The sequence below is a fragment of the Cupressus sempervirens genome, chromosome 5 (assembly GCF_028749045.1).
Source record: "Cupressus sempervirens isolate cs-2001-9-10 chromosome 5, ASM2874904v1, whole genome shotgun sequence".
NCBI lineage: Eukaryota > Viridiplantae > Streptophyta > Pinopsida > Cupressales > Cupressaceae > Cupressus > Cupressus sempervirens.
This window is the reverse complement of record NC_143122.1, coordinates 951873383-951945471: the sequence shown is the minus strand read 5'-3', so window position 1 is coordinate 951945471 and position 72089 is coordinate 951873383. Positions and strand designations below refer to the sequence as shown.

The following is a 72089-nucleotide window of genomic DNA, read 5'->3' as shown; positions in this document are numbered from 1 at the left end:
CATAGGATCAAATACTGAATACATAGATCACTCCAATGAACCAAGGAAGCATTAGAAACAATAGAAGAAAAAAAACTACAAGTCAAGGAACCACGATCAAGATGCACAAAATAGTACATATGTGTGTACTAAGGTGATCAATCTTAAACACATCATGAGGCTAATGTCATGGAAGGGACACTCACTAGACAAAGGAAGATGGCAAACAAAGGCAAAACATCAACCCCCCATGGCAATTTATCATAGTAGTGCATGTACAATAAGGCATAAGATATGGTGAATCCCAAGAATACAATAATCTGCATGAGTGTCCTCAGATGACACTACTTGAATTAGAAGGCAAAACACATAGCTCCCAAGAATCACCTACATGCAAACACCTATCATAGGAAGAGAGAAGAAAAAGATATGGAGGAAAGAATTGCCATATCCATAGATGAGACATTCTTGATGAGAAAAAAGAGAGATACAAAGAGATCAATCCTTTTATAAAAGGATTGATAATAGAAATCTCTCTTTTTTCTCATCAAGAATGTCCCATCTATGGATCTAGCAATTTTTGCCTCCATAGATGTTTCTTCTCTCTTTCTGTGATAGGTGTTTGCATGCAGCTGATTCTTGGGAGGCGTGGGGTTGATCTTTCATCAACTTCAACATAGTATGGGGTAAGTATCCATAAGAAAACACATATGATAATAAACCATCTAACTAATCATCATCAATAGTTGAAAATATTTTAATAATCATCATGCATACATGAAGTATAGAGTGCTAAGTAATCTCATCATAAAATCAATTGAATCTAAAACAATATCTGATAATCTCAAAAAAATACTACAAATCATCAACATAAATTTGGCCTAAAAGAGTTCGGAAATGATAACAGCAATGCGAACTAGGGGTGGGCACTACAAAATTACTACACCATATGCAAAATAATGTAGATAAGTTGGTTGCTATCTTGAACCAAGATTTTGGGTTAATGGATGAAGTACATACCTAGGGTAAGGATCTATAAGTGATTAGATAAAAGTGATGATTGGGTAAAAAATATTATGGATGGAAATAAGGTAATGGAAACATTACATGGGGATATTCATAAGCTCAATGATCAAACCCAAGAGAAAATTTTGGAGGCAGAGAGACATTATAGAGATGCATGCTTAGACATTTTTGAAGATGATTCAAGGGATAAATTGATGATTGTAGAAGTAGTTTTTGAATAGTTTTGAAAGACTTTTCAAGAAGCTTCCACTGATGATGATATTAGACAAGCATTTAAGACTAAAGAGGCATTACTAGATTTGGATGTGAAACTAGAAATTTTGCAGTAACTCACATCAAGGTGGGAAACTATAAGCAAAAAGTGAAGGACAAATATGAAGGTTTAGATTTTCAAGGTCACTAAAATTATAGATAAATTCAAGAGAAAATTCCTAGACATAGCTTTGGTATGAAGGGGAACAAAACCTAGAAGCTAGAATTCCAATTTTGACACTTAATAATTTTTTTTCTTTTCTTTGACCTACTTTTGAGGTGTGTAGGTGTGCCAGTTGCAGTAGGTGCACCATTTTTGAGGTGCACTTCTTTCAAGGTGTACCAAAAGTTTTTGAAGAAGTCAGAGGTGCACCAACAGTTAACTACCAATTCCAAATTTAGAGTTTTTCATACACCATAAATGCATTTTGACAACAGTTTAGCTCCTACAAATACCTAGTGAAGATGGAGCTTCTATTTTTTGGCACCTCCAGAGACTCCCACATCGTCTAATGGCTTTCTTCTTCTTATTTTCTCATGCTTTCTTTGTTTAAGTCATGTAAAGGCTCATGCATCCATTTAATAATATAAATAAGGATGGAGTCCTACTCAACACCTGTTAGAGAGTCAGTTTATACATAAATAGATTTCTTTTATTAGTTTAGAAGTATATGTTTACATAAAGAGATCTCTCACTCTCTACACAAATTGATGAGAAAATTTCTTATAAATTTAGGAATGTAATATGTATGCTGGACCATTATTTTGATGCAATAATATATGCTTTTGGTGCTCATATTTGGAGTGTAGTCATTATTTCCTGAGTGTGTTATATTATGTGAATGTATGTTCATGGAATATAATGTAGGCAATAGTTTTATTGCATTATTTTGATTGAGCAATCTTTTAATTCTAGTTTTTCCTACAATTTTACAAATTTTGTTGACATATTTAGTTCGAGAAGAGATCATGTTATTATTCCTACATAGCTTTTTGTCTCATTTGAGTGCACTATTTGTGCCTTTGTTATCTGATGAAAAGTGAAACATCTTACGAATACTTAATTCCCATCGATAATTGGATCAATAGAATTAATGAAGCACCACTCATATTTTCATTGGTTACCTATCGATATTTTCAAAAGCTTAACTCATAGACGTGTTGTTTATGTGGCTTATGTCCATTAGGGATTTATTTTTCAAATCATTTTCTTAAACTTATTGTTACCCTATGTTCATTATTTTCTTTTACAAACACTTGGTTAATTTAGGAATTTATATATTTACATTATTAGATTGCATTCATTAAAAAATAGAATAAAAGAAAAATATATTTCTTTTTGTGTGGTTTTTCTTTTGAGATAACAAGCAGATTCAAAATCTTATCTGAAATCAGTTACAACTAGCAAAGGCCTCCTTATGAACAAATACATTTATCTTCAACTGAGTGGATTCTAGTAGGTCGCAAGATCACCCAAAATCTTGGAGTTGATCCCATATCATCTTTTCAAGAGAGGAGTTTGAAATGATTCATGTCGTTAAGCATCGTACAAAATGACAGCTTAGCATTATCTAATGGGATTGAATTAGGAAAAGGCCAAACTTATCAACTAAGAATCACCTTCTATATGTAATTTTTTGATAATCTTAAGTTTAGAGCCAACTAAAAACCCTTCAATAATGATTTAGCCTTAGCTAGAAAGTTAGAGCCATTTACGATTCTGAAAAAAAAAAGCCATATAATATAACCACTATGGTAACAGATGACACAACTGGAACTTAAATTTTAAAAATTCTCTTTAGAAGAACCATCACAATTTAATTCAAAGTACAAATATACTGGAGGTATCCACTTGACCTACCTCTAACACTCTCCTTTAGACATTCGACCATCCAATACCCCCTAAAAAGAAATGGCAGTTTGTCTCCAATTGTTAAGAATGAAATTAGTCGAACAAGATTTGAATTGATTCGTAGACCATAAGCATTGAAATTCTCTAAAATCAACTTATCAATCTTCTCCAAGACCTAATGTACCAAAATGATTCATTTCTAAATACCCTTCTATTCCTCTCCTGAAAAATCTGCCATACCATAGATGAATGGGTGATCCTCTAAATTTCAAAAAATAATGTTGTCTTATGAAGAAAAGGCAATCACAATAGAAGTTGGGATAATGATTTTAGAAGGGAGCCCATACCACATGAGTTTATTTAATATTCTCAATCAATATTCATGAGAAAAGTCCCAAGAAAGTAGCCCATGATTTTCATCTTCCTTTTCTTTTCCACTCAAAATGCACACAAAATTGTTAGCAATTCCTAATATAAAAGGCCCATAGTATGAAGTTTGTTAGTATATCCTTGTTAAACTTGAAAGACGTATTTATTTTTATACTTTTAGTAAAAGAGGTACATTCATATGGAAATAAAGACCATGCTCTTATCAACTGTATTAGTTTTAATTATTTATGATAACAACTTTAATAATTGTTATGTAAAAATTGAAGACACAAATTCTTGATGGCTTAAAAAATATAGAGAATGATTGATTGGTGGTGCAATTTAGTGATATTAATGATGATCCATTGTACTATGTGATCAAGATACTTTAAACTTTTTCCATAATAATTATCACTCAGGATTACTAGTAGAGTTTCTCAAGGCTTCATTGGTCATAATTGATCATTCAATTTAACTATATAACTAACCAAATAATGTAGTCATTCAAATGTGAATACAATAAAATAAAATGTAATAGACATTTAGTCTTCAATCATGTTAGAATAAGAATTATTATATTATTTAAGAGATTATAATATGATAGGGTATTAAAATTTAAGAACATAATATATTGAGAGTTCTAAAATCTAGGGAAAAACCTAATGTGTTATATTTGTTAACATGGAAGATGATGTGGTAGGGATTAAAATATGATAATGTGAAGTAAATTTTTTGATAAAGATAAGTAGGAAATCTATCCACCTATTAATAATATGAAACACAAACTCAAACAAATAAATCAAGATAAAGCCAACAACCATTTCATATAAAAATGTAACTATCCAAATAACAAAAAATAAAATATAAGTATGAATTTTCACTCTCTTTTGCTTTATTTAATTTTACCGTGAATCATTTAAACAATACAATGTTTCTAATAATGTGTAGGAAAATAAAATGGCTATGAGAAGTATCCAACATCTTTGAAAGAAGACACAATTTATGAAGTTTTAAAATTTGATTCATCTCCATCACAAGTGATCATCAAGTCTTTTCATTCATAGTTGAGAGAAATAATCTAATTCAAAATCATGAAGACTAGACTACATTCACACTAAGATAGATATAAAAAATCCATAAAATTATGTGAAGGAAAACCACCAACATTATTCTAACGAATTATGTTAAGGATGCACTACATTATCTCTACAATTCTCTATAATCTTATTTATTTTTATTATGATGAGGTGGAATAGAAAATTTATTGTAATGAGGATGAAAAGAAATATTATGATGAAGTTGAAAGGTTCTTAAATAGCCCACTAGTAATCAAGTCTCGATGAGTGCATGGCTCCAACATTGAAAAGGGATGATGTTGTGATTGTGCCCTAGGAAAATTTGGCAAAATGGATACCCCTTAGTCCTTGGCTCTTAGCTAAAGAGCTTTAGTTGTAAGGCTCATTCTCCCATATCAGGTAGCTAAAAATATTTCATGGAGGACCTCCATCGAAAAGAGATATTACTTTTCAGCTCATCAAAAATTAATATAGTTGAATGGTCTTCTTATACCATAAAAAAATTGTCAATATTCATTGTAGTAAATTTGCTCGATAGAATGAAATCACTGCTAGATACTTTTGGCTTGTCTTTATAGGAAGTTTCAATTCTAACTATTTAAAATAATAGTGAAAGTCTGTATAGGAATTCGCAACCTAAAAGATGTGACTCAAACACAAATGCATTTTCGGCGATCCTTAAACACTACTAGCTAATAGTAAAATTATAAAACTGATTCTAAAATTGACATTAGGGAAAATATTCCACCAATATTAAAACTATAGAAAAATGTCAAATTACAAGAAATGCAATCATTAGAAAATTAAGCATACAGCCATGAAACCTATCTACCCTAAATTGTGTTATTGATCTCTTTAGGTATAACCATGACCACATTGCCATAGTGACCAATGCTTTTTGAATTGCTAAAAACTATCACACCATATTTAGTCATGGTATTGATTAATGAAATCAACCATTTCAATACCATGAAGTTGTATTGGACAAGTCTCACATAGTGGCTAGTACTTGTCGTTAGATAATAGTTTTAAATAAGGTTGTATAGAAAAAATTACTCAAAGAATAGCTATGACACATAGAAACCATAATAATAGCTATACGTAATTAATCTAAAACAAACATTAACTACAAGAATTTAAATCATATATTAAACTAACAATGCATTATCTATGTAAAATTAAATAAATAGTGGCAAAATTTGTTAGTTTAAATAATCTTACTTGTAAATGTAAGATTATAATTCTATTTAAAATATTAAATTATATTATACAATTATAATGGAGAACAACAGCTATGCACTATACACAATCATGCATGTGTATTTCTCATTGATTAACACAATGAAAAATAAATAAGACATCGAATTTAGTAGATTAAGAAAATGACATGACTTTGAATTGTACTTTGAAAATCATCAATATTTGACACGAAGGTGGTCCCTTAAAATGTAATTAAGAATATTGAAATTTTTGTACTTTAAAATATATTAAAAATAATAATTTAAAATTAAGTTAATTGAAAAATTTAAAACTAAATTAAATAAATAATTTTAAATAGTTTAAAATTAAAAAATTAAAAATTGTAAATTAAATTAATAAATATAATCTTAAATCAATAATAAAATTGAACTCATAACCAACTAACAATTTCTTAAAGTTATAATCTAATGAATGCACAAACAATAGACAAATTTAAAGAATGAAAAATAACATAATAGATGAGACCTAGAAGATAGTACACAAAAAACAATAGAATAACAATGAATAATAGCACAATGGTGGAGACACACAAAAATGCAAATAAAGAATAATTGAATAACAAAGAGAATAAATGTCCTATTATTTTCTCTAGACATTATCATACCAATTTCTAGAACATAATAACTCACATTAAAAAATATCAAAATACTTTTACATGTATTCAAAACAACAGATTTTGAAAAAAAAATTTAAAAATATAAATATAAAGTTTTTAAATAACAAATATAGGAATGTAAAGAGATTTTTAAAAATTAAAAAGAAAACAACTAATACATAAAAATTAGATATTTCTACTATAGCACAAAAGTAATAACTTACAATATTGATACTTTCTATTAGAAAATAAATTTCTACTCCTACAAAAGCGCCCTTATAAGACACAATCATTTCAATGAATGAAATTTGAGATAAAAGATTTTATTTTTAAAAAGTAAATAAAATGTTATAGAGAATAACCATAGTTATCTTAAAATAAATAATAATACATTGTTGTCATTGGTGGAGGCTCAATTATTATTTAGTTCTACTCAATACAATAGTATTGCCTTATGGCCAGTACTAATAATGGACAAATGAATTTGTAAAAATAATGAAAAAAAAAATATCACACATTGAATGAGAATTCTCTATTGAGCTTTTCTGCATGTAGCAAGTGTAAAGATGATTGGTGCACAATAGCATGGAAATAACTTCATCTTTTCTAGGACTTTCTTTACAACCATTAGAAATTAATGGGTGGTCTATCATTTTTCTTTACAAGAAGAGTTGGTTTAACCATGGAGAATACTCTTTATTTAGTACTAGGATGGGTGACCTCCTGGGAAGTCCTAGTGTTTCACCTCTGTGATCATCATATGGTTATCCAATGAGTGCTAAGTATTTCATTTACTCTCATCAGAGATGGGTACATGTGACTCTGTGAGCCACTACTCATGAAACATGGGTCAATAGATTTGACTCAAAAAACTACACAATTAAATCATGATATCAATATCAAAAAGAATTCAGAATTGTGAATATTATAGGAGAAATAAAATGATTGGTTGCCATGCTAAATGGTCTGTCATCCTCCACTCCTCTCTTCTTTCATTTTTTTTTTCAAAAATGCCTCAAAAATTCGTAAATCTATAATCTAGTTTGATGGAAAAAGTTGGAACGAATCTATTCTTTATTTATTCGTTTTAAATTTGATAGGTGGAGATGAAATTTTAATCCTTAAAAAGTTACAAAAAAAATGTTATTGCTCGGAAAAGTTTCATTCTTGCTTGATTTTAAAAGGTTTTAGGAGTTTTACTATTTTGTGGACATTGACGGATTTTAGTGATGCGTAATGAGACCATAGAAGCTCTAGGCTAAAGCCTCTTGGCTAATAAGCACATAATATATAGAGAGTTATAAAACATAGGGAAAAGTCTAGTTTTTTTTCCAATTTGAGTACTTTATTCATTTTTCCCAATATATATACATATGAGTAGACATCTGCCCTCATTAATTCTGACTTTTTCTTTCTTGGTTTTTTCTTCGCCCGTGCGATGTCATAGAATAGAGTAATAGCCTAGACATTTATATGAGAAAATGTTAGAATTTTGCATGAGTACCAAGTACAAACACAAGCATAAAGTATGCACTACGCCATAGAGTAGTGTTAATATTGTGAAAAATAAATCACAAATTTAAAAAAATTGCTGAGCACATGAAGGTGCCAAGTGATAGTTTTGCTCAGCATGTGAAGGTGCCAAGTGACAGTTTTTCTCGGCACCTTAAGGAGCCGAGTGGTAGGAGGGTACCAAGTGAGCTTACCACTCAAAGGAAAATGTTTAGCAACAATGGATGCCAAGTGAGCTCAGCTCAAACTAGAAAAATTATAACTTAGAGAAATTTCAACTTGAATGTTTCCACCATTAAAACCAGAGAGCCAAATCTTGAAGCTTCTAAATAAACTCTCAAATGCAATGAATAAAAGAAGAACAAAGGATTCAAGTATGCCTACTTGATCTCTATTCAACTTTGATTAAAAATATTACAAAATCTGGGAGCATTCAGCTTCAACTAGAAAACCCTAAAATAACCCTAAAACTTGAACAACTTCAATACATCAAAACTTTAAACTTGCAACTCTAATGGCTACATACAATGGTGCCTGGAGCAATCACTACTTCAACAGGACAAATCCAACAATAAAAAACTTACAGAATGAACAGAGGAAGAAACACGTGTAACTGTAGGCATAAATTTCTTTCATTCTTCCTTCTCTACTCTCTGACGATTGGATCTGTTGATCACTTCTTTTTCTCCATAACCTCTAATCTCTTCAACTAGCTCTCACTCTCTATCTAGTCAAATGAATCTGCTCATTCCATTTTGTCTTCTGACATAAAACATTTTTCCCTCTCATTTTACAAACTCACCTATTGGCATTAAATTTTTTGGTTGTTATTCAATCCTTCAGGTGGTAGGTGGGCATTTGGCTCTAGGGGCAAGACAACCACCACATTAAATTCTAACACTCCCCCTTTGTCCTGAGCCAAACAAAACAAGGATCACTGCTGATCCACATCAACTACACCAAGACACTATTTTAGGTGTACAAAAGTTCCAATGCCTAATGGCTTTATGAAAATGTCTACTAGCTATTGGTCAGACTTACAAAATTCCATCTTGATATCACCATTCTCCACCAACTCTCTGATGAAGTCATATCTGATCTCAATATGCTTGCTTCTACCATGAAAGACTCGATTCTTCGACAATTCAATTGATGAGATGTTGTTACAATAAATTGTGGTTCCATCATCTTGTCTTTCATTCAAATCTATCAAGATCCTTCTTAGCCAAATTGCTTGACATGTTGCTACATTTCTTTGTCGTCCATTTCCTCGGCCTCTGCCTCTAGAGTTTTTTCTTGAACCATTTCTTCCTCTCCCCCTTCCTCTTGGATTTTACTAAGCCTTGAATGCTTGCTCTTGGGAAGAAGAAGATGCAGATCTGTTGATCCTATGCTCATGGGTTTGAAAAGTACCCATCAACTCATTTATTGTCAAAATAGTGAGGTCTTTTGCCTCTTCTGTGGTCATGACCAAGTTGTCATATTTATCAAGTAAACTGCTCAATATCTTTTTCACTATCCTTTTCTCTTTATAGTCTTCTCCATTTGACTTCAGTTGGTTAATCATATTCGAGGTCCTTGAATTGAAATATGTAATTGATTCACTTTCCTTCATTTGAAGGTTCTCAAACTCCCTCCTTATATTCTATAGCTTTACTATATGGACTTTATCATTCCCCTTGAAGTTTGTCTCAAGGATATCCCATGCTTCCTTTGCATAATTTGATACTACAATCTTGGGAAATACTATCTCTATCATTGCTACTTCAATAAGACTTAATGCATTAGCATCCTTCCTCCTTGACTCTTTCAAATGAGTCTTTTGATTATTGGTAAGAACAGCATACTGAGTTGGGTCTATCACATCATTGAACTCATTAACTAAAAACTCCCACAAATTATTAGCAACCATTATGGTCTTCATCTTCTTTGCCCATGTATCATAATTGTGTCCATTGAAGGGTGGTGGTTGCTTGCTTATCTTTCTTGTATCTCCTGCCATGTTAAATATCCTAGAAAAATTAGCCTAACTCACTATGGATATGGGGCCTCAAAGCTCTGATACCATATGAAAAATAAATCACAAATTTAAAAAATTTGCTTGACACATGAAGGTGTGGAGTGATAGTTTTTCTCAGCATGTGAAGGTGTCGAGTGACGGTTTTTCTTAGCACCTTAAGGAGCCAGGTGGTAGGAGGGTACTGAGTGAGCTCGACACCTGAAGGAGTCGAGTGAGCTCGGGACTCAGAGGGTAATGCTCGGCAACAATGGATGTTGAGTGAGCTCAACTCAAATTGGAAAAATTATAACTTAGAGAAATTTCAACGTGAATGTTTCCACCATTAAAACCAAAGAGCCAAAGCTTGAAGCTTCTAAACAAACTTCTCAAATGAAATTAATAGAAGAAGAACAATGGATTCAAGTATGCCTACTTTCTTTCTATTTAACTTTGATTAAAAATATTACAAAATTTGGGAGCATTCGACTTCAACAAGAAAACCCTAAAATAATCCTAAAACTTGAACAACATCAATACATCAAAAATTTAAACTTGTAGCTCTAACAGCTACATACAATGGTGCCTGGAGCAATCACTGCTTCAACAGGAAAAATCTAACAATAACGAACTTATAGAATGAATAGAGGAATAAACACATGTAATTGTAGGCACAAACTTATTTCCTTCTTCCTTCTCTACTCTCTAACAACTGGATCTGTTGATCACTTCTTTTTCTCTGTAACTTCTAATCTCTTCAACTAGCTCTCACTCTATATCTGGTCAAATGAATCTGATCATTCCATTTTGTCTTCTGATGTAAAACATTTTTCCCTCTCATTTTTCAAACTCACCTATCAGCATTAAATTTTTTGGATGTTCTGCAATCTGTCAGGTGGTAGGTAGGCATTTGGCTCTAGGGGCAAGACAACCACCACATTAAATTCCAACACTCCCCCTTTGTCCTAAGCCAAAGAAAACAAGGATCACTACTGATCCACATCAACTACATCAAGACACTCTCTTAGGTGTACAAAAGTTTCAATGCCTAATGACTTTGTAAAAATGTCTGCTAGTTGCTGCTCAGACTTACAAAATTCCATCTTGATATTGCCATTCTCCACCAACTCTCTAATGAAGTGATATCTAATCTCAATATGCTTGCTTCTACCATGGAAGACTGGATTCTTGGACAATGCAATTGATGAAATTTTGTCACAAAAAATTATAGTTCCATCCTCTTGCCTTTCATTCAAATCTGTCAAGATCTTTCTTAACCAAATAGCTTTACATGCTACTACATTTCTTTGTCCTCCATTTCCTCGGCCTCTGCCTCTAGAATTTTTGCCTGCGCCATTTCTTCCTCTTCCCCTTTCTCTTGGATTTGACTGAGCCTTAAATGCTTGCTCTTGGAAAGAAGAAGATGTAGATCTTTTGATCCTATGCTCATGGGTTTGAAGAGTACCCATCAACTCATCCATTGTCAAAATAGTGAGGTCTTTTACCTCTTCTATGGTCATGACCAAGTTGTCATATTTATGAGGTAAACTCCTCGATATCTTTTCCACTATCCTCTACTCTTAATAGTCTTATCCATTTGACATCAGTTGGTTAATCATATTGGAGGTCCTTGAACTAAAATCTACAATTGATTCATTTTCCTTAATTTGAAGGTTCTCAAACTCCCTCTTTATATTATGTAGCTTTACTCTACGAACTTTATCAGTCCCCTTGAAGTTTGTCTCAAGGATATCCCATGCTTCCTTTGTATAATTTGCTGCTGCAATCTTGGGAAATACTATCTCTGTCATTGCTGTTTCAGTAAGACTTAATGCCATAGCATCCTTCCTCCTTAACTCTTTCAAATGAGTCTTTTGATTATTGGTAAGAGCAGCATACTGAGCTGGGTCTATCACATCATTGAACCCATTAACTAAAAACTCTCACAAATCATTAGCAACCATTATGTTCTTCATCTTCTTTGCCCATGTATCATAATTTTGTCCATTGAAGGGTGGTGGCTGCTACCATATCATTCATCCATCTCCTGCCATGTTAAATATCCTAGAAAAATTGCCCTAACTCACTCTAGATGTGGTTCCTCAAGGCTCTGATACCATGTGAAAAATAAATCACAAATTTAAAAAAAAATCTCGACACGTGAAGGTGTCGAGTGACAGTTTTGCTTGGCACCTTAAGGAGCTAAGTGGCACGAGGGTGTCAAGTGAGCTCCGCACTTGAAGGAGCTGAGTGAGCTTGGCACTCAAAGGGAAATGCTTGGCAAAAATGGATGTCGAGTGAGCTCAACTCAAACTGAAAAAATATAACTTAGACAAATTTCAACGTGAATGTTTCCATCATTAAAACTAGAGAGCCAAAGCTTGAAGCTTCTAAACAAACTTCTCAAATGCAATGAATCAAAGAAGAACAATGCATTGAAGTATGCCTACTTAATTTCTATTCAAATTTGATTAAAAATATTACAAAATCTAGGAGCATTTGGCTTCAACCAAAAACCCTAAAATAACCCTAAAACTTAAAAGACTTCAATACGTCAAAACTTCAAACTTGCAGCTCTAATGGCTACATACAATGGTGCCTAGAGCAATCACTGCTTCAACAAGACAAATCCAACAATAGAAAACTTACAAAATGAATAGAGGAAGAAACATGTGTAACTGCAGGCACAAACTTCTTTCCCTCTTCCTTCTCTGCTCTTTGATGACTGGATTTGCTAATCACTTCTTTTTCTCTACAACTTCTAATCTCTTCAAATGGCTCTCACTCTCTATCTAGTCAAATTAATCTTATCATTCCATTTTTTCTTTTGACCTAAAACATTTTTCCCTCTCATTTTTCAAACTCACCTACCAGCATTGAATTTCTTGGACGTTCTGCAATCTATCAGGTGGTAGGTGGGTATTTGGCTCTAGGGTGAAGACAACCACCACATTAAATTCCAAAAAATCTATAGATTTTGTAGGAGAACGAGTGAGTTGATAAGAGAAAGCTCATGGTGTTCCTTTGAAGGGACAAATATGAGGATGTCGCTTATCAAATGTCTGTGTTTTACTTCTAGCGTGGGTATATTTAGTTTCTCCACACATTGTGGTGGCTCACTGCTATCTGTTTAGGCCCCTCTCTCTCTATATATAAACCTGCTCACGTGAAACATGCAATGAGATATATGATATAGAATCTCTTTATGTATTATAGAATCCAAAAATAGGGACAAAATAGGGAAAAACAAAGGAAATAAACGACACAATATTTGACACACACTCTTCAATTGATATCTATTTCAATATTTGATAATCAACCTCAATATGTTTTGTCCATTCATGAAAAACAAGATTTTTGATAAGTTTTAATACACCCTAATTATCAGAAAATAGAGTTGATGGTTTATCCTTTGAAATTTCCATATTGGATAGGATGTGACGTAACCATATTGCCTCACAGACTACTTCTTGTTGAGCACAATATTCAGCTTTTGTAGATGAAAGAGAAGTAACATTTTTCTTCTTATGCATCCACATAAAGCTAGATCCAAGATGAAAGGTCTACCATGATGTTGATTTGTGATCATCTAGAGATCCAACATAGTTCGAGTCTGCATAACCCTACAAGAAAAATTTGTCATTATGTTTTTATTCTAGACCATGCTCAAGAGTACCTTTGACATATCTCAAAACAAAGTTGGCTGCCACCCAATGACATTTCTCTACCTCTTGCATAAACCTGGATACATAGCTAATAGTAAAACTTAAATTTGGCGTGGTTAAAGTCAAGTAAATGGGACTCCCAACAAGCTTTCTATAGAGAGTCATATGTACATGAGGTGAATCCTAGAAGTGAGAGAGTTGTAAACCGCATTGCATTTGAGTAGACATAAGCTTACAATCTATCATGCCATATGTCATGGGGCTGGATTTTAGCTTATGCCTAGGTTAAGCCTTCTCCCTTAGAGTTTCCAACCATACACGGCATTGGCGATCCCTACTTCTAACTGACAGTATGGCCTAGCAATTTTTGTTCACCCAGACTATGCCTCCCCTTAACTTCATCAAGTGCCCACACACCTGACTGCCTAAACATACACCCCTATGGAATAGAAGTGCATGCCAAACCACCCTCACTCTGGTTCTCTTCCTTTGTTGTTCCATGCATGCATCCTCGAGCTACTAGCTCTACCCCTATTCAACCTCCATGTTGAACCCCTACTTAGCCCTTGTGTTATCTGCCTCGGCATCCCCCATAAGACCACCATAATCCAATACCATCCATATGCGATCTCACCTCTCTCGAGTCTCCTGACCACCTCTTGATCCTCCTTGATCACCATGATGCCACACTTGGAATGCATAGAACTACCACAACTCCCCTTGTTCAACTCTATTGACTCCCTGAGCCCAATGTTGCACTGCTGCAACCCTGCATCAAGAATGAAATGTCCCTTTTCTGATTTTACATGATATTTCCAACCTTTAATCAGATCTTTAAGATCAAACAACTAATATCACAAAGATCCTCCAAATTTCTCAAGAAACCCCAAATCGGGTATGCCAGAAATTGTGCCAAAAGCTTCACAGCTTCACCAATTACTAATAAATCTGAAAATGGAAATTTTTACAGAACTTTCAGCAGCATAACAGCCTACAAATTGACATTTCCAGATCTGTATAGCCTTTACACAACAGCTCAAAAATGTAGGACCAAAACTATGCTCATCGGGCTCCCGAAATAGCACAAAATATGCCCGGAAACACCACAAGAACACTAATAATCTATCTCAGAAGTTTAATCACGTCCCAATATATATATTCAGATCTATTTTAATAGCTTAAAGTCTAAAATACAGCAGCAACCAAAACTGATATGAAATACTCAACCGGAAACACCAAACTCTTACAAAAATACACCCGGAAACTCACAAATCTGCACTGTTCAGCACAAAGGCAAACTCTGTATGAGCATGCACATGGAATGGCTTCAAACTCCCATCCTTAGCCTTCCTGGAAACCTACAAACTCCCGTTCTTGGGTCTCCTTGGAAACCTGCAAACTCCCGTTCTTGGGTCTCCTTCTCCACAGGTTTGGCAGCCTCTGAAGAATAACAAAGAATGAGCGAAAATCAAGTCTGGAATCCCCCCAAAATGCCTCCAAACCTCTTTAAAAAGGGCATAACTGTAACTCACGTCCAAGAGAGGTTAATGAAACATATTTTAATAATAATTATCATTTATTAGTCCAACGGTTTCCAAAGATTAACTCCCTTTTTCCGAAACTTCACTTTCTTGGGCCTGCCTGTCTTAGCAAAGATTATTATTTTTTAATTATTTGAAAAGGGGACATGACAAGTCCTCCCCTCCCAAACATTGCTTGTCCTCAAGCAATGGCTGAACAATAAACCAATCAATCCTCCTGGATCCCAAATGTAGTCATGAACTATACTACTACCAATTAACACAGACTCCTGCAAGATCCTCTGCAATATGACCAAGAGGAATCCATAATCAAACTGGCAATTATAGCTCAACCAAACTCCAAAATCACCATTACCACAGTAAAAAACCCATGAGACACAAACTCTTAGAATATCAAAATCCAAGTAAAGTGGACTACCAACATAGTAAATACCATCAATGCATTCCACTGGCCTATATGGAATGTACAATCCAACTCTGCAACAATGGTGAATGCTCTCAAATGAAACTATACCAAGTATGGAGAATCCACACACTATACAACTCTTGCAGTCAACACAACTCTGTAGATCATTGGCCACTGTCTCATAACCATAACTCCCATGCACCCCTGATGGTGAAAAGCCATCACAAGATAAACAACAAGAAATGGAACCCAAACCAAATTTTCCATGAACAAGTGATACAACCCACTGTGACTGATCACTAGCTAAGTCAGGAGATGTCATAGCCAAAGGAGTAGAATCAATAACAACACTTGCTGAAGCATCACTCCAAAACTCCTGCTCTAAGTCATGTATTATCAAGCTATCAACTACAAAACCTGTCGCCATGTCGTGCCCATCACAACTCTCATCTCGAGGCATCAAACTATTCCATAATTGATGATAAGCACTAGGAACCAAAGTACATCTCTGTATCATAATCTCATCAACATGGTCATCAAAGGTAAATTGATGAGCGTACCTCACAGTGTAATGCCGATAGAATGCGCCAATCTCAGTCAGTGGCTCAGACTGTAATCCAGATGAAACTAACTGCAATTGATCATCAACCATGTTGGAACTGACTACTACCTCCAAAGATATCACCAAGGGAGTAGTATTACTATCAGGAACCATGCCAACTGTCGACTCACCAACATCACACATGACCTTTGATACATCTCTAGTCTCTGTGCCTTCAGTACTAGAGGCCACCACCCTGTCAGGCATACAATAATCTGCTACAATACCCAACTCAACTAAACCTGACTCTAGTGGGAATGAACCTGATATGCCAATGTTAGTATCAAGGATGGATGCATCCCCATCTCCATTGTCTCTGACAATCTCAGTCATGGACATCCTCGAATCACCAAACACCATAGCTTGTGACTGTATAGAATCAGATAAAGACTGTAGTCGCTCTAACTCCATGGTCACCTTAGCCAAATGAAACTGTGACTCCTTGAAAGCCAACTGTGTACTCTCAAGAATCTCAAAAGTCACCTCAAGCTGCTCAGTAAGCTCACTCACCTCATCTTCCTTGGCCAACAATGCATCATATGTTGTACTACCCCACTCCATAAGATAATCTCTATCAGCTACCAACTGCATATAATTCTGTCTCAAAATCTGAATAGCCTCCCATAAAGAGTGGATCTCTGTCAAGGAAAGATAACTTCCTTCCTGCTCATCACTAGTAGGAGAACCCCATCCATAAACTGCTAATAATTGACGAGCAGCATCAAAATGTTGGCAAGTGATAGCAATGTCTCGGTCACTAACTCTCAACTGATTAGACACATGATGGCATTGGCTTGACTGTCTCCTACAAACCTCCTTTGATGCACTGTCTAAAGGAGTATCCTCAAAGTTACTAGTCTCTAGAGTATTACCATCCATGTCCTGTGAATCAACTCTAAAGCTCATATCAACATACAGAGTATCAAAATTTGTAGCACTGCTGTCCAACTCCTCTGTACCCAAAGAAACTAAGTCTTCAAAATTGCCCACTACATCCTCCTGGATGTCATCGATGCCAATATGATCCTGGGACTCATCTGTACACACTGCCAAATATGAAAGATCATCAACACATTCCAGCAAGTATGGTCGACTGGATATATGAACAAAGCCCAACACCGGTGTATAAAAACTAATACCCACATCAGACAAGATACTGGCACAAGAAAAGACAACACCATGTAATCTGCTAATCAAATCCATGATAGCACCCAAACAAACACTGCGACCAAAAAGTGTTAAAGATCTCCAGTCAACTGAATCCCAAACACCAATATAACAATCTCGTGTCCATATCCGTAAACTAGAATCAACTGGTAACTCAAGCAAACTCCTCACCTGAGTAATATGACCAATACCAACTAACTCCACATACCTGTCATGATAAGGTAATGAAGTCACAATACTATCTTCACTCACCTTCAGCTGGCGGGATAAATCATGTGAAGTACTATCTGCCTCAACCTCATGTGATGAAGCATCTAACTGCGCTTGGTACTCTTTCTCAGAAAATTCATGAATGCTCAATGTCTGCTCATCTCTACTAGGTATCTCACCATCCTGCACAACAACATCCTCATAATCATCATCTGAACCCACTACACTGTAGTCACTGCCTGTTGTAACTATACCATCCTGAATACCTGTGGCATCACCCTTTGACAACCTGTAAACAATTGTCTCAATTTGAGTATCAAGTTGACTGTTACTATCAATCTGTGTAATATCCTTTCCCACCACCTCCTGTGGCAAAGTAGAATCTGAGACCACTACCTGGCTATCAGCTAGTTTCTCAAACTCCTCATGCAAGTTCTTGGGAATTGTGTCATCTGTCCTGTGAGAAAATCTGCCAAATAGAAATCCAGTCAACTTATCCACCTTAGCTGGGTCAGATAACATGTCATTTATACGGTGGTGCTCAACCAACTGTTTAGACATGTCATGGCTTATTTTCATAAGTTTATCTCGAATGTCTAAATAACCATCCTTTCTACTATTTTGACTCTGGCTATCAATTGTCCAAGATCGTTCCCTCTGAGACTCTGTACTATACCTGTCCATTCTGGATAAAGTAGAGTGTAACCCCAATAGGATATAACTTCTTCAAGCACCAAGAACTAACATGCAAATGATTAGAAGTAGCATGCAACCATAGATTTGGACATGCAACTGATTAGAAGCAACATGCAACCACCAAATTATGACATGCAAGATCTGGGTAGTTGTCAAAACTGACATGCAAACTTCTACAACCGCCAAATTCACCAAGAACTAATAGGCAAATGATTAGAAGTAGCATGAAACCATAGATTTGGACATGCAACTGATTAGAAGCAACATGCAACCACCAAATTATGACATGCAAGATCTGGGTAGTTGTCAAAACTGACATGGAAGATCTGGGTACTTGTCAAAACTGAAATGCAAACTTCTACAACCACCAAATTCACCAAGAACTAACATGAAAATGATTAGAAGTAGCATGCAACCATAAATTTTTACATGCAGCTGATTAGAAGCAACATGCAATCATAAATTATGACATGCAAGATTTGGGTAGTTCTCAAAACTGAAATGCAATATCTGGGTAGTTGTCAAAACTGACCTGCAACTTCTACAAACCCTCAGGCTGGCAAGATCATGGCTCTGATACCACTGAAATGTCCCTTTTCTGATTTTACATGATATTTCCAACCTTTAATCAGATCTTTAAGATCAAACAACTAATATCACAAAGATCCTCCAAATTTCTCAAGAAACCCCAAATCGGGTATGCCAGAAATTGTGCCAAAAGCTTCACAGCTTCACCAATTACTAATAAATCTGAAAATGGAAATTTTTACAGAACTTTCAGCAGCATAACAGCCTACAAATTGACATTTCCAGATCTGTATAGCCTTTACACAACAGCTCAAAAATGTAGGACCAAAACTATGCTCATCGGGCTCCCGAAATAGCACAAAATATGCCCGGAAACACCACAAGAACACTAATAATCTATCTCAGAAGTTTAATCACGTCCCAATATATATATTCAGATCTATTTTAATAGCTTAAAGTCTAAAATACAGCAGCAACCAAAACTGATATGAAATACTCAACCGGAAACACCAAACTCTTACAAAAATACACCCGGAAACTCACAAATCTGCACTGTTCAGCACAAAGGCAAACTCTGTATGAGCATGCACATGGAATGGCTTCAAACTCCCGTCCTTAGCCTTCCTGGAAACCTGCAAACTCCCGTTCTTGGGTCTCCTTGGAAACCTGCAAACTCCCGTTCTTGGGTCTCCTTCTCCACAGGTTTGGCAGCCTCTGAAGAATAACAAAGAATGAGCGAAAATCAAGTCTGGAATCCCCCCAAAATGCCTCCAAACCTCTTTAAAAAGGGCATAACTGTAACTCACGTCCAAGAGAGGTTAATGAAACATATTTTAATAATAATTATCATTTATTAGTCCAACGGTTTCCAAAGATTAACTCCCTTTTTCCGAAACTTCACTTTCTTGGGCCTGCCTGTCTTAGCAAAGATTATTATTTTTTAATTATTTGAAAAGGGGACATGACAAAGAACTACTATCACTTCCTTGTTGAAAACCGCATCCACACTGGCTGACTTAGACCCTTGAGTCATCACTAGCTCATACACATGCTTCCAAAGCATACTTGACACCACCATAGCACCTCTCTGAACCTCCTTGCTCAATACACATACTTCCAAAGTATACTCGACACATCTCTAAACTTCCTAGCTCAATATGCATACTTCCACATTATACTCGACACCTTCATGGCACCTCTCTAAATTTCCTAGAGTCCTCCAGTCCAATCATGCATGTTACCTTAACATGACTATGTCTCCATGAAATTCCACCTCTTATTGGTCTCCCTAGCTCCCCATTGAACCCTAAAGCCCAACCCTTGTTCCCCACGTAACTATTGGCTGCCTTAGCCAAGCTCTAAATCCAAACACTAAGCCCTGACTGCTTCAACACCAAGTCTATGTCTACATGCCCTCATTGATGAACACTTTGTTCTCATGCACCAAGTGCACTTGAACCAACCCCTTCATGCAACCATGCAATCTCATACTTAATACACAGATCCCCTTGCAACACAAGACCTACTTGAGTTCTACACCCTAGCTCCATGATTCACCCAATCCCATTGGACGTTGTACTCTATTTCCAACTTAGCTAACAATCCATAGCTTCACCTCTAAATCACCTCACTCATCTACTTTACTCATTTCAATCATGCACCACAAGTCATTGTTCCTATCCATCCATCATGACTCACCTTCTTGAGCCATGACCAACAACTACCTCTTCGGATAATTGATATAGATCTGCCTCATGACTTGGGTCACCATGAACCTAACCTAGAACACTACATCCCATTCATTGTACTAGACCACCACGGCCTTTGAGATCCCACCTTAATGCAAACCTACTCAACCAACACCCTAGATGTGCACTCAGTGCCACACCCAACTAATACCACACCACTTAGATATCTAGCTTAACAACACATCCCCCACATAGCTAACCACTACTCTTCTCATCATTATTCTTCTAGGCTAAGGAAAAGAAAGTGCATTTCTTCATAACGGGCCTGAAACTAGGTCCAATGGTTGAAGTAAGGAAAACTAGACCTCAAACAGTTGAGGAAGCCATTGCCACTGTAGCTATTCTAGAAGACCACCAATTCGGTAAGGATACCAACAACAATGAAAGAGAAGTAACATTTTTCTGGTTACGCATCCACATAAAGCTAGATCCAAGATGAAAGGTCTATTTACAATCATCTAGAGATCCAACATAGTTCGAGTCTGCATAACCCTGCAAGAAAAAATGTATCATTATGTTTATATTCTAGACCATGCTCAAGAGTACATTTGACATATCTAAAAAAAAGTTGACTACCACCTAATGACATTGCTCTACCTCCTGCATAAACTTGGATACATAGCTGAAAACAAAACTTAAATATGGTGTGGTTTAAGTCAAGTAAATGGGACTCCCAACAAGCTTTCTATAGAGAGTCATATCTACATGAGGTGAATCCTAGAATTGAGAGAGTTGTAAACCATGTTTCATTTGAGTAGACATAAGATTACAATCTATCATGTCATATGTTTACATGGGTGCCTTGGCATATTTCATGCAAGATATAAAAATATAATGCTTTCATTTCCAAAACATTAAGCCAATACAATAATGTAGTAGCTCTAAGATAGTCATATCAAAATCTTTATATATTTCATGCTTGATAGTATCAATCAGAGTATCTGAACTCCTTGTAATGATAAGGTCATCCACATACAAAAAAAGTATGAAAATCTCTATTCCAACCTTTTTTTATATACAAACTAAGATCAAAAGGGCTAGGAATAGAACCATGTTGCAAAAGGTGACCATTTATTTCAATGTACCAAGCCTGAGGTGATGATTTAAGCCCATATCAAGACTTTATTTGATGACATACCTTGAGAGGATTATTCTCATCAATTAAACCCTAAGGATAGACCATGTAGACTTCTTCTATAAGATCACCATTCAGGGAAGTACTCTTGACATCCATATGGTGACCCTTCCATCCTTTTTGTATAGCTAGAGAGAACCCAACTCTTATGGTTTTGAGCTTTGCAGTGGGTGAAAAGTTTTCTTCATAATCTATCCCTTTGTATTGGGTATTTCCCTTTACAAAAAAAAATGTACCTTAAATACTTGTCAGTGGATCCATCTACCTTATACTCAATTTTGAAAACCCACTTTCAATCAATGGGTTTTATTTGTGCTTGCAGATCAACAAGCTCCCATGAACATTTTTTTACTAGAGACTCATGCTCAACAATTGTGCCATGCTTCCAATGTGGTTGAATGAGAGCATCATGTAGTGTATCATTTTCAACACTGTTCTCAATTGAACTCATAAGAGATAAATTAACTTAATTTCTTGTATATCTTTGTGTTCTTATCCCTATAGAGATATCTAGAGGAATACTCAAGTCAGATTCATGAAGTGTACTCTGAACCCATTTAGGATGAGAATATTTTTGTTGCCAACCGAAATGCTCTAAAATACCCAAATCAACATTTAGATCACCATATAACTCTTCTTCCCCCCCTAGTTGAGAAGAGTTCTCAATCTCATCATCAGAGTGAGAGAGTCTTATGACAAGATACAAGAGCATTATTGTGTAGTTGAGAATCAAAAGAAGATTTATCAAAGACCACAACTCTACTTACAACAATATTACAAATGTTAGGATCCATAAGACAATATACTTTGGAATCTGAACTGTAGCCCAACAATATACATGTGAGTGACTTGGAATCAAAATTCTTTCATTTCTAAGCTAGGATGGACATATATGGTATACAACCAAACACTCAAAAAATTTAAACTAATGGTTTAATTTCACTCCATACCTCTTCTCATGTTCTATATTTTAAACCCTTAGCGAGAGATCTATTAACCAAGTATACTATGTATAGACTTCTCCTACCTTGAACTATTCACCCAACTTTAAGGTAGCTAGCATACATTGAGTCATCTCAAAGAAAATCCACTTATGTCACTATAAAATACCATTCTATTGAGGTGTACATGGAGTGGTCAAATGTTTCTTAATGCCAAAATCCTTCAAAAGCTCTAGAAACTTGGTAGTAGTAAACTCACTCCTATAATTTGAGTAGAGAATAATTAGAGGCTTCCAAGAATCTTGAGTCGCCTAAGAATAGAAGACCATAAAAATGAGAATAATCATCACTCTCCTTTGAGGAAAATAGATCCAATTCCATCAAGAGAAATCATCTAAAAATAACCTAAAATATTAGAATCCTTGAAAAGAAACAAGAAGAGGTTCACAAAGATCGGTTGAAATAAGAGCAAATGGTTTTGAAGAATTATACATTCTAGACTGAAAGAGTCTCAATTTTGTTTCCTTGTGAAATAGTTTAAGCATGGAGATAAAGAAGACAAGGATAATGAAAGAAGACCTTATACCATCATATGGGAGCTCATCTATGAAAGTGACTAAACAAAGATGTGTCCTTATCTATAATGCCACAGATATGTAGATGCAACAATGGAGGAAAAAAAGAGAAACACTAGATGAGGAAGTAGTAACAAGTGCAAAGATATGCCCCTATTTGAAACCTTGAGAAAGGACCATACCATATTTTAAAATAATACAAGATTTATTAACATCCTAGACCTAATACTCTACCTTGAGCTTATGAGTCAAAAGTTGACTAACATGTAAAATATTTCTAGTGAAATTGGGAATTTAGAGAATATTTGTTATAGAAAAAAGTTACTAAGGTAAAAGGTATGGTGACTATACTAATTCCTTCTACTATATAATCCATATCATCAACAATATGGATGTAATCATTAGTGGGTGTAAGATTGAATGTATCAAACAAACCTTTATCAGCATCTATGTGTTTATTGGCACCATAATCAATCAACAAAACATCACATAATGATGAAGATGTTTAGAAGACAAGTACAAAATTTTGATTAAGACTAGGAGTAGGGGTAGAAGTGTTCCCACTAAAGATCCCATCATGTGTCTCTTCTTGTTGTGCACAAACATTTCCTCATTTTTGACATCTATTAGGGTTTGATACAAACATGAGAGTGAATTTATTCTTCAACCACATTGGACCTAGCATCTAGAGTGCATGTACAGGTAATTGAATTGATTTCAACTCTTTGTGTGTAACAAGAAAACTCCAACAGTCAAGTACCCAACTCATGAGATTGTTGACATATATGATTTGATTTTTTGTCTATTTAGGTGCAGACATGGGTATGTGAATCTTTAGAATAATAATAATGAGGGGTAGGGAATATATGTCATTGGAGGGAGTGTGAAGCCAATGATCAAAAGTGAAGACAATCACTTTATGGCTCCCATTGAGGAGAAAGAACAAGGTGACATGACATGAGATTTTTGACCAAGAAGAGTTGGTTGTGGAAGTTTGTCAAGGACACATTTTTTAATGGAGCATACTATTACTTTGATAGCTTTGGATAGTTGTTCGTTCATATGTGATCATTTAGAAAATATTTGTTTTACTAACTAAATAGCTATAGTTGGGAAAAATATTTCCTAATTAATTGATCATTTTATAAGAAACTAAAAACCAACTTGATTAGGGTTGTTAAGCTATTTTTAATCCTGACTGTCGATTGAGATTCAATCTTAGCCATTGGTTTTCCAACAGGAGTAGTATATAAGGGGGTCAAGGGAATATTTGGAGAACATAAGTTGTAGAAGCATTTGCAATGTTAGAAAATGAATTTGCGCTAATAGAAAACAATCTTGCAATGTTAGTAAGGGTGCACTGATAGCATTGGGGATAGAAATCGAGGAATATTAGCAGGAGAAATTGGAGGTTGTCAAAGTTCTTCAACTGACAGGCAAGGAATTTTGTATCTCCTAATCTTCTGAAGTTAATATAATTCCTTATTTATAGAGTTGGTTTCCCATTAGGGATTTTTCAAAGAATGATTTGTCAAAATATTGTGTTCATTGTGTTTATTATTTCTTTCCATATTTTTATAAGTGAAGTTGGAGTTGTGTTATATTTCAATATTAGTTGTGAGTTTATTTTTGATAGTTAAATAATTATGTATGATAGGAGATTAATAATCAATGAATACATTAGGAATTTTTGCATGGTATTAGAGTAGTGTAGAGGGTAGAAAAGTTTTTTCCTAGGGAATAAATTGAGGGATTATTAAACCTAGTTTGATCACTTTAGATTTATTATTGCTTTAATCTCTTGAGATGGCTTCAGTTGGTTTGTGTGATTGGGATAGATTGGATGGTTCATCAAATTTTGGTGTCTAGAAGGAAATAATTTCTTTATTTTTGGAAGAAAATGGTATCAAGGATGTTGCTACCACTATTGTACCTGTAAGGAAACTTGGCAACAAAGAATATAACCGTTTCCACATAACCCATAATAAATCTGAAATAAACACGGAATTAAAATCCACATGCAAGAGAATAGACAACATACCCACAAAATGTGACACAAGATATACCCTGGGAAACCCTCATTGAGGGAAAAAACCTAGCCTCCAAAAGCATCCATCACCATGTATTATTCAGCAAAAAATACCATTGCCATACAACCATGGAAGCCTTCATGGACATAGCCACAACCGAGCAAACTATGTGAACAAGCATGAATCCACACATCCCATGCCATGCTTTAACCTTCACAAATGCTCCCTTGGCTAACCTGTCAAGCCTTGTCCCGCTCGACTCTTGCCTTTTTTCTTCTCCTTGTCACTCTCTATCACACTACAACAACTACCCTTGCGGTTGCTTATATAGTAGCAAGTCCCACAAAACCACCAAGTGGTATTACATAAACCATGTGCTAAAACCATGTGCTACCTAACCCACTGACCCCACATTTAATATTGGGCATTTAATTCTTTTCCCCAATATTAAATAATTACATCAAATATTATCACAATGTTACAATACAACTCATCAAGAATATTTCATGGGAATCTTTACATGTTGCACGCCCATCTAGGTACAACATTACATAATAAAATAAAATAATAAAATAACAATATTATGCAATGTGTGCAACACCCATTATCTCAACAATCTCCCACTTGTTGTATACATTGCATAGGGTCAATCTGTAGCCACATAAATGAACAAGGGAACAATCCCTCCCAGCACATCCACCATCATGGATCAAAATACACCAAGTGCTCCATCCTGGTACCCGCAAAAAAATCAAAGTATCCAGCATCTCAAACATGAATGATCTCACCTCCTATTATGCCACTCCCATTGGACATACATAGAAGCCATCCAAATAGAAAAACCACCCAACCTGTCGCATTAGAAGATCATAAAATCCTATACCAAGTGAAATTCCAAGCACAAAAACCTGATCCAAAGGTAATCACATGTATCCGTAGTTGTCAAAATATCCATAGCTGAAATAGCACCCACAGCAAAGTGCCAAACCCATCCAACTATCCATACCTCAAAGGTATAACAAGTGAATCTTATATCACCGACATATTCAATCTGCAACCTGCAATCACAAGCCTCAAGAGCAATACCTGCCACATATATACCAAGAAGCTCCCACTACAAAAGATAATGTCAAATCTATAACCAATCCACTCAACACATCTCAAAGAAGTGAATCCATGTAGTGTCAAGGACGTCCACAATACATAAACTAATACCCTGTAGGAAAAATTCTCATAACAAGTCTTCAATGCTCTCCCAAATTCTCCACAACCAACAAAGGAAAGAGATAAAGGAATAACCATGTCATCTCTCACATGACATACATGAGCACAAACCAGTGATCACAATCTCCAACCAATCTCAAATCCAATGTAAGCAAAACTGAACATCTAGGAAGATAACTAAGACCAAGAGAAACCATGCAAATCATAACTTGTATCATGTCCTTCTACACACACCTCTAGATGCAAACTGTGCAAGTATGATCTCCTCCATAAAACCCCAACAAGAAGCCTCAACAACACCCAAACCATACCATATAGCTAATCATGGATGTAAGCCTCTCACAAGAAGATCAAACTCAATAAACCATTCCTAAACCAAGGAATAACCATTCCTAATCCAAGGAATATGCCCAATATAAAACCATCTCCCAAATTCAACCAGCATAACAACATATGCACATGGAGATAACCAATGCTAAACCATCTCTCAAATGAACCCTCTAGAACTAACTCATGTACCATAGCTCAAGATCCATATCCATGAAAGACAAGCATAAATATAATGCAATTGAGAGAAAATAATGGGCTATACCTCTCAAGTAGCAAATCGCCGAGTAGACCAAGAGTGGGGAATGAGAATGCTCATCAAGATACCCAAGTCTCCAACCAAGACTCATCTAAGAACAATCTCCTCTCAAGTCCATATCAGGTGACTGCCCCTCGGACTTCCTGCTGAAACCATCAACCATCTCAACAAATACTTCTCTAATCCAAGAGAAATCAGCATCACCACCGTCTCTAAGTATCCATGAGCACCTGTAACCAATCAATCCATGCCAACTCCAAATGCAACATAGCAATATCATGAAGTATCTAGCTTATGATCAGTGTACTCAATACCAAGAAACTAAACCAAGATCAATGTCAAAGTTCCAACCATGGCCTCAGGAACATAAACATGACAACATGATCTAAACCATCTCAACTAAAGAGATACCATGCTCCATATGAACATACTATAACATGTCACAACTCTAAATGCGTATCAAGAGTATACCATGACATAGAAACCATCCCCATACCAAGGATAACATGCCAAATAAAAGCATAAAGCACACCTTTACCAAGAACCTTGTGAGTCCTCAAGATGCAACCATCTCCACACACCATGAAGAAAACCATCTCCGCATACTAGGAAGAACCATCTCCACATACCATGAAGATAACCAAGAACTCCATGAGTCCTCAAAATCTAACCATCTTCAAACACCATGAAGATAACAAGTGCACCATGCAAATGTCAAAGACGCTTCTACAGCAACAGGATCTAAGACAAACCTCCAACATCTGCAAACACTCAATAAATATATCAATGCCAATAACTCCCACTCAACCGTGGTACCAAGTCACCTATGGCATCATAAAATCCATCTCCTATATGAAGATCCAAATCAAACCAAGAACTAATCCTACATTGTCACCTCATCACTGTCACAAGCTCCCACTAAACCGTGTATCCAAGCTATCCATGACATCATGATGAAAAAAAAAAAAAAACCATCTTCTAACCATGAGAATCAACCAAGGCATCAAACTATCAAAGAACTCAAAAGTGCACATCATGAGCTCCTCAAAAGAAACCAAATAACCATGATCCTCAACCAAGAAGATATACCACCATAACCAAATTAGAAAATCCAAGCTAATGAACATCAAGGATGTACCTATATAACCAATCATGTCATATCAAAATCCATGACACCATGATCACATCCATGAATCGAGCATCTGGCTCTCAATATGTCCAACCTGTCAGCATAAAATAGTCAACCACAATCCTCCACCATGACTGTACCTGGTAACAACATCTCATCCCTTCTAGATGAAGAAAATAGTAAATCATGTGACTTAGGGCATAGACAACCCAAATCCAAGCCACCAATCTGAATATGCACCAATAATGAAAGATCAATAGGCAAAGACAACCCATAACCAAGCTATAAATGCAACCTGTAAGTATAGACCGCTTACAACACTACACAACTTGTAGACCCAACAAGTCATCATGCATATCCAAACCAAACACTGATAACCATATCATCATGAGACCAATCTGAAATATGAACTGAGTATACAATGACATCAAATCTTAAATCTCCAATGCCATAAACTCACAAGTTACCATAGTCAAAATATATCGATAAACTGTACAGATAAATATATCAACAAATAAATCATGCCAAACCTACACCAAATCTAAACCAATTTGTAGAGCTCTCCAAGAGCTTTCCGTTGACCACTCGAAGTCCAAAATTCGACTTCGTATGATCCAAGTTATGCCCTAATCCGTGCTCAAAATAAACAACATCTGACTTTAGGGCTCTGAAAACTTGACAAAATTTCAAAATAACAAAACCAAACCTACACCATCTTGTAGTGCTCTGAATTAGCTTTCCAACGCCTATAAGAACTCTAAAATCCGATATTCTGAGAGAAAGTTATGACCATTTTACTAAGACAGTCTTTTTACCATTTTCAGTACGATTTTTCATTTTTAATTTTTTTCAATGACGAAAATTCCGATGGGATTAAATTTGACAGCGAGCATGAGCTGAAATCAAAAAACTCTTTCATTTCCTCTGAACATGGCCAAACTAGGGCATATTATATATCAAAATTTATGGAAATGTCAACCCGGATCCAATGGTGAGGTCTGTTTTTACCCAGGAGGTCATTTCTGCAAGCTACCCCCCAAAACCCTCATTTTAAATGAAACATCCAAAAAAATATTTTTGTCCAAGAATTTTACATGCCCAAATCTTTTAACATCCCATCATAATAGCAAATCCAAAGCCCTCAGATCTGCAATAAATCATTCATATATCTTGCCTTTTCTTTTATCCTCTCATGCATTCCCATGGATTCAATCTAGGGTTACAATAATAAAACCATAGCTCTGATACCACTTGTAAAGAAACTTGGCAACAAAGAATATAACCATTTCCACAACCCATAATAAATCTGAAATAAACACGGAATTAAAATCCACATGCAAGAGAATAGACAACATACCCACAAAATGTGACACAAGATATACCCTGGGAAACCCTCATTGAGGGAAAAAACCCAGCCTCCAAAAGCATCCATCACCATGTATTATTCAGCAAAAAATACCATTGCCATACAACCATGGAAGCCTTCATGGCCATAGCCACAACCGAGCAAACTATGTGAACAAGCATGAATCTACACATCCGATGCCATGCTTTAACCTTCACAAATGCTCCCTTGGCTAACCTGTCAAGCCTTGTCCTGCTCGACTCTTGCTTTTTTTCTTCTCCTTGTCACTCTCTATCACACTACAACAACTACCCTTGTGGCTGCTTATATAGTAGCAAGTCCCACAAAACCACCAAGTGGTATTACATAAACCATGTGCTAAAACCATGTGTTATCTAACCCACTGACCCCACATTTAATATTGGGCATTTAATTCTTTTCCCCAATATTAAATAATTACATCAAATATTATCACAATGTTACAATACAACTCATCAAGAATATTTCATGGAAATCTTTACATGTTGCACGCCCATCTAGGTACAACATTACATAATAAAATAAAATAATAAAATAACAATATTATGCAATGTGTGCAACACCCATTATCTCAACAGTACCTATATTTACATATGCAATACAACTTTCAACATACAAGAAGGAATATGCAAAGATGAGGAGGATAATCCTTGATGGTATCAAGGATCATACTATTCCACATATCTCAAAGCTAGACACCACAAAGAAGATGTGGGATGTCATTTTGAATTTGTTCCAGAATGCTATCACCAACTAGAAGATGATTTCTAGAGAGAAGTTAAAAAATACACAGATAAACTAGGACTAAGACATCACAAGTTACTTGGACATGCTTAGACTTGGCAAGGATAAGTTAGAAGCTATTGGAAATAGTCCTAGTGATGAAAAGCTAGTGAGAATAGCCCTAAGTGGGTTTGCTAAGTAGTGGAGTGTCTTGATAGTCTTAGTGATGATAAGCTAGTGAGAATAGCCCTAAGTGGGTTTGCTAAGCACTGGAGTGTCTTTGTTCAAGTTGTTAGTGAACAAGATGCTTTATCGAGTTGGGATTGACTATGGACTAATTTCATTCAAGAGGATTTTAGACTAACAACTATCAATGGGGCCAGCAAGAGTCAAAAAAGTGAGGTGGAAGAAGAGGAGAAGAAGGAGGAGAAGAAGAAGAAGAGGAAGAAGAAGAAGAGGAAGAGGAAGAGGCAGAGGAAGAGGCAGAGGAAGAAAAAAAGAAAGAAGAGGAAGAAGAGGAGGAGGAGGAGAAGGAAGAAGAAGAGGAAGAAGAAGAGGAAGAGGAAGAAGAAGAAGAGGAAGAAGAAGAAAGAAGAAGAAAAAGGACCCTTTTAAGGTTAAGTGCTTTGGTTTTCAAGAGTATGGTCACTATGTCAATGATTTCTTAGAAAGAAAGAAGGGAAAGAAGTAGGTGGAAGCTTCATCAAGTACAAAAGAACTTTCTAGTAGAATGGAAGATGAGTTTGCACTCATAGCTTGTATGGTTAGCTCAACCTCATAGTGTGTTTTTTATATAGATAGTAGGGCATCATTTCATATGATAGGAGTTAAAGTGTACTTCTCCAATTATAAGGAGGAGAACACCAATAACCAAATATCTATGGGAAACTTGTCTAAACTCAACCTGGTTCTTAGAGTATAAACATGATATTCTCTAAAATAAACTTGTCAATTTTCTTCTAGACCAAATGTACCATAAATAATTCGTTTCTAGATATCCTTCTATTCGTCTCCCAAAAAATCAACCATACCATAGATGGTGAGGTGATCCTCTAAATTTTTTAATAAGAAAGTTCTCTTGTGAAGAAGACATCATCATAATAGTAGATGGGATAATAATTTTGGAAGGGGAAATTATACCACAATTTTACCTAATAATCTTAACCAATATCCATTAGTAAAGTCATAAGAATGTGTGGATGCAAATAATCTTCCTTTTCTTTTCCACGAAAAACACATGCAAAACTATTAGCAATTCCTAATATAAAAGGCCTATTAGAAGTAAGAATTTTGTTAATATACAAGTTAAGATTGAAAGAGATATTGATTTTTATGCTTTTAGTAAAATAGAGGCATCCATGTGGTAGGGTTTGAAAGATGATAATGTGAAGTAAACTTTTTGATAAAAATGAGCACAAAATCTATATATCCATTAATAATATGAAAAAGAAACCTAGATGAATCAATGAAGAGAAATCCAACAACCATTTAATATTAAAATGTAGCTATCAAATTAGCATTTAAATTAAAATTAAGTGAAAATTTTCACTCTCTTTTGTTCCATTATATTTTATCATGAACCTTTTAAACAATATGACATTTCTAGTAATATGTAGAGAATTAAAATAGCCATGAATAATATCCAACATGTTTGAATGAAGAGATATTTTCTAAAGTGAAACAATACCTAAATCTTCAAATAAATAGACCATCGGGAATATTTTAAGTTTTATAATTATATTCCCCTCTACTACAGGTGATCATCAATCCTTTTTCATTCATAGTTTAAATAAATAATCTAATTAAAAATCATGATTGTTGGACTACATTCACACTAAGATAGATATAAAAAATAAAAATGTGAATGATAACCATCAACATCATTTTAAGGACCTATCTTAAAAATGCACTACATTATCTCTATTATTTCCTACACATTCAATGCAATTTTGCACCCAAAAAATATATTCACTAAATAATTTTTATTTCTATTATGATGAGGTAGAAAAAGGTTTTTTTTGTAATGTGGAAGACTCAATTCAACCACACATGCATTTTGGGTGATGCTTAAATGCCACTACCTAATTGTGAAATTTTAAAACTTACATCATGAAAAAAAATTTGCCAATATTAAAACTATATGAAAAAATTAAAATTACTAGACATGCAATCATCAGAAAAAAAGCATAAGTCCATTAAATCCATTTGTCCTATTGTTCATTTATAAGCTCTTCAAGTCTAACCATGACCAGATGGCCATGATGACCAACTTTTTTCAAATTGATAAAAACTATCACACCATCTTTAGTCCTAGTATCAATTAATGAAATAAAGAATCTGAATACCATGATGTTGCATCGAATACTACTTAAATGATTTTGTTAAAATAATGAAAAACATAAAAAATAACACAATGCATAAGAATTGTCTATTGAGCTCATCTACTTGTTGCAAGTCTAAAAATGACTATTACATAATAGAAAGGAAAGAAATTAATATTTTCTAGGATTTGGTTCATCTTTTCTAAGATTTTTCATGCTGTCATTAGAAATTGATGAGTGGTCTATGATTTTTCTTTGCATACAAAGTTGGTTTAACCATGGAATAAATATCATATTTAAGCACATTCAAGCTGCACTAGTACTAGGATGGTTGACCTCCTAGGAATTCCTTATGCTTCACATATATGAGAATCATAGGTAGATCCAATAAATTCTAAGTGTTCTATTTATTCTCATGGGAGATAGGTCTATTTGAGCCACTACTCATAAAATACGGGTCAAAGAGTTTAACTAAAAAATGTAAGTAGTTAAATCTTGATAGAAATATTGCAAAACTCTTTAAACATTACATGAGAAATGAAACCTTTGGTTGGGATGTTAAATGCATTTTTCTCCAACAATGCCTTACAAATTCCAAAGTCTACAATCTAGTTTGACAAAAGCAATAAGAAACAATTTGTCCTTTATTTATTAGTTCTACATTTGATAGGTGGAAATGAAATATTTATCTTTAAAAAAAAAACAAACAATAGGCTATTTCTTGGAAAAAATTCACACTTTCTTGAGTTTCAAAGGTTGTAGGAGTTCCATGATTTTTTGTTGGGAGATTTATGTTAGGTGTTCCAAAAGACTAAACTACAATGTATGCCAGTACGTAGACTAAGTCTACGAGAGATGAATGATCATCCGCCTGTGCGACATCATAGATAAGAGAAATGGATATGACATTTAAATGAGGGGATGTTAGAATTATACATCAATTTGTCCAAACACAAACATAAATTATGGACTATGACATCCACTAGTATTAATAAATAAATTCTGGAGGAGAACGAGTGAGTTAATAAGGGAGAGTTGGTGGTCTTTCAAATGTCCACGTCTTGGTTGTGGCATGGTTATAATCAATTATCATCCCAATTGTTTCATACATGGGCAGACATTGTAGCATCTCATTTCTATCCATGCAACCGTCTATCTCTCTCTATATATACACTTGCGCACGCAAAACATCCAATGTTTGTCCAGAAGCTCACTAATTATTTGTTTCAATTTTGAATTAAATCAATTTCATAAGGAGTCATATTTTCAATCATCTCCGTGGACTTGAGATTCTGTATGGGTTCCTTCATAATACTATTGATCATTCAGGCCGCCACCTTGTCTACTTCTGCATCCTATACAATGTCATAGATAATTGCTGGAGAAGGGATGCAAATTGGGAAAAAGACGGAATGAAGCTTCGAGATTGTTGCGTGGGCTTTGGCAGCCCAGCCAAGGGAGGCAAAGTGGGAGAGATATACACAAAATCTCTAAATGTGATATTAATGACAAAAACTATCATTAATACGATATAAAAGTTCTAAATCATGTCCCCAACATTGTTATGGTATTCTTCCATAGAAATAGCATCAACATTTATGTTAGGGCTGCTACCTCATGCACTTCAATATGTTGTAACATGACTTCATTTGGTATAGGGCCACATTTTTTTTCAAGGGTATTTCTTGACTCATCTTCTAATGCATCCACACAAACAACCTACCACATGATAATAAGAACTATTTCTTTCTACACCACAACCCTAACATCTCCAATAGAATGTACCAAAAGAAAGACTAAAGAAAGAGCCAATAACCATTTCACATGAAAAGTAACAATCCAAATAAAAGACATACGTTAAAATTGAAGTGTAAATTTTCACTCTCTTTTGTTTCATTTTTTATTTTACTATGCACCATTTAAGCAATAAATTTTCACTCTTTTTTTGTGATGCAAAGTATCATACATCTTTGAGTGAAGACACTTGTGAAATAAAAATCTACGTAGCCCTTAGAATAAATATACTAATGGGAATCTTTATGTTTTTCTAATTCTACTCACCTCAAAGTGATAGTAGAGTCTTTGTCATTCATAGTAATAATACAAAGTTCTACTTAAAATTTGTGATTCAAACTCGACTGAATTTGAATTAGTTAAAGATGTTTTCAATTTTACAAAAGAAAATTGTAGAAGGATTTCATTTTGTTTGATTATTTTTTGAAGAAAGAGTACAAAGAATGTTTGACAAGTTTAATATTTGTTTTTCTATAAGAATTATTTATTATATCCTTTAGGTTACAAACACTAGCAAGTTTTGGGAATATTGAAGGGTCAATGTGGATGATCTAGAAATGTGTCATTATTTACACATCACTCAAGTGCAAAAACTCTAAAATTATCTAGTTCATACATGGGTTAATTTTTATGGTAAACAATAAATTTTGTAAAGAAATACTATTTAATTAATTGATGGCTATGCTAAAACAAGACTCATATGGAGAAATTTTTTTAAATAATTTTTTTTTTCGTAATTTGTTAAGATAGTTTAAATCTTTTTGCAGTATATGGAAAAACTAGTCATACAATTTAGTAGTAAAACTAATAGTTATGTTTTACTTATCATTCATTCATTATTTATCTATGAATGTAGGCATGAACATTGGGTGTAAGTGTGCAATTATGTGTCTAGGTAAATAGTTTTATCTTGTGGATTCATTGAATATCTCGAGATGATAAGTGTTTATTACTATTGAGATTTTAAAGTATCAGTGCATTTTTAGATCACTAGTATTTTGAATGTAACAATTATAATTTTGGAATGGGTTGGTACTACATGAAACAGGTATTGCTAAATAGATTGTAATGAGTTAGTGCTCAATTAATCAATAAAGATGTCTATTTTTGGAGTGGTTTTTCTCACTTTCACAAAACCTTATAGATTTTGAGGGTTTCCCACTTGACACAAAATTTATTTTATGGTTCTCCATACTTCAATGCATTTTAATATTATTTACATGCTTTGAAACCTTAGAATAACTTGTTCTTTTAGTTTCATAAAATTGAAGTCAACAAGATCCAATTTTCAAATATTTCAAACTGTTAATATTATCTATGAAATTTAAATCTATGAAAAAAAATTATTATCTACATTGAATAACAATTTTGAAATTCAAAAAAGGAAAAATTATTTGACATTTTCATCTTAATTTTTTTCCAATGACATGTATTCTAAATATAAGCTTCAAAATTTATCAAGGTAGTAAAGGACTTATTCAATTTGATTCACCATGATGTCCAAGAGTGAATCCTCTTCTAGGAGTTATTGCATAGTCAATTAAATATATTACAAGAAAAATTAAAATGTCAGTGTAAGAATGGGTTGTTCATTGCAATCTACTCCCTTGCACATTCTATCAATGTTCCACATTGAAGATAATTGATATCATCACATCATAGGACTATGAACATATAATAGACAACCTAGCCAGCTGAAGATCGTAAGAAATCTCAAAGTCAATGTTCAAAAAAAATAATTCAAAATCCCAATAGTTTAAAAAAGCTAGTAAAAATAAATGTGACCAAGAACCATAATAGATAAGAAAAAGTAAATAAAAATGTACCTAGATGGTCTAAAGAAAATATAAAAGTTCCAAGCTAATCCTCCATCCATTTCAAGGTGATCAAAGTTGAAAATAAAATAATTTTGTTAAAAGATAAGATACATTAATGTAGTACCTAAAACAAGCCACATGAAGGGAGTAGAAGCTACATGACACCTAATAAGTAGGAGATAATTTCCACAGTAAGTCAAATTGTGGTATTGCTATCAGGATTTAACTGTGTAATTTTGAGTCAAACTCATTGACCCATGTTTCATGAGTAGTGATTCAACATGAATCCATCTCTCATGAGAATAAATGGAACACTTAGCACTCATTGGATTTAGGTGATGCTCATAGGGGTGAACCATTGAGACTTCCCAGGAGCTCACCCATCCCAGTACTACTCCAGCCTGAGCGCACTTAACTACAGAGTTTCCTACATGGTTAAACCCAATGCTTGCAACCCCATTTGCAAAACCTTCACCAAGTGTTGTGCAAAACCCCATTTGCAAATGGGGCTGCAAGCTTTAGGTTTAACCATGGAGGAAACTCCGTAGTTAAGCATGCTTAGGCTAGAGTAGTACTGGGATGGGTGACCTCCCGAGAAGTCCCAGTGGTTCACCCCTATGAGCATCACCTAGATCCAATGAGTGCTAAGTGTTCCATTTATTCTCATGAGAGATGGATTCATGTTAAATCACTACTCATGAAACATGGGTCAATGAGTTTGATTCAAAATTACATAGTTAAATCCTGATAGCAATATCACATTTGACTTGCTGTACAAATTATCTTCTACTTATCAATTGATGAGCTTAAGGAGCTTTCTAATGAATGTTTCATAAGGTACAACACTTGGTGAAGGTTTTGCAAATGGGGTTGCAAGCTTTGGGTTTAACCATGGAGGAAACTCCGTAGTTAAGTGCGCTCAAGCTGGAGTAGTACTAGGATGGGTGACCTCCCGAGAAGTCCCAATGGTTTGCCCCTATGAGCATCTCATGGAACATGGGTCAATGAGTTTGACTCAAAATTATATAGTTAAATCCTGATAGCAATATCACAATTTGACTTGCTGTAGAAATTATCTTCTACTTATCAATTGATGAGCTTAAGGGGCTCTCTAATGAATGGTTCATAAGGCACAACACTTGGTGAAGGTTTTTCAAATGGGTTTGCAAGCTTTGGGTTTAGCCATGGAGGAAATTCCGTAGTTAAGCACGCTCAGGGTGGAGTAGTACTAGGATGGGTGACCTCCCAGGAAGTCCCGGTGCTTCACCCTTGTGAGCATCACCTAGATCCAATGAGTGCTAAGTGTTCCATTTATTCTCATGAGAAATGGATTCATGTTGAATTGCTACTCATGAAACATGGGTCAATGAGTTTGACTCAAAATTACACAATTAAATCCTAATAGCAATATCACTACATGACACCTTGCATTCAATGAAGACACTTTATATGAAGTGAAAAACTACCTAGCCCTACAAATAGATGGGCTAATGTAAATATTTATAGTTTTCTAATTCTATCATTCTCTATTACATGTAATTACCAAGTCCATGACATTCATAGTTAAGCTATCAACGTCATTTTAAGGAAGTTTGTTAAATGTGAATTATATTATCTTTATTGATTTATAAGCATTCTATTGAATTTTATATATATATATATATATATATATATATATATATATATATATATATCAATTGATCAAAAAAGAGGAGTGGGAAAGCAGAGTCTCAAGCCACCAAGTTCACAACATAAGAACTAGTTACAAAGTAGGACTACCCATTACATAATATAACAATTGTCAAGAGCAAAAAACTCCAAAAAAGAGCCAATAGTAATCAGTGCAAAACATCACTGTAGTCTTCAACCTAGGAGGTCCAACCTTGAGCAGCCTCCATCCAAACAACTCCTTTTGTTTCAAAGATATGAGCAAATAATTTCAACATATCAAAGTAGGACCCTCTACTATCCTTGATTCCTTGCAGCAGTTTTTTAAGAGCATCATCAAACACAACCTGATCATCCACAATAGTGGCCCATTCATAACCATTCTTCATTTCATAATTAAACATGGTGGCACGACCATCATGGAGAAATCTTTGCAGCTTCTCCCGCTCAACTCGCATCACACATTAGACCTGAAAAATAATATTAAAACTTATGACTTTCCTATGAAACCCAATAAGAGCTCTACCATTACCTTGAAAGATATCCTCATTTCTAAATTTCTAAATAAAACAAAGGATGTAAAAGAGAGAATATGACAAAAAAAGGTTAGCATCTTTTTTGAGACCACGAATAGAACCAATAATAAAAGAATAAGCATGTTTAGTTAAAGAAATTCCAAATAACAACCAAATTTCCGTGGTAAAAGAACAACCAAAGAAAATATGTCTCATACTCTCAGGGATTTTACAAACAAGACAAGTATTAGATCCTCGTTGATGAGTGTCCTAATAGCCAATCTATCCAACATGAGCTGCCATCTAAAGAATTTAAGTTTGGGGGGGATTAGGGACTTCCAAATTTTTCCATTGAATATTGCATTTATAAAATGCTTTTAATAAACATATCTTATTTTTGCTGTAATGAGGTAGAATAGATTTATTATTTTTCACATTTTCTCCTCTTTTTCACATGATATAGGTTTTTTTTGAAAATATATCTTCATTTTACTTATAATTATTTATTCATATGATCATCTAACCATCAATATTTGTAATTTTATTTAACATTAGATCTTAAAAATTGTCAAAATGAAATTATATTTTAAGAAAATTAATCTTCCCTTGACAAAAGAAAACGATAAGATTTTATATATAAAAACACTAGAAAGTTGAAATCTAAAAATAATTAAAGAAATTGATTATAGATTATAGTAAGATAGACTGCCCTTGCAATTGTAAATATGAAATATAAAGTGAAGATGGTCTCGATTTTGGTTTGAACAAGCTTCTTTAGCATGTATCCAATGTGATTACTTTATTCATTTGCTTCAATATATATGGATTTGTGTTCTGACTTTTGCTTGCTTGGTTTTTCCTTCACCCCATAATTATAAATCTCTCATATTGGTTACATCCATCTCCTCTACCCAATTTTGTCGGAGATTTATGTTAGGTATTCCAAAAGACCTATCTACAATCTGTGACAGAAGAACAAGTCTACGAGAAAGGAATGAGCCGCCCGTGCGACGTCATAGGATAGAGTAATGGCTCAGACATTTATATGAGCAAGATGTTAGAATTGCGCAGTACTAAGTCCCAAAGCAAATATAAAATATGCACTACGCCATCGACTGGTGTTAATCTCCGAATTGTGTAGGAGAACGACTGAGTTCATGATAAGGGAGAGCTCATGGTGTTCTTTTGAAGGGACAAATATGAGGATGCCGCCTGTCAAATGGCCGCGTCTTGCTTGCGGCGTGGGTATAATTAATTTCCCCATACATTTTGGCGGCTCACTGCTATTTGTGCAGGCCTCTCTCTCTATATATATACCCGCTCACGCGAAACATGCAACATCAGTCATGAAGCTCCCTAATTATTTTCTTCGTCTTTTGAATTGAATCAATATTTTTCATAAGACATCACATTTATCCATTCCAGCACACACTGTCAAACACTACAAATCATCTTCATGGACCAGAGATTCTGTATGGCTGCCTCTGTGATTCTGTTGATTGTTCAGGCCACCACCTTGTCTACATCCGCGCCCTCATACAATGTGGTAGACAATTGCTGGAGAAGAGATGCAAACTGGGCACAGAACAGAATGAAACTTGCAGATTGTGGCGTGGGCTTTGGAAGTGCAGCCAAGGGCGGCAAAGGAGGGGAGATGTACACAGTCACCAGTCCAGATGACAACGCTGCGAATCCCCTACCCGGGACCCTCCGATACGGAGTTACACGCGACGGTCCTCTGTGGATAGTCTTCGGCAGTGATATGAAAATAAAGCTGGAGATGCCCCTGTTCGTGGCAAGCCACAAGACTGTCGACGCAAGGGACTCAGACGTTCATATCAGCAATGGGCCTTGCATACACTTCTCAACGTCAGCAACATTATCATCCACGGTCTGAACATCCACCACTGCAAGCCAAGTGTTGCTGGAGGTGTTCTCCTCTCTTAGTCCTTTACACACGAGACCATAGATACTCAAGATGGAGATGCAATCTCAGTCGTTTCTTCAACAGACATTTGGATCGATCATAACAATCTCTCCAGTTGCGCAGACGGGCTTGTAGATGTAACGCTCGCTTACACCGCTGTTACCGTTTCTAACAACCGCTTCTCTCACCACGATAAGGTAAGGTTACATATTATATATGCCGGGTGGAGTTGACAGGTGATGCACTTATTCACAGGGACGAATAACTAATCTTGTATGTACTGCACAGGTGATGCTTCTTGGACATAACGACGATTATACAGCTGATACAAACATGAGAGTCACTGTTGCCTTCAACCACTTTGGACCTGGTTTATTGGAGCGCATGCCCAGGTAATTGAATTGCTTTCAACTCCTCCTGCTAAACTACCTAACTCCGATCTCCAACAGTCAAGTGCCCAACTCATGAGACTGCTTATAACATATATGATTTGGTTTGTTTCTCTGTTCAGGTGCCGGCATTGATATGCGCATGTTGCGAACAACAACTATGAGGCGTGGGGTATATACGCCATTGGAGGGAGTGCGAAGCCTGTCATCAGAAGCGAAGGCAATCGCTTTGTGGCCCCCAATGAGGAGTACAAGAAGCAAGTGACATGGCGCGAGAGCTCCGACGGAAAGAGTTGGCTGTGGAAATCTGTGAAGGACACATTTTTGAACGGAGCATACTTCCTTCCATCTGGGAAAGGAAAAGCGCTTCCCCTCTACCAGACAGGCCAGCAATTCAAAGTTGCCGATGGAAGATCAGTGCCCATTTTGCCCCAGAGTGCAGGAGTTCTATACTGCACTGCCTCAGGCCCTTGCCTCTAATTTACTTATTAAGTCTCACCGCTGTTTGTACAGATTCTTTATCATTCTCTCATTCAATTCTTCCACGCTTCAAAAATGAGATTCACTCATTCATTCTCACCCTGTATTTTCAAGATTAAAATAAGCTCTTTGTTCATTCTTTACTGCTTTGTGCATGATACTTCATGTGATTGCTTGTTTGCCCTCTCAAACTCTCCTGATTTTCAAATTTCACTTCAAAAAAAAATTAACTAATGATAGCTAAACTAATGTATCATTTTTCAATATTTTCAAGGAGAGACATGCCAAAATGTTGGGGAATTAAATTGCTAATCTTTTTCCCAAAACAACTTCTAATCAACTTCTAATCAAGAATGATGCTAAGATTGATTAGAAAGCTGACCAAGATTTCTTTACGTACTGTAGAATCTAAAAATGGGGTCAACTAGGGAAAAACAAAGAAAATAAACAACACAATATTTGACGCACACTTTAATATTTTTTTCAATATCTCATGCTAATTATATATTACCTCTATTATGAGGGCTTACACAATAAATGTAGGCTATGCAAAACCATTACAATATATGCATTATTTTTATAGTGTATTTAGCCTTGGATCATTACACCAAAAATAAGGCATGCACCACTATAATCTAAATCTTCAACAACTAATAAATATTACATAAACAAATCTTTAAATCATGTATGGCACTAAATGTGTAGCTTGGCACTGCATGAAGATCCATTTAATTTCAATAGTGGTAAACCACATAACTTGGAGCTAAGTGGTGATAGTGATTAAACATTGTCAGTGACAATCGAACTGAGAGTCAAGCATCAATTTTCTACATACTCCTTGATGTGAAGACTCATAATTTGATCTCAAGGCACTCAAACGTGACTCATGCAACTCACAATACAAATTTTCATTGCTAGAATCTTATAGACTCACATAGTATAATTTGTATAGGAGACAACTATCCATTTATGGATTTCTCTCTTTCATGAGTTTTCACAACGAGAAATCATTAAACTATTAATAAACATTTTTCAAAGATGAAATTGCTAAACAATAGCTTAATCAATATGATTTGGATGTTAACAAGTGTGTAAACTATCAAAATATGTTGCAAGGATAAATGAAAATATTAAAGATAGAAAACATCTAATTAAGTCCAAAAGATTTCTATAAAGTTCAAATTGTTTTTTTAATGGTTCTCTTTTATTTGAAATTGCCCATAAAATTTTTCTAATACTAATGTGCATTCAATTTTTCCCTAGCTTCAAAGAGATAGGGTTCAACTCTTGGTTAACCATTACCCAATTCCTTAACAAGAATGCATATTAGTTTTAGCAAATATATTATTCAAATGGACCAAGCATGCGTTGATTTACATCTAAAATAACTATCCATTTATTTCAACATTAATATTGCACTTCATCTTAATGAACCAACTTCTCAACCAAGTGAAGTGACTAGGGACTAACTAAAAAGTAATAGAAATAAAAAATTATGAATCTTTATGGTTACAATATGTGACTCTAATGTCAATGTAAACATTTATGAATTAGACCAAATACTTCCTCTTATCTTGGGCTTCCTCTTGGGCCTAAACTAAACAAAACCTTTTGGAATGTCTTAATCAATAGATTTAATAATAAATTGGTAGGTTGCAAATAATCCCTTCTTAGTCAAGAAAGAAAAAGTTAACCCCTTTAGTCTAGCCTCCAAAAAATTTCAATTTATGATATACAATTAAGATACTCATGACAAAGATTATTAAAATCTTAAAAGTTGGGACATTTCTAAGATTAAAAAATATGGAATAAAGAAAAGAGTTACCTTGGCTTGGAGCTTGCATCCTCTTGATTGGTTTAAAGTGAACTTCAATGGACTAGAGAAAGGTAATCTAGGCAGAGGCAGTTGTGGTGGAATTATCAAAAATGAAGGAGATAATTATGTTGTTGTTGTTATTGTTGTTGTTGTTGTTGTTAGTTTTTGAATTCAAAATAATGATGTTGTAGAAGTTATCGACGTGATCAATGCAGGAGATTCACAAGATTCACTCATTCTCACCCAGTATTTGAAGGATTAAAATTCATTCTTTATAGCTTTGGGCATGAAAGGTATTCAAATTACTTTTATTTCTTTTGTATATTATGTACTATAGATTTATATTATATTAAATTATATTGTTTCTAAAGTTGAATATATAATTCACTTTATGGTGTTGATCATTCCATTAAATGTGGAATGGATATATTGAATTTTTATTCGGGTTGTGACATACACACACACACACACACACACATATGTATATATGTCTATGTCTATATATATACACATACACATATATACATATCTGTGTGTGTGTGTGTGTGTGTGTCTTTGTGTGTATATGTATATAAATATATGTATATATGTATATATATGTATATATATGTATATGTATGTATGTATGTATGTATGTATGTATGCATGTATATGTATATGTATATATATATACATATATATATATGTATATACATATATATATACATATATATATACATATACATATATATATACATATATATATACATATATGTATATATATATGTATATATATATGTACATATATATATATATCTATATGTATATATATATATGTATATATATATGTACATATATATATATCTATATGTATATATATATGTATATGTGTGTGTGTGTGTGTGTGTGTGTGTGTGTGTGTGTGTGTGTGTGTGTGTGTGTATGTATATATGTATAAACGCGCGCGCGCACACACACACACATACATATATAAGGAGGTTATCCACATGAACAAACTTCACTTTGTGGTATGTGCAATATGTCAATATATTAATATGATCATATTACCATCTTATGTCCATTGATATATTTGAAGAGTTATGTTGTAGATTTAGAGAATACTCACAACCTTTTTATATATTAAATCCACAATCTTAAATATTGACTACATAAAGGATTGAGGACAATAGTACCAATGGTAAATGAAGTGTACTCAAATAAATGAGAATAAAAAATTTTTATTTAATGTAGTAGTGATGACACTAATTGGATTATTTTGCCAACTAAATAGGGTTTGTTAGATTAGATTTAGCCAACATATACTATGTTTATCTATTTGGGTTTATTTTCCAACATAATAAGATTAGAAGCTATCAATGTTGAAAGCTATAGGTAGATCATGTTATTGGAGAAAAACATTAGTCTAAGTTTACCTATAACTTAGTAGTTTAGGTTAATAAATAATTAGTTTAGTAGTTGATTTATCATGCACAATGATATCAATAAAAGGAAGTGAATATATGTACAAACAATCACTTATTGGATTTAAGTAAAAATAAGAAAATAATCATATACCCAGGAACAAATGGGTTTTGAAAAATGCACTAATGAACAAGGAAATTATTAAACACTTAATAAAAATTTCTCAAAGATGTAATCATTAAATAATAGCCAAAATAAAATGACTTTGATGTTAACAAAAATGCAAACATGCCAAATGTGTTTCAACTATAAATGAAAATATTAGAGATAGAAGATTGAGCCTAAGAATCTCTATAAATTTCCAATTATTCTTTCAATGTTTCCCATTCATTTCAAATTGTATAGAAAATATTTCTAATGATAATGCTCATGAAATTTCTCCCTAGCTCAAGAGAACTAGTTTTAAGGTCTTTGCTAACTATTACCCAATTCCTTAACAAGAATGAAGATAAGTTCTAGCAATTGTAATATTCAAATGCCCTAAATATTTGTTGAATCAAATCTAAAATAGTTGTCCATCTATTGCCAAATTAACATTGCATTTCACATTAACCATTAACCTTCTTAGTTTAAATGCAAACATTCTTTAATAGATTAAATACTACCTCCTAAAATAACTAATGAAAAACTAGTGCGCTTATAAATTGAAAATGTCATGGATATTATTATTGGCAATATTTTTATGAAGATGTATTTGATAAAACCACTATGTTGATGCATAGGAGATATAAAATATTATAAATTATATTAGAATATTGATGTCAAACCAGCAATACATTTAAATTTATGCATCCAAGAGCAAGTGAACTTATTGTAATTCATTATTAATGTCATACTGATAGTTAGTTATTTTCATAAACAAGGACAAGGAAAATATAGGGATCCATAACACTTAAATAAGTCAATAGCATTCACTTAGATAGAAACTAATAAGTACTATCTCCATCACTTATGATGTTTAAAACCATGAATTTTTTCATGGTATCTATGCATGTGTAAAAAATGAATGTGGTCCTTGGATTAAAAAAGGCACTCTATAAGCACTCAAAATCTAAAAATTATTCATCCAACCAAAAGAAGTATATGCAGAACAAAAGATCCTTCCATGTAAAAAAATTAACTCACGCCATACATAGAGAAAAATTAATCCCCCTCTTTGTACATTTATTACATTTATAGACATTGAACTCCTCCTTTTACAAAAAATAGCACTCCACCATATCTTCATCAATGCAACTAAAAAATAAACCTCTTCCTCCACAATAAAAACAAAGCCTAGTTAGACCTCACCTCACTAATTTTGCATTTTTAATATAGTATATTAATAAATAATTTATGAAAATGTTATTTAATAAATTTTAGTTATATGTAATAATGCCAAGAGCATAATAGGATAAAAAATTAATTTATATTTATATATGTAGTAAGTTATATGCTTAATACATATTAAAATAAAATAAATTAATTTATCTTCATATTTACTAAGCATTAAATTAATTTACATATTTACATTATTGAAACAAAGTAGAATTTGTTTCCCCTTTTTTAGAGATAGGGTATGGATCGATACATATATTTCACTCCCCATTTTTCATTTCAACCTTTTTATTTCTATAGATTTTTGTTTGATGATCAAACAGATATAGAGAGTAGGGATTTGAATATTTTTCTAAGAATATATTTCTTCTTCTTTGTCTCTAGACATCATACAAGTAGTTAAATTTTCTTTTTCTTTCTTTCTATAAATTTTTGTTTGATGACCAAATGGATATATAGAGTAGCGTTATTTACATTTTTCTAAGAATGCCTTTATTTTTCTTTGCCTCTAGACATCATAGTTGTAACACTAGCTTCCACTATTGACTAACATGATTTGGTTGGTTTCTCTATTATAATAATGACATGGGTATGCACATGTTGTGAGAAACAACTATGAGGCATGAGGTATATACACCATTGAGGGGAGTGCAAAGTCTATTATCAAAGGAGAAGGAAATTGCATTGTCGTCCCCAACGAGGAGTAAAAGAAGTAGATGACATGGCATGAGAGCTCTGATGGGAAGAGTTAGCTGTGGAAGTCTGTGCAAGAGACATTTTTTAATGGATCATACTTCATTCCATCTGGGAAATGAAAGCACTTCTCCTCTACCAAAAATGCCAACAATTTAAAGTTGTTGATGGAAGACCAGTGCCCATTTTGACCTAGAGTGCAGGAGTTCTTTCATGCACTTCCTCTATCCCTTGCCTCTAATTTACTTGTTAAGTCTCATCATTGTTCTTGTACATATTATTTGATCATTCTTTCATTAAATTCTTCCATGCATCAAAAGTGAGTTTTACTTATTCTTTTTTTGTATTTTAAAGATTAAAATTCGTTCTTTGTTCATTCTTTATTGCTTTGTCCATGATGCTTTATGTGATTTCTTGTCTGGCCTCTCAAAGTCTCCTAGTTTTTAAAATTTCACATTAAAAAAATTAAGTAATGATAGCTAAACTAATGTATCATTTTTCAATATTTTCTAAGGAGAGACATGCTAGAATGTTGGGAAATTCAATTGTTAATTTTTTTGCCCAAATCAACTTCTAATTAGAATGATTCTAAGATTGATTAAAAAATGATCAAGATTTATTTATGTGCTATAGAATCTCTTTATGTACTATAGAATCTAAAAATGCAGGCAAAATAGGGGGAAAAAATGAATAACACAATATTTGACACACACACATTCGATATATTTTTCAATATTAAATAATCAACCTCAATATGTTTGGTCCATTCATGGAAACCAAGATTTCTGAAAAATTTTAATACACCTTGATTATCAAAAAATAGATTTGATAGTTGATCCTCTAAAATCTCCATATTGGATATGATGTGCCATAACCATATTGCCTTATGTACTACTTCTCATACACCACAATATTTAGCTTCTCTAGATGAAAGAGTAGTAATATTTTTCTTCTTACACATCCACATAGAGCCAGATCCAAGATGAAAGATGTATCATGATGTTGTTTTGCAGTCATCTAGAGATCCAACTTATTCGAGTCTACATAAACCTGCAAGAAGAATTTATTGTTATGTTTATATTCCAAATCATTGTCAAGAGTACCTTTGACATATCTCAAAAAAAGGTTGGCTTCTACCCAATGAAACTCTACCTCCTACATAAATCTAGATAGATAACTAAGAAAAAAACATAAATTTGGCTTGGGATAAGTCAAGTAAATGGAACTCCCAACAAGCTGTCTATAAAGAGTCGCATCTACATGAGGTGAATCCTAGAAGCAAGAGAGTTGTAAACCATGTTCCATTTGAGTAGACATAATCTTACTATGTATCATCCCAAAAATTTCTAGGGGTACCTTTGGATATTTCATGTGAGAAATAAAATATAATGCTTTCACTACCAAATCATTAAGCCAATACAATAATATAGTAGCTCTAAGTTAGTCATATCAAAATATTTATTTATTTCATGCTTGACAATATCAATGAGAGTATCTGAACTCCTTGTAATGATAAGATCATCCACATAGAAAACAAAAATGACAATCTCCATCCCAACATTTTTGATATACAAATTAGGATCAAAAGGTCTATGAATATAACCATGTTTCAAAAGGTGACCATATATTTCAATGTACCAGGCCTGAGGTACTAGTTTAATCCCATATCAAGACTTTATTCAATGACATACCTTGAGAGGATTATGCTGATCAATCAAAGCTTTAGGATGTACCATGTAGACTTCTTCTAGAAGATCACCATTTAGGAAAGCACTCTTGACATTCATATGGTAAAGTTTCCATCATTTCTATGTAGCTAGTGGTGTAATGCCCCACCAGGGAACCCAAAAGAAATTAACCTAAATTTCTACTAAGCTTTCCATACATCTTTTTTTGAAAAGATAACAACAATAAGAGATAAAAAAGTGGAAGCAATAACTAGCATACATATAACCATCATAAACAAATTGCATCTCCTAAGGTTTCCATGATGTTGAATCACATGTATAAGTTTTATTAATACGAAATCTGATACACAACAAATCCACATCAAATAATTATTACAATTAAAATTCCAATTCAATAATATATAATTACATAAGATTCCACTTGAAAAAATTAGAATGCATAATCATTGACTATACAAGTCACACGGTATGGAAAGCTCAAAGAATATACATCATGAACAAAATACATCATCTCATAAGATCTTTGATAATCAAGTACAATACAAAATAATGTAATCATCTAGATGTTAGATCTCAATGGTATAATTAAAAAAATACTACCACCCAATGTCATGGAACCAAAATGGCCCACTTGCATCATGTTGAGGAGATTGTCTCAAGTCCCAAACAGAATACAATCCACAAGTCATAACCAACATCTAAGTCATGGAATTCCTAATATAAATCCATCTCAAAGGTACCAAGACACAAGTATCATCTAATCCCATAGGCAATAAAGACACATAGAAATTTTATGATGGAAGTGGGCAAGTGTCATTGAATGAGCCAAATATAAGGTTACCTTGGTACCCTCTCTAGACTTTGGCCCCCTAGCATCTCTATGTAGCACTAGTATCGTTTTGTATAGACAAGGAATACTATCGAAGCAAGGTCACATCCAAACATCCTCTCTACTCTCATCCTAGCTTGTAATAGCACTCAAGGCATGGGTGAGGAAAACACTAACTATTATTAGCTCATTTTAAACCCATTTAATGAAATGTTATCACTTCTTAAAACAATTTACAATGGGTTGCCCAAGCAGCCACTTAGGGCTCTAGCTACCATTGCAAGCCACTTCCCAACCTACACATAGATTACCTACTCTAGGCTCATAAAAAGTACAACTCATAAAATCACAATTTTCACCTCTATCCTTTACAAGCAACTAGAAAGCACCTATAGATAAAACATAGTATTCACCTCAATCCTTTAAAATCAATTGCAAAGCACCTAAAGACCAATCACAATAATCACCTTAGTCCTATACAAGCAAATGGAAAGCATAAAACAACAACTAATCAAAACTCAAAGGTTACACCATGAAAATCACCATAATCACTTTGGTTCTATACAACAAACTAGAAAACATCAAAAGAGAACTCATTGAAGACTCAAAAGTTACTCTAGAAAAATCATACCATTCACCTTAATCATTCACAAGAAACTGGAAAGCACTACAAACATCTGACCAAACTCATCATAGAAAATGCATGATACATCACTATGGCTAGGTAGAAAACATCATATACATAACATCATCACTGAACAAAACCCCAAAGCCTTTGGTAAACATCTTGATTGGTTAAAGTGCTAAGTCAAACCTGAACCCCAAATCATACAATACAACATGAATTTCATAAAGTATTTAAACAAGTGTTTTCACAATTCATTTTGGTTTCAAAACACAAAGGTTTAATATAAAATTAGGGTTTCAGCTTTCATTTTCATAGTGTCAAATTTACTATAGTTTTCAAATTATCAAAAGATGTAATAAATTTCCCCTAATAATAGAAATTATTTCATATAAAATTAAACTATTACGTAAAACCAAGTTTACTAAAATAATCATTTTCCCAGTTGCAATTCTTAAATTTACTTTCCAAATATGTTACATTAATGAGGAATCTTCTATTTAAATATTATTAAAATTTAATAATAATTAAATTATTTATTAATGATCATAATTATTTACTTATTAATAATTTATATTTAACAATTAATAGAATCAATATAAATCTATTAAAATTTTATTTTTATTATTAATATTGATAATATTTAATATTTAATATTTAATAACAAAAAATATAATTACTATTAATATTTAATATATATATAAATAAAACTAATTTTAAAATTTACATATATTAAAAAAAATTAATAAAAATAAATATACCACTTACCCAACCCCAAAGTTTGGTAGCCACCACGTGGCCACGGGTCTACTTATGACTGCTTTGGCAACCTTGGCTGCCATGATAGTCAAGGATTGCACAACAGCCTTGGCTACCATCGCAGTTACGTGATGGAGAATGAACAAGAAGGTGGAGGGAGGGGGGTGGTCCATGCCTATCCAAATACATTTAAAATACTTTATTTATTCAAAAATTATTTTAAACACCATTAAAACCAGTACAAAAGCCCCACATAAAAATTATTATTATTTAATAATGTAATTACCATAATAATTATTGGTAATTATATTATTAGTATTATATTTCATATATTTTTTCTAATACAGATTTGATAGGGCAAAAAAACTTAAATGATCAAATTTAGTAATTAAAATTGGATTCTCTTTTCAAAACCCTTATCGCAAATTTTTTAACAATCTAAATATGAATCCCCAAATTTATCAAACAAGCTTTTCGATCTCAAATTATTTATAAAGATTTTCAAAATATAAAAAAAAACTACACAAACAAGGGTTTCAACCCAATTGAAATTTTGAATATAGATCCACAACAAACAGGGAGAAGATAGAGAATTCAAAAGAGGAATCACTATTCAAAACTCAACAAGATCCTACTTGAATTTGATGCTATCATTCAAATGCATAGAATTCGTAGGAAATTCCCTTTCTTTCAAAACCCTCGTCTCAAATTTCCTAATAAAGAGCTTTTCCCAATTAGGGTTTTGGTTTTCCAGTCACCCGAAATCTTTTACTTAATTATTTTATTATATTTTAATTTTCATGTGCAACTCTTTTGCAACTTAATTAAGATAACTTTATTGAATCAATTTATTTTCTCTATATTATTAAATCACATGTCTTGAATAAAATATTTATTAATTTAACTAATAATAATATTAGAGCTTATTATAAAAATGAAACTCATAAATATATTATAATTAAATTAAATAAATATGATTACTCCAAAATTAGAACTTTAATTAAATATTTTAAATTTAATTCTTTTATTTAATTAATTTTTATTAAATATAATTAACTATTGATTTATCTTTATAAAATCTTCATTAAATTACCTTTTAATTTGATTTAATTATAACTAAAAATCATAATAGAACTACAAAACTAAATACAAAAACCCAATATAAAGTACAAAATATGATATCAAACTTAAGGGTCAAAATCACAAATTTGCATCACTTGATGAATTCAAAAGGGTAAATAAGTAGAGACTTGTCCCACTTTCTAGTACAATGGGTTTAGGATTAGGATTTGGACTTAAGAATTATCTCCCTTCTTTTACCCTTGAGATACTGCGATGGGGCACCCTCATCCTCGCAATTCAGGAAAGTTGATGCCTGGTACCTACAATTTGCATAAAATCTGAGCATGTATATACACATATAATCTAAACTAAATAGGTGATGGGGGGAAGTGGTGCATCATGTAGATCTCAACTAACAAGTGACTACAACATCCTCCCTTAACCAAATCAAAAAGGTTAAACATATAGTAAAATATACAAGTACACCATACAAATGCAAGTATGGGGTATGTAAACATAGAAACAACATATAAATCATCCATCTAACTATCATCATGAAATAATTAAAATCACAATATGAACATGCATGCATCATCATTGAAAGAATAACCATGAATACATGAAATGACTTAGCATCAAGTAGCTCATCAAATATATCAATTGAATATGAAATAACATCTAAACAAATCTAGTAACCAAGTACCACTAAACATAAAGCATAATCATAGAATTGGCCTAAAAAAATCCAGTAATACAACATGAAAAGTCAACTAGGGGTAGGCATCACAAGGGAACATGTAATTATGATGGTTTTGAGCTTTGTAGTGGGTGCAAAGGTTTCTTCATAATCTATCCCCTCATATTGGGCATATCCATTTGCAAAAAATGCACCTTATACTTGTTAGTGGATACATTTTGCTTATACTTAGTTTTGAAAACCTACTTGTAATCAATGGGTTTCACTCATGCTAGCAGATCAACAAGCTCCCATGTATAATTTTTTACTAGAGACTTGTGCTCAACATTTGTGGCATGCTTCCAATGTGGTTGAATGAGAACCTCATGTACTATATCAATTTCAATAGTGTTCTCAATTAAACTCATTAGAGATAAATTAACTCCATTTCTTGTCTATCTTTGTGTTCTTATCCCTATAGAGATGTTTGGAGGAACACTCAAGTTAGTGTCACGAAGTGTACTTTGAACCCATTTAGGATGAAAATATTGTTGTCACTAACCAAAATCGTCCAAAATACCCAAATCAACATATAGATTACCATGTAACTCTTCTTCCCCCCTAGTTAAGAAGTGTTCTCAATTCATTATAAGAGTGTGAGAGAGTTTAATGACAAGATACAAGTGTGATATTGTGCAGTTGAGAATCAAAAGAAGATTTATCAAAGGCCACATCTCTACTTACAAAAATATTACACATCTTAGGATCCATGAGACAATATGTTATGCACTATGAGCTGTAGCCCAAGAATATACAAGGTAATGACTTGGAATCAAACTTATTTAATTTCTAAGCTAGGACATACATATATGTTGTACAACCAAACACTCAAAAATGTGAAATTAATGGTTTAAGGCCACTCCATACCTCTTGTGGTTTTTTATTTTTTAAACCACTAATGGGAGATCTATTAATCAAGTATATTGTGTATGGACTTCTCTTGCCTTGAACTATTCACCCAACTTTATGGTAGCTAGCATACGTTGAGTCATCTTGAAGACAATCCACTTGTGTCTCTCTATAGTACCATTCTACTAACATGTATATGGAGTGGTCAATTTTTCCTTAATGTCATAAGCCTTAAAAAATAGAAACTTGGTACTAGTAAACTCCCTCCTATGACTTGAGCAGAGAATAAGTAGAGGCTTCCCAAAATCTTGAGTCACCTAAGAATAGAAGACCATTAAAATGAGAAAAAACCTCACTCTTCATTTGAAGAAAATAGACCCAATTCCATCAAGAGAAATCATCTACAAAAAACTTGAAATACCAACATCCTTGAAAAGAAGGAGGAAGAGGTCTGCAAAGATCAATTGTAATAAGAGCAAGTGGTTTTGAAAAATGGTACATTCTAAACTTAAAGAGTCCCAATGTTGCTTCCCTACAAAATAGTTAGAGCATGGAGATAAAGAAGAAAAGGATAATGAAGGAAGACCTTGTACCATCATATGGGAGCTCATCTATGAAAGTGACTAAACAAAGAGGTATCTTTATGTATAATGCCAAAGATATGTGGATGCAACAATCGAAGAAAAAAAGAGAAACACTAGATGAGGAAGGAGTAACAAGTGCAAAGCTATGCCCATGTTTGAAACCTTGAGAAAGGACCATACCATATTTTGAAATAATACAAGATTTAACACCATCCTAGACTTGATACTCTACCTTGAACTTATGATTCAAAAGTTGACTAACTACTAACAAAAGAATTATTGTGAAAGTAGGAATATATTGAATATTTGTGATAGAAAAACTTCCTAAGTAAGAGGTATGGTGACTATACTAATTCCTTCTACTACATACTCCATATCATCAGCAATATGGATGCGATCATCAATGGTTGTATGATTGAATGTATCAAACAACCCTTTATCAACATCCATGTGTTTACTAGCACCATAATCAATCAACAAAACATCATGTAATGATGGATATGTTTAGGAGACAAATACCAAATTTTAATTAAGACCAAGAGTAGGGGTAGAATTTTCCTCATTAGAGAGCCCATCATATATCTCTTCTTGTTGTGCACAAACATTTCCTCATTTTTAGTGTCTATCAAGGTGTGACAATAAAATACAACTGATATGAACATGAGAGTGATTGTTTCCTTCAACCACATTAGACCTAGCTTAATAGAGTACATGCATGGGTTATTTAATTGATTTCAACTCTTTGTGTGTAACAAGAAAACTCCAATCCTAAGTAGTCAAGTACCCAACTCATGAGATTTTTAACCAATGTGATTTAGTTTATTCATATATTTAGGTGTAGGCATAGGTATGTGCATGTTTAGAGTAACAACATTGAGGGGTAGGGTATGTATGCCATTAGAGGGAATGTGAAGCCTACAATAATAAGTTAAGGCAATCACTTTATGGCCCTCAATGAGGAGCAAGAAAAAATTGACATTGTGTGAGAGTTTTGATTGGAAGAGTTGATTATGGAAGCTTTTCAAGCACATATTTTTGAATAGAGCATTCTGTTTACTTCGTTAGCTTTTGATAGTTGTTCATTTAATGTAACTATTTAGAGAATATTTGTTTTACTAACTAAATAGACAGAGTTGGGAAAAATATTTCTTAATTAATTGACTACTTTTATATAAGAAACTAGAAACCAACTTGGTTAGGGTTGTTAAGTTATTTTTAACCTCGATCGTAGATTGAGAATTTATCTTAGCCACTGGTTTTCCAATAGGAATAGTATATAAGGGGTTTAGGGGGACCTTTAGATAACACAAATTGTATAAGCATTCATAGTCTTAGAAAATGATTTTGCGGTGATAGAAAATAGTCTTGCAGTGTTAGCAATGGTGCAATAATAGCATTGGGGATAGCAATTGAGGGATATCAGTTAAAGAGATTAGGAGGATTTCATAGTTCTACTAGTGAGAAGCAAGGAATTTTGTATCTCTTGGTTTGCTAAAGTTAAAATAATTCCTTGTCTATAAAGAAGGTTTTCCCTTAGGGTTCTTTCCAAGAATGATTTGTCCAAAAAATATTGTGTTCATTGTGTTTCTTATTTCTTTTTGTATTTTATAAGTGAAGTTGTAGTTGTGTTATTTTTTGATATTACCTATGAGTTTATTTTTGCCATTTAAATAATCATTTATGATAGGAGATTAATAATTGGTGACTACAATAAGAAATTTTGTGTGGTATCAAAGTAGTGTTGAGGGTAGAAAAGTTTTGTCCTAGGAAAGGAATTGAAGGTTTATTATGTTGGATACAATTGATTAATTGTGTGTTGTCTTTGATGTTAGAAAAATGTCATATCAATTGACAAACAATGCTTATTGAGCTCACTTGGTTAGTGAAGATAGTTTTCCTAGTCTACCAAGCATTCCTGAGTTTACTCTATACATAAGGCAATTTCTACTGAGCTCACTTAGGCATTGAAGGAATTGAGGCAAAAAAAGACTGTTAACCGAGCTTACTTGTTTAACAGAGGGAAATTTGGATAGAGATAGTATTCACCAAGTTCACTCGGTTTCCAAAGGATTTTTGCAAGTTTCTAATGTTAATTAAGCTTTTGTTCGTTAACACAGCTCGAATTGTTCCAAAATTAGTTTCTACCAAGCAAGGTTGGCTTACAAAGGATTTCTTTTATTTTTGCATATGAAGCTTAATTACTTTAAGTACTAATTCTAGCTGACTATGATGATGAATATTAGTTATTCTAATTTGAATTTGGGCCAACTTGACAATCTAGAAGGTATAAATAAAAGGTCAAGTTGAGATTTCTAGTGTCTATGCAAGTGTGTTGATTGAATTGAAAAGAAAAGAGAGGGAGTAAACTTGAAGGATAACTAGGTATCCTTATAGAGCAAAAAAGTAATATTCAACCAGGAAGGATCAAGTTTAAGCAGAAAAAAGATCTAGATTCAGCAATTTAGTTGCATCACAATTAGGTGATTTCATTGTTACTCTCTAACCATTGTAGTAGTGATTTAAAATCTCTTAGAAGAGCTAGTTTAGTAGCCAGTTGCAAATCTTCTAATGAGGTGGCAATTCCATTGAATTATTTTAAGAGCTCTTGCAGGACCACTCCTAGTAGGGTGATTAAATCCTATAACAGGGTCACACCTAACAGTGTGTTTTGTAACCTTTAATAGGTTTGGCTCCTAACATGGCTCACTTAAGAAGAGTGAAAAATAGTAACTAGTTGCATTGGTGGTTTTCCCAAATTGGGTTTCTACATTAAATCCTAGTGTCTCATGTGTTCATGTTATTTCTCTTATGCTTGCAAGTTAATCACTAATAATATTTTAAGATCTACTAAAAGTAATTCACTCTATATTTATTGAGTTACAGAAACTTCTATTTATTTATCGAGCATCAGTAGCAATCAATTTTCTTAGTGTAAATTTTATTGTTGACATCTAAGGGATCTATGATTTATTTTAGTAGTAACCGATTCACCTCCCTTCTCAATTACTTCTTACGTATTTCCAACAATTGGTATCAAAGCATTTGGTGCTTGTAGGAAAGGTTTCAAGGACCTAAGCTAAAGATCAAGATATCTTACAAGATAGAGATTCCAAAGCTAAACATAGACAACTTTTTCAGCATGGCAAGGGCTCATGAGACTTCATCTGGCCACCATTAGTGATTCAAGTTGAAAATACCTTGACGAAGAATACAAAGCTCCTATTGGTACATTATCTATTGGAGATCTTGTTGAGAAAAAGAACCATAACATCATGATGATTGATATTGCATCTCCTCTCAACTATGATGAATTTGATGATATCAAAGACTATCAGACTGCTTTTTTATACGTGGAACAAGCTAAAGGACATATACAATAGTGATGAAAATGTAAGGATAGCCAAAGTAGAAAGCCTTAGAGGACAGCTTGATCAAATGAGAATGAGAGAAGATGAAAATGTTGCCTAATATGTGGAAAGTATCAAAGCTAGTGTCAGTGCAATCAGAGCTTCTGGAGGAGAAATCAAGGAAGAAACTATTGTAAGTTAAGTTCTTAGAAATTTTCAATAGTTTCTTCTTATCTATGTAATTATACTATCTACTATTCAAGAAAAGAGGTGTGATCCAAATCACAAGTTAAGTATGGATGTCATAGTAGGAAGATTGACAGTATTTGAGCTAGACAACTTTGACAATTATGTTGTAGCTTCCAAAAATGTTGAGTCTGCATTTGAAGCTAAAATTTCACTCCAAAAAAAAGGCAAAAAAATAAAGAATAATCAATCAAAAGGTGAAGAGGAAACAAAGGAAAGTTTTGATAGTGATCTCAAAGTTGTTGAAGCTTTACTTGTTAAGAAATATTCTAGAGGTAGAGGAAAGTACAAAGGTAAAGTTCCTTTAATCTTCTTTTCATGTGAAGAAATTGGTCATATTGCTACTAGGTGCCCAAATAGAAAAAGAATGGATGAGAAGAAGATCCACAAGTACGAAGGAAAGAAGGAATCCAAAAGTGACAAAAGCTTCAAAGATAAAGGTAAGAAGACTTGTTTTATGGCTAAAGATTTTGATAACAGAGAAGATGAAATAGTGTATATTGCTATAAAAGATGAATCTAATGAAGATGAAGATAAGATGGCACTTATCTCTCATGTTAGAAAAAATGATACATGGATCATAGATAGTGGATGTTGACATCATATGTGCAGAGACAAAAAAAAAAATTGAACACTATGATGGAGGTAGTGTAAGGTTTGGAAACAATCAGCCTTGTTGCATAAAAGGGAAAGGTCGCATCTCATTAACCAATGAACTTGTATGTGACAATGCCTATTGGGTTGAAGGACTAAAACATAACCTACTAAGTGTGGCATAGCTAAGCAACATTGGGTTCAAGGTAGAATTCATGCATGGCAAGGCAAGACTATTGGATAACAAAGGGAATCTGATTGGATTAGGCAAGGAAACAAGAGGTAACCAATTTTATCTTGATCTTGGTGATTGCTCATGTTTTATTGCTCAAATGGAAGAAATTTGGTTATGGCATAGAAGACTACTTCATGTAAACTTTGATAATATGGTCAAGATAAGAAAATTTAGAAAAGTAAAAGGTGTCCCTAGTTTGAAGAAACTAGATGTTGGTTTTTCCAAAAATTGTTAGATTGGAAAAATGGGAAAGACTAGTTTTAAGAGAAAAAACTATCAATCTAAAGACGTTTTAGAAATTGTACATACTGACTTATGTGGACCTATTGGAATAGAAAGTTATAGTGCAGAAAAATTCTTTATTCTTTTTGTTAATGACTACTCTAGAATGATCATTTTTATGTATCTTAAAGAAAAGTTAGAAGCATTTTAGAAATTCAAATGGTATCCAGCGAGAGTAGAAAAAGAAACAGGAAAAAGATTAAAATGCTTAAGATCAGATAGAGATGGTGAATTCATCTCCAATAAATTTGATAATTTCTACATTGAAAGAGGAATCAAAAGACAAGTATTAGCCCCTGGCACTCCTGAGTAGAATGAAATAACTGAGAGAAGAAATAGATCCATCATTGATAGTTGAAAGACTCTAATGATTGAAAAGAATGTTGCTATCAAATACTAGAAGGAAGCCATCAATATTGTAGTTCATACTTTAAACTGAGTACAGTTGAAGAAGGACTCAGATAAAAATCCCTATCAATTATGGTATGGCTACAAACCTAATGTAAGTTACCTAAAAGTATTTGGCATTAAATGTTATATCTTGAAATAGTCTAGAAAAGGAAAGTTTGATGTGAAAGGTGATGAAGGTATATTCTTAGGATATTCCTATAGAAGTAAGGCATATAAATGTTTGAATTTGTCTACTCATAAAATCATAGAAAGTGCACATGTGAGAATTGATGAGTTTATAGAAAAGACTAAAGAAGAAAGCAAAAAGGAACTAGAAGATTACAAAAGATTTGTTTATTTCAAACCCAATACATCGCCCAGCATATCTAACAATAAGGAGACTTCACCTCAAGAGTCTTCCATAGTTACCAAGTTGCAAGAAGTACAAACCAAGTCACTGGGACCCGAGTCACATTCTACAGCTACCGAGTCTGATGACTCAAGCCTGAAGTTGAAATTCAAAATGAAGATAGTGTAATTCATTCAAAAGGAAAAGAACCTATATTAGCCAAGTATGTCAGAAGGCATCATGCACCTGATCAGATTATTAGAGATAAATTAGAACGTACTATGAAAAGAAGCAAATTAAAAGGAACATGTTTACTTGCTGATTTTGAACCTAGAAGTACTAAGGATGCTCTAGAAAATGAAAGTTGGATTGAAGTAATGAACAAAGAAATAGAAAAGATAGAAAAGAATAGAACTTGGACTCTTGTTCCTAGGCCTAAAGATAAAAATTTGATTTGAAAAAATGGGTATTTAGAAATAAGTTGAATGAAGATGGACAAGTATCAAGAAAAAAAGCTAGATTAGTGTCTAAAGGCTATTCTCAAGAAGGAATTGATTATGGTGAGACTTTTACCCCTATTGCAAGATTAGGTGTTAGAACCCTACTTGCATATGCAGCTCACAGAGAATTCAAAGTATATCAAATGGATGTTAAATCTACATTCTTGAATGGAATTCTTGATGAAGAAGTCTACATTGAATAGCTAGAAGGTTTTGTTGATCTTGACAAAAGGGACATGGTCTATAAATTACACAAAGTTATGTATGATCTCAAACAAGCTCCTAAAACCTAGTATGAAAGACTACATAACTACTTGATACATATCAATTTTCAGAGAACAAATGATAATAGTAGTCAATGCATCAAAGAAGGACTAGATAAAAAAATTCTGTTGGCAGAGATATTTGTGGATGATACTCTATTTACAGGGAATGATGACCTATGCAAAGCATTTTTAGAACAAATGAACAAAGAGTTTGAAATTTCCATGTTTGGTGAAATAAAATTCTTTGTTGGATTGTAGATACAACTAAACAAAAATGGTATCTATATCACTCAATCCAAGTATATAAAATAAATACTTAAGAAATTTGGAATGTAAGATTCAAAACTAGTTGCTACCCCCAATGTGTACTGGACTCAAACTTACCAAAGATGATGACTCCAAAGAAGTAGATTAGATCTTATTCAAATCAATGATTAGAAAATTACAACATGTAGTTTACATAAGGCTGGACATTACCTTAGCAGTTTGGATAGTGGCAAGATTCTCAGCTAAACCTAGAGAAAATCACATGATGGCAATCAAAAGAATCTTGAGATATCTAAAAGGTATTGAATACTATGGTTTATGCTACAAAATTGGAGGAAATCTAGACCTAAAGGTATTTACTGATGTTAATTGGGCAAGAAATCTTGATGACAGAAACATCACAAGTAGTGGAGCTTTCTCTCTTGGTAAAAAGCTAGTATCTTGGACAAGCAAGAAGCAAAACTACACATCCCAATCCACAGTATAAGCAAAGTATGTGGTAGTAGTGGTAAATTGTTCTAACATTGTTTGGTTCAAACAATTCTTGGAATGAATGAAGGTTGAAATCAAATAGCCTGTAGTCATGTGTTGTGATAATTCTAGCGCAATTAACATATCAAATAACCTAGTGATGCATTCCAAAACAAAGTACATTACTATAAAATATCACTTTGTCAAAGAACTAGTGTAGGACAAACAAATTTGATTGGAATATGTCCATACAAAAGAACAAATTATAGACATATTCACCAAGCCATTAGCTAAGGATGTATTATTATATCTAAAAGGTAAAGCTAGGGGTCATTCCCCTATATAAAGCTCACTAAATAAAGTTTAGTGATGCATCAACAAGAACCAAGTTAAAAATCAATCAGTTGATGTAGCATAATCAAGAGAATATTGCATATGAATCAGTACTCAAGGTACATTGATACAAATTTGACATGTGTTGTCAAAGAGGGAGAAGTTTACTAGCATATATTTATCTTTCTAAAATTTTGTAGAAGGAGAAGTTTGAAAAGAAATTATGCAAAGGAAGAATATAGCATAAAGAAGAAGTTCTTCTATAAAATCAAAGAGGGAGAAACTTTATGTAAAAGGGAGTCTTGTTCTAAAAATTTCATTGTCCTATGACATGTTGTGTTGCCATCAATGCCAAAGAGGGAGATTGTTAGATACAACTGATTAATTGTGTGGTATCTTTGATGTTACACAAATTTCATATCAATTGATAGACAGTGCTTACCGAGCTTACTTGGTTAGTGAAACAATTTTCTTAGTCTACTGAGCATTCCTGAGTTAAATCTATACACAAGGAAGTTTCTACTGAGCTCACTTCGGTTTCAAAGGAATTGAAGTAAAAAAAGAGTGTTAACCAAGCTCACTCAGTTAATGAAGGGAAAGTTGGACAAAGTTAGTATTCTATTGAGCTCACTCAAGCATCAAAAGAATTGAGATAGAAAAAGAGTGTTAACCGAGCTCACTCGGTTAATGAAGGGAAATTTGGACAGAGCACTTAGTTGCCAAAGGATTTTTGCAAGTTCACAGTGTTAATCGAGCTTCTATTGGTTAACATAGAGAACTATTCCAAAGTTAGTTTCTACCAAGCAGGGTTAGCTTATGAATGATTTCTTTTATTTTGGCATATGAAGCTTAATTACTTAATGTATTGATTCTAGCTAACTATGATGATGAATATTGGTTATTGTAATTTGAATTTAGGTTGACTTGACAATCTAGAAGGTATAAATAAAAGGTCAAGTTGAGATTTCTAGTATGTGTACAAGTGTGTTGATTGAATTGAAAAGAAAAGAGAGGGAGCAAACTTGAAGGATAAGTAGGTATCCTTATGGAGTAGAAAAGTAATATTTGATTAGGAAGGATCAAGATTAAGCAGAAAAGAGATCTGGATTTAGCAATTCATTTGCATTACAATCAAATCATTTCATTGTTACTCTCTAACCATTGTAGTAGTGATCTAAAATCTCTTAACAAAGTTGGTTGAACAGCTAATTGTAAATCCTCTCACAAGGTTGCAATTCCATTGAATTGTTTTAAGACCTCTTGCAAGGCCACTCCTAGTAGGATGATTAAATCCTCTACCAGGGTCACACTAATAGTGTGTTTTGTAACCTTTAATAGGGTTGGCACCTAATAGGGCTCACTTCAGAAGAGTGAAAAACAGTAACTAGTTACATTAGTGATTTTTCCCAAATTAGGTTTCCATGTTAAATCTTGGTGTCTCATGTGTTCATGTTATTTCTCTTATGCTTTCAAGTTAATTATTGATAATATTTTAAGATCTGCTAAAAGTAATTTAGTATGCATTTATTGAGTTATAGAAATTTCTATTTGTTTACTGAGCATCGACAGCAATTAGTTTTCTTAGTGTAAATTGTATTGTTGACATTTAAGGGATCTAGGATTTATTTTAGTAGTAACTAATTCACCCCCCCTCTCAGTTACTCCTTCTATATTTCCAATATATTATATCTAGTTTGATCTCTTTAGATTTATTATTGCTTTAACCCCTTGAGATGGCTTCAACTGGTTTGTGAGATTGGGACAGATTGGATGGTTCCTTGAATTTTTGTGTTTGAAAGGCCAAAATTTCCTTATTGTTGGAAGAAATTGGTATCAAGAATTGTGCTAACACTATTGTAGGTGTATAGATATATGCAACAGAACTTTCAACATACAAGAAGGAATATGAAAAGGCGAGGAGGATAATCCTTCATGGTATCAAGGATCATATTGCTCCACATACATCAAAGCTAGACATGACAAAGAAGATGTGGGAATCCATTTTGAATTTGTACCAGAATGATACCGCCAACTGGAAGATGATTCTCAAAGAGAAGTTGAAGAATACCTAGATGAACTGGGAAGAAGACATCACAAGTTACCTCACTAGGCTTAGACTTCTCGAGGATGATTTAGGAACTATTGGAGATAGCCCTAGTTGTGATGAGCTAGTGAGAATAGCCCTAAGTGGGTTTACTAAGTAGTGGAGTATCTTTTTTCAAGTTGTTTATGGAGAAGATGGTTTATCAAGTTGGGATTGACTATGGACTAATTTCACTTAGGAGGATTTTAGACTAAGTCCTATTAATGGGGCCAACAAGAGTCATAAAAGTGAGATGGAATAAGAGAAATTTTCCCTAGCTAGAAAGGGAAAGAAAAGAAATGATCTACAAAAGGATAAAATTCACAAAGTGAGAAGAAGAAGAAGAAGAAGAAGAAGGAGAAGGGCCTTTCTAAGGTCAATTTCTTTGGTTGTCAAGAGTATGATCACTATGTTAGTGATTTCCCAGAGAGAAAGAAGGGAAAGAAGTAGGTGGAAGCTTCAAAAAGTATAGAAGAACTCTATAGTAGAATGGATAATGAGTTTGCACTCATATTTTGTATGATTATCTCAACCTCATGGTGTGTTTTGTATATAGATAGTGGGGCATCATTTTATATGACAAGTGTTAGAGTCTACTTCTTCAGTTATAAGGAGGAGAACACCAATATCCAAATCTATATGAGAAACTTGTCTAACCTCAATGTGGTTGAGAAAAGGAGTGTTCATTTTTAGAAGGATAATGGAAAGATAATTCCCCTTCATGATGGATTGCATGTGTCAAGCTTAGGTATGAATTTTATTTTTGTATCTTTTCTTTAGGATAGGGGGTATAATTTACTATTTAGAGGGACACATATTTTGATTAAGCATAAGGATTGAAATTCACCCATAACTATTGGAATTAGGAGTGATCACCTTTATAGGTTACAATTTGATAATCCCAAGGCACTCACAAGAAGAAATAATCCTAAAGAACTTAGAAGGATATGGCATAGAAGTATGGGCCATATTCATCATGGAGCACTTAAATTTCTTTGTGAGCTGATGATAGGTTTTCCAGAGGTGAGAACACATCATGATGATGTATGTAAGGAATATGTGATGGGGAAGTTTGCAAAAGCATCATTTCCAAGGAGTGACACCAGATGTGAGGGTGTTATTTATCAAGTACATTTAGATGTTTGTGGACTAATAGTAATGAAATTTCTTAGAGGATATGAAAACTATGTTAGTTTTATTAAAGATTTCTATAGGAAGATCTCAATATACTTCTTGAAGATAAAGGATGATGTTTTCAATCAATTCTGAGAGTTCAAGTCTCTTGTGGAGAACTTGGTAGGGAGGAAGATAGAGGTTCTTCAGTTAGACAATGGAGGAGAGTGCAAAGGAAATAACTTCCAAGAGATTTGTACCAATGAAGGAATCAAGAGAGAGTGGATTGTTCCTTACAATCCACACCAGAATGGAGTTGCTAAGAAGAAGAATTGTTCTATATGGGATACAAAAAGGGATATGATACATGACCAAGACATGCCCTACTATTTGTGGGTAGGAACATGTTGTATAGAATGTTTTCATTCGGAACAAGGTTCCATACAAGGTGCTAGGGAAGATGACACTAGATGAAGCTTTTACAGGAAAGAAGCTAGATGTTGGTCATTTTAGAATATTTGGAAGTTTGGCATATTGTCATATTCCATGTGATACATGTACAAAGTTAGATTAGATTGCAAAGAGAGTACCTTATTGGGTACAGTCAAACCTTAAAGGCATATAGGATTTTTATCCTTGACACAAAAAGAATTATTGTTACACATGATGTAAAGTTTACGGAGGACAAGGTATTTAGAAGGTCAAGAAATTTGCCAATAGATGATCTAATTGAGTAGCCAATAGAAGCTCCAAGACCTTGTCAAGGGTAGCAAAGCTCAAGTTTAGTTACTAGTACAACCATAGACTTAGGTGGTGAAGATTTATAGAGTATGGAGTAGCAGGTGCAACATGAAATGCATCCAGAAGAATTAGAGGTTGATATTTCATCCTCTATAGTTGGCAATAGGAACTACAAGGTTTAAAAGATCGAAAGGGATACTTAGGAGTTTGTGGGAGATTCTAGGAGGATTACTAGAGAGCGAAGATAATAAAAAAATTCCAATCACTATGTGGCATTAGTTAGTCAATTGGTAGATAGTGAACCTTCATCTATCAGGAGACTACAAAGCACCAAAAATGGTCAAATGCTATGGGTGAGAATCATAACTTGATAATGTAGAATGATGTGTGGGAGGTAGTTCCTAGACCAAAAAATAGAGAAGTAGTTGAATCATGTTGGATCTATAAGATAAAGAACAATGTAGATGATAGCATCAAGAAATACAAGGCAAGATACGTGGCTAAGGGTTTCTCTCAATAGACTATGGGGAGACATTTCCTCCAATGGATAGGTATACATTTATACAAGCTATGATCTCATTACCAACACATATGGGATGGAAAATCCATCAAATGGATTTCAAGACAACATTCCTTAATGGTGAGTTGAACGAGGAGGTATACATAGAATAACCCAAAGACTTTATAGAATACAACAAAGAAAACCATGTGTGTAGATTGAAGAAAGGCTTGTATGAAATTAAGTAAGGTCCTAGAGCATGGTATTAGCACATTGATACATACTTGTATGAAATGATCTTTGTGAAGAGTGAGGTTGATGCTAACCTTTTCTACTTGGTGGTTGGGGGTGAGGTTCTCATTCTTGTTCTTTATGTGAATGACTTGTTTCTTATATGTGCACTAGAGCTCATAGAGGATTGCAAGAGGGATCTTGTAGAAGAGTTCGAGATGAAGATTTTGAAATTTATGCACTACTTTCTAGGCATGGAGGTATGGAAGATAGATTGAGAGATTTTCCTTGGTCAAGGGAAATATTACATTAAAAAATTTGAAGAGATTTAGGATGGAGAATTGCAAAGCCATGTCTACACCCATGATCATGAATTATAGGAAGGTAGATATATCCATGGAAAAGGATGTAGATCCCAGCTTATATAAGTAGTTGATTGGTTCACTTATGTATTTGGTCAAGACTAGGCTAGATATAGCATTTTGAGTACACTTTCTTAGTCATATCATGGTTGAACTAAAGAAAATGCATTGGAAAATGGCTAATGATGTGTTGCATTACTTACATGGTATAGCTATGTATGGGATCACATATGTTCAAGGTGAAGGTAGAAGATTGATGGGCTATACTAATGTAGATTGGGCAGGAAGTAAAATGAATAAAAGGAGCACTTCTTGGTGTTGTTACAATTTGGGATAGAAGTGGAGGAATATTAATGGGAGAAATTAGGAGGTTGTCAATGTTCTTTTAGTGAGAGGTGAGGAATTTTGTATCTCCTTATTTGCTAAAGTTAATATAATTTCTCATCTGTAGAACTAGTTTTCCCTTAGCGTTATTTTTAGGGATGATTTCTCCAAAAATATTTTGTTTATTGTGTTTCTTATTTCTGTCTATATTTTTCTAAGTGAAGTTACAGTTATGTTATTTCTCATTATTAGCTATGAATTTATTTTTGGTAGTCAAATTATAATTTATGATAGTAGATTAATAATTATTGACTACAATATGAATTTTCACAGAAACCTCACCCCATTTGGAAAAGGAAAAGTGCTTTCCCTGTACTAGACATACCAACAATTCAAAGTTGTCGATGGAAGATTAGTGCCCATTTTAACCCAAAGTGTAGGAGTTCTAGCATGCACTACCTCCAGCCCTTGCCTCTAATTTACTTGTTAAGTCTCATCATTGTTCTCGTACAAATTCTTTGATCATTGTTTAATTCCATTAGTAATGTTCATTATTCATACTTCATATTTTTTATTTAATTTTCTTCTATTCTAATGATTTTAATATGTACTTTTATGTATGATTTTCCCTTCCTTATTCAAGAACAATACCTTTATGTGTCTATTTCTAAAAGGGTGTGCCATTTGGGGGAAAAGGTTGATGATTTTTTGTTTCTATATTATAAATCTAATATGTATATTAACAATGGATCTATTTATAATTACATTTAAATTTTATCCTACATATGATATTATTATATGAAGCCAAATATACAATACTTTAATAATATCAAAACATTTTGAAAAATATTAATTTATTATTTATTTATATGGTATTTAAAGAGCTAATTATTATATAATTGATGATATATGAGTAATATTGGCTATATTATAATATTATTTAATATAATTTTCTATATTTCATATCATTATTTATAATTATTTAGATTTCCATTGTATAATTAGTTTTTTGAATTTTAAAATTTCCCTTTTAATGCAATATTATATGATATATTACTTATATTATACTACTCTTTTTTTTTAGTCTTATTTTAACTAGGATTTGAAAATCCTACCCTCTCAAATTTTGCATGTTCTCAAGAAAAAGTTATTTATGCATAACTTTTCTCATAGAGCCAACAAATGAGACATATAATTGGATATATTCATGAAAACATGATGCTTATGCAAGTAAACACACAAGTTCATGTAGACACAAAGTAAACATGAAGTAGGAACATAAATGCATTAAGAGATGGAACAAATATGATGTAGACACAAAGTAACAAAGTATTTCAAGAGACCTTTGTGATGTAGATTTTATAAAATTTCATCACTTTTCCCATTATTAAGGTTATTCTTAATATGGTAGAATTGCTATTTAGAGTCACATGAAACATACTACAAATGGAATATCTCAAGGCCTAACCCTAGTAATGTGATAATCCATCATGTGCTTGAAATTACTTTTCCTCTCCATTCCACAAACTCCCAATCTTAAGATACCTTGATAATGGTATGAGTCTAAGCACTATCCATTTATCTTGAATTGAAATTTTGTAAACCAATTTCATATTCCATTTATTTTCTAGTTTTGAGGTTATTCTTAGGATGGTATAATTATTGTGTGAAGATCACATGAAATAGACTTAAAGAAACATCCCTCAAGGCCTAACCCTAGTAATGGGATAATCTATCATGTTTCTGAAACTACTCCACCTCTCCATTCCACAAACTAGGGTATTTTGTGGTGGCGAATATTCATAATTTTGTTAATTTTAGAATTTTTTCTAGTAATTGGGCTAATAATTTAAGATATAATGCAAACTAAATTGCCACATTTTTATTAAATTTAGTTCTAAAATATTTAAAATTTCTCAATAATTTATTTTATTAAAAAATTTAAACTAAAAAATTTGCCACAATATTTGATACATGTTAGAATTGATTCACCTAAATATTATATATTATTGAAGAAATTAAAATTAATTCACTAATAATTATCATAATTATTAGTTACTTTAGGGATATATTACCAATATTTAGTTTTCACTATTGATTTAAAATATAATGTAATTATCCTGATAATTTCTATGAGATAAAACATGGTTAATTTTGATTAATATTTCATGATGATTAGTGAACTTTCTATTATTATTGAGATTCGTCAATATTTTCTCCTCAAAAATTATGAATCCAAAATAATTGCCAATGTAAATAATATTTAAAATTTAGAAAAAAAAAATTGAGAGATTCACTAATAAAAAAAATTTGGTTTTCCAAAATAATGAAATATTCACCAATACTCTATATCTTTTTTTGGAGGGGTGTTTCTTAAAGTTTAGCCTACCACAAACTCCTTATCCTAAGATACCTTAATAATAGGTAGGAGATTCCTTCTAGGACCTTACCTAATTTATTCTATAATTTCTTTTTTTTGGCTTAAATACATTTATGAATTATTATTTACAATCTTTGTTATATAGAATTTATGAAATCATTAAGCATATTATCCAATTTTAAAGTATAATTAGTTGAAAATCTAATTACATTCTCAAATAATTATCGATTAGGGATATCTTTATTATGGGATCTTTAAATATAATATAAAATTTTAATTATAATCCATTACTTCCTCTAATTATGAAGATCAATCTCGGATGGAAGATATATTGTGTGAACGTCATGTGAAATAGACTACATATAGCATCGCTCAAGACCTAACCCTATTATTAGGATAATATGCCACATGCTTGAAATTACTTTGTATTTCCCTTCCAAAAAATCCCTATCTAAAACTACCCCAGTATGGAGTGAGAGATGAAATTTTTCTATACTTAATAATATAGTTTTAATGCTATAATAAGATCTACTAGACTTTAGATCTATACTAAACCTATTCTTGATAAAAATGCATCCTTCAAATTATAATTAAGTAATGTTTGAAGATATTATTTTTTATTATATGAAATAATAATTTTATTAGATAGAGAATCAAATATATAGTCACTATGAAGAATATCTCAACTTCTATTATTAATTCTATTATAAGTGTATCATCTTAAAATGGAAGCACTTCCATGTTAAGAGCATTTAGACCTTTGAGTAAGTAGTCTAGGGTCATGTTAAGCACCTTTAATAGGTATTTGCATGTATCTATCTATTTTACACTTGTTCTTTTTCTCTCTATATTTCTATCCTCTTATTAACAAGTTTTTCTATGAAACTGAAGAATTTGACTTTTTAGATCAAGGATGACTGAAAGGGTGAAGGTCAACCTCAACCCTAACCTAGGATAGGGTTGACCTCATCCCTGACCCCAGGTCTAATTTTTAATTTTTGGGAGTTTTGAGATATTGGCCTCTAGAAAGTTTCATTTTCCAACATCTAGGTTAGCTATTTCCAGTTTCAAAATGGTAGACTCTTAAATTGCATTTAATCTAGGTCCATTTCTAGTGGTTAAGGTTAACTAAAATTTAATTCTCCAATGTCAGCCTTTTCTAGAAGTTTGTACCCTAAATCTCTATATAAGGAAGCCTTCTTCCCTCATTTTGACATCCATCATCCACCTACTATGAATATTTTGAGACACTTTCTATGAACCTTTATCTTGCACATCCATTATTCTAAGAGTTGAAGATCAACTATCCATCAAGTGTTTTGATCATTCAAGTGTTCAAGCATTCATCAAGGAGATCCATTGTTAGCCATTGAAGGATTCAATCTCTATGGAGCTCTCTTGTTGACGATTTCCATGTCCATATTCATCCAAGCCTTTTCCTATTCAAAAATACATTCAAGGTTTGTGTTGAAGATCTAATGTCATTGATTTGAGACATCCTACATTCATTTGGAGCATCCATACTTGTGGATTCAAGGATTTGAATCCTTTACAAGGATTTCAATATAAGAAAGGTGAATACTTCTATTTACTTTATTTATTCATATTGTAACTTATTATATTTCAAGGTTGATTCACCATCCAAAAAAAATACCATCTTTCTTGCAAGTATAGGTAGAAGACAACGAATTGAAGTAAAAATTTGAATACCCTTTTCACTGAACTTGTGGGATCCATGAATAGAATTTTAATTAAAGTTGTGCAGGTCAAGGTCAAATGTTTGGGGTACAATTGTGCCCCAGGGTAAGATTGTGCCCCATTATTTGGGTTGAGGGTGACCTACCCTCAGGAAGACAAAATTTTTTGTATCTCAACATTTCAAGTCTGAAGTAGGTTATAGAATTCCATGAAATTGTATACAAACATAAAAAGTTAGCATTTTCCAAATTCACTCTACTTTGAAGTTAGTATTTCTCTTATATTCATTCAAGGTTTTAAGTACTTACTTTCTATAGTAGATTATAGGATTTCCTTCTTTCTTCATATTCTCTATTTTTTGATTCATTTATGCATTGATCACTTTCTTTTGGTTAATCAATTTGGATCATTCCTTGTAGGAATTTGGGTTAAGGATAGATCTATTGAAAGAGGGAGATTGTTAAAAATAGATTGATACAAGTATGATAAATGCGTTTCAATCATTGTTTTGTCACTAATGTCAAACCTACTATTTTTCTAGTAAGACAATTACTTATATGATATAAATACTATCATTTATTTGATTGATGAAGAGGACTTGATCAAATGATATAAAAATAGCACCTAGATGAAAGCTTGAGTTATGATATGAAAATGAGTACAAGAATCAGCTGAGATAGTGATATCAGAGTGCATTGATAATCTACTTAAGTTTGTAAAAGTTGGTTATACTAAGCAATTTTAGAAGAACAAGTTAAACAAAGTTTTGTTTGTCAAGCTTAACTGAATGGACAGTAGGTGCTAAGAAAAGTAAGTGCAAGCTAAGCAAAAAATTAGTTGGAGCCAAGTGAATGTCTAATCTAGTGTATGCCAAGTAAAAATGTTGATGCTAAGTAAAGTTTAGTTGATGTTGAGCACCAATAAATTTTAGTTCATGTCAACTGATTTTACAGAGGATGTTGAGCAACACTGTTTGTACCAAGCATCAAAAACAAGTTAATGTAGAGTGTTAGCATTATTATAAAGATCGTGAATTAAATGGATCTAATCTAATAAGTTTATTTTCTTAGATTGTGTGAACTAGGTGCAAAATAAGGTTGATGAGCTGGTGGCACAGAATTCATGGTAAACCATTTTGTAGAAAATTCAAAGAGGATTGAAGGAGAAGTTTCTAGAAATGAAATGGAATGATGGGTAGATTCATTGAATCGTACATAATCTATCCTAATCCTAAATTGGATGATGGAGAATGAATGGAAAAAATTCTCTATTTATAGCGATGGCTGGTCAAAGGAAAGGGTCATTATAACCAAGAAGACTTAATGGTATGTATGCTTGAAGGGTGAACAAGCTATCAAAGCTGAAGTATGCAAAAGCCAAGTAGAATGGAGTACTAAAATAGAGATCTATAATCTGCAAATGGAGTTGTAAGTTGTTATCAGATCAAGCCTTATTATTATTCTCTAATAATTGTATCAGCCTAGGGTAAATCCTTTAGATTAAGGCTAACCTAATAGTCATTTATAAATCCTTTAACTGGGTGACATTCCAAGTGAATGGTCTAAAGTCCTCTAACAAGGCCCACTCCTAATAGGGTGATTAAAATCCTTTAATAGTGTGCATTGTTACCTTTAATAAGGTTGGCCTTTCATGGGACATCACTTCAGAAGAGTGAGAAAGGGTGGCATCTTACTAGTGGTTTTTCCCAAATTAGATTTCCACATAAATCATGGTGTCAAGTGTGTTCTAGAATCTGTTATGTTTCATATTTACATTTTTGTAAATTGATTTGATAGCAACCTACAAGTTTTAAGTGATTACATAATCTTATGGATGCATTTA

The 72089-nt window shown here is 33.4% G+C and overlaps 1 pseudogene; it reads left to right on the top strand.

The window, feature by feature from the left end:
- Positions 1–39795: 39795 nt before the first annotated feature.
- Positions 39796–41117, top strand: LOC149559116 (pectate lyase 1 pseudogene; annotated as a pseudogene).
- The last annotated feature ends 30972 nt before the right edge of the window (positions 41118–72089 follow it).